This window comes from Meles meles, chromosome 1, assembly GCF_922984935.1.
Source record: "Meles meles chromosome 1, mMelMel3.1 paternal haplotype, whole genome shotgun sequence".
NCBI classification, from domain to species: Eukaryota; Metazoa; Chordata; class Mammalia; order Carnivora; family Mustelidae; genus Meles; species Meles meles.
In genome coordinates this window covers 67,256,230-67,328,318 of record NC_060066.1, presented here as the reverse complement: position 1 = coordinate 67,328,318, position 72,089 = coordinate 67,256,230, and the positions used below count along the sequence as shown (strand labels likewise).

General features: G+C 44.7%; 1 long non-coding RNA gene across 3 annotated transcripts; it reads left to right on the top strand.

Annotated features, from left to right (window-relative positions):
* The first annotated feature begins 32,643 nt into the window (after positions 1–32,643).
* Positions 32,644–58,644, top strand: LOC123926150. Of its 3 annotated transcripts, none has more exons than XR_006815160.1 (4): positions 32,644–32,698; positions 44,439–44,579; positions 56,278–56,287; positions 58,634–58,644. It is a non-coding gene; the product is annotated as an uncharacterized LOC123926150 (long non-coding RNA). The 3 variants fall into 3 exon arrangements; XR_006815159.1 differs by lacking the exon at positions 32,644–32,698 and adding an exon at positions 37,453–37,617; XR_006815162.1 differs by lacking the exon at positions 32,644–32,698 and adding an exon at positions 38,883–38,902.
* Positions 58,645–72,089: the final 13,445 nt, after the last annotated feature.

The following is a 72,089-nucleotide window of genomic DNA, read 5'->3' as shown; positions in this document are numbered from 1 at the left end:
AGCATTTCAGATACTTAACTCCCTTAAGTGTTCTGGGATGGAGACCCTGTGAGAAAAATTTAAAACAAAGATTATGAATACATAGCTGATTCTTTAAGTTTTGTTGAATCTAGCAATCAATTCAAATAGCATACCAAATCATTTCAAAGGTAAAATAAATGTTTCATCAAGTTGAACCTTTATTTTTTCAGAATAACTATGCATATAGATAAATCTGAAGTGAAAAAGGAAGGAGAGAAAGAAGGAAGGGAAAAATGAAGAAAGCAAAGCAAGCAGACAAGCATGTTCTGTTAATTTGTTTATGTTAACAGGCTCTATTCTTACTAAAAATTATTCTGTTACTGACAAATGGTAATTCCTCCTCCATTGTAAAAAATAAAAATTCTAGTAAAAAATTTTGTAGTTAGAAGACTGAAAATAAAAATCACAGAAATGTTGTGATTTATGTAGGTCCCATGATAAAGCCACCCATTAACTTCCTTTTGACCCGTTCTCTTTCCTTCGCCTGTGCTCCAAATTCAGGTATTTTTGTAAGGTTTTATTTATTTATGTATGTGTGAGAGAGAGAAAACTAATGCACATGAGGAGGGGCAGAGAGGGAGAGAGAGAAGCAGACTCCCTGCTAAGCAGGGAGCTCGATTCAGGACTCCATCCCAGGACCCTGAGATCATGACCTGAGCCGAAGGCAGGCACTTAACCGACTGAGCTACCCAAGTGCCCTGTGGTAGAGAGCTCTGTATCTGCAACCCCCTGCCCATGCTTGATGTGCAATAAATTTTGGTTTCACGCAGGCAAGAGTGAGTGAGGAGACTTTTTTAGTTACCTCTCCTTGGTTTCCTTTTCGATAGGTTTAAAATTAGGAATGGAGCAAGACACCTGGGTAATGATCTTGGAACAGGGTGAGAAACTCTACAAGATGATGTGCAAACAAGGAAATCTGACCAAAGACAGAAAAAGAAAACTGACCACATTCCCTAAATGCTTCCTTGGAAGGTAAGGTCCATAGTCTGGGTGCATGGATTTCTTTCATATTTCACTATGTCATGTATCAACTACCATTCTTTCAATGATTTGTTTTTTTTTTTAAATATTCCTCTGGGCATTTTTGAATATCTTTTTACTGTCAACATTTCCTGGATGATAGTGAGGTGAAGGAATCGATCTAGAGCCCGAAATCATGGAAAATTTTAGACATCTATCCGTCCATCCCTGATGTCAACAATTTCAGATGTGTGGTGTTCTGAGGGTGAAGCAGACACTGGGGTCAGGCAGGGCTGGCAGGCAGTAGGTTCACTGAAGGGGGACGAAGTCTAGCAAAGATGTGAGTACAGGGCCTACAAGTCAGAGAACCAAAGAATGTGTAAGACACAGAGTCCAAACCCGAGATTCATCAGCACTTTGGACATCTGGGCTCAGGTTGAAGGACCATCGATGAGGAATCTGAAAAAGAGAGTCCTGCAAGGGGCCTGGTGCAGAGCAACAGGCAGAGAGGTTGCCTGGGTTTTGAGCATAGACCCACTGTCAGTCCTCCGGGGTCTGTGGGCAGCAGCACGTGGAAGTCCCTGCCGGGTGAAGGGTGCAGGACCAAAGGGAAGGGCAGCTGCCTTAAGCCATGCCCCGTGTTGGCTGTTTCCATATATTTCTAATCCTCAGATGCATACTCTGCATTTATAATCTTTATATTTTTTAAAGATTCAGAAACCAGCTCTCAGGGAGTTTACCAGGCCCGCCTTCATACAACCAGTGAATGCCAATGTCAACTCTGTAGAAGCAGACTGGAGTGGTAGTTCAAAGCCCACACTTCGCAGTCAGACTGTCTCCATGCAAATCTGGTCCTACCTCTGGCTAGTTGAGTGATGTGGGAAGTTTAAATGTCTTTTTCCTCTCTAAACATGATGATCATAGTGCTTACCTGTAATGCCTACCAGAATGTCTTCTCGATAAGTTATGCAGATACCATAAAATAACCATAGGCCACACCGGCTGCCAACCCAGTTAGAAAAATATAAGCCAGGAAACCCTGGCCTGCAGGGCAGCATGGGGTCCCTCCTTCAGAGGCTGGGGTCCTCACAGCAGAGCACTCAGCTGCCAGCAAGCTGCTGTTGCTGTCCTTTGTAGGCCCTCAGCCGACAGCTCTTGTAGGAGAGAGTGGAGGGGAGCCCACCTTGGCTTAGAAACCCCATGTTGCAAAGAAGACCCAATTTCTTAGAACCACCTCTGGGGCATAACTTCCGGGGTTGTCAGAGGAATATGCCTGTTTATAGGAGTCACTTCAAGCTATAGCTTCTCACCAAGAATGTATTCATATTCCATATAGCCATCAGGAGTCATTTTGGCCATGATCAATGCTGCCTGGTAACCCAGCAGATGCCCTGCCTCCATCAGGTTCCAGGGAAACAGAGCTCCAAGGCTGACCCAGGGTCAAGTTTTCCTAATTAAAGGAGCCGGAGTCTTGTTAACTAAAGAGTTAACACGTGGGTGGAGTGTGGAGAGGGTGGCTGGGTGATGGACATTGGGGAGGGTTTGTGCTATAATGAGCGCTGTGAAATGTGTAAGCCTGATGATTCACAGACTTGTACCCCTGGGGCAAATAATACATTATATGGTAATAAAAATAATAATAATACTTAAAAAAAAGAGTTAACATCATCTTACATGGCCAAAGTGCTAGTTAGTTACAATGATATGTGAGCGTTCTCCACAGTGCCTGATACACAGGAGAGACAGTAAATTGTAGTTTGTTCATTGTGGCTTTTTCCATAACAGCACACTAGCTTAGTTACTAGTTACTAATTATAGACCAAGTTTGAGATTGTTTTTGACTGGATCAGGATCCTTTCGCAGAGTGTTGATGGGATCTTGTGATTTCTGTAGGTCCCATGATAAAGCCAGCCAGTAACTTCCTTTCTTACCCATTCTCTTTCCTTCCCCTATGCTCCTAATTAGTAGCAGTACTTACAGTGTGTTCTTTTCCTCATTTTAATTTGGCATATTCCGGAATCTGCTGACATCAGAACAGAGAATGATGCTTTCGCTACATACCAACTAGCTCAACCCATTTGTCAACCACTGACGTTTCATAAGTGCTCAAAATGTGCCATTACACTGTGCTGAGCTCCTGACATACATCAGCGCATTTAATCCTGTGACAGCACTGTGGAGTTGATACACTTTTTTTTTTTTTCCCCAAGATTTTACTTAATTATTTGCGTGAGAGAGAAAGAGAGAGAGAAAAAGAGAGAGGGGAGCAGAGGGAAAGGGACAAGCAGACTCCATGCTGAGTGCAGAGCCTGATTTGGTGCTTGATCTCAGGACCCTGAGATCATGACCTGAGCCAAAGGGAGATGCTTAACTGACAGAGCTACTCAACATCACTGGAATTGGTATTATTATTTTTGTGCTATTGAAGAAAAAACTGAAGTTTTACTTCTTTTTAAAATTTTCTTTCTTTTGGATGGCTTTAACAACTTCTTCTGCCTTAAAATGTACTTTGTAGACTAAATATCCATTTTTAGAATTCCATGCCCCTCGGTTATTTGACTTTAGCCATAGTTGTTGCTTTTTGTTTTGAAATAAATGGAAAAGTAATTTCCTGACACCTTCTATAGCTTGGCTTCTCTAACCTCTGTGTAAAGTTGAAACCATTCTAAAATGTATCCATTACTTTATGTAAAAGTTCAAATGTTATATTTTTATAACATGAACACAATAAAATATTTTATTATAAAATGTTTCTCTATTTAGTGTTCTCTTACTGATACCACATGGCCCAAAAAAAACAGTACCAAGCTGGTGCTCTCCTGTGTTATAAAATATCATCCTACTTACCTGTGATGTGGGGCTCCTCTTCCCACCCCAAAATGGTAAAAGATGTGGTTTGTTCATCCTCCCTGGCCTTTCACAGCCACAGCAGATGGTGGTAGACAGTTCTGATGGGTGGTTTTGTGCTGGAATATTCCTTTTGGATGGAAGTTTATTCTTTTTTTAAGAGTTTATTTATTTATTTGAGAGAGAAGAAAAATCAGAGAGAGAGAGCCCAACAGGCGGGAGGGTCAAAGGGAGAAACAGATGTCTCAGTGAGCAGGGAACCCAATGTGGGGCTGGATTCCCAGACTCCAGGAACATGACCTGAGCCAAAGGCAGATGCTTAAGCGACTAAGCCACCCAGGTCCCTCCACCCACACTCCCCAGATGACATTTAAATACAAGGATGAATTTATTAAAAACCTTATTTATGTATGTAGGTATGTGTATATGTATTTTTAAAGGTTTTATTTATTATCTGAGAGGAGAGGGAGAGAGAGCGCACAAGCATTGGGAGGGGCAGAGGGAGAGGGAGCAGCAGACTCCCTGCCGAGCAGAGAGCTGGAGGTGTGACTGATCCCAGGACCCCCAGATCATGACCTGAGCCAAAATAACCAACTGAGCCACACATGTGCCCCACTAAATAACTTCAAAACTTGAAAACAGTATAGTAAAACTGTTGGTGTGTACTAATTTTATATTGCTGCAGAATAAATAACAATACTCCTAGTGCCTTGAAAGAATACCTATTCATTAGCTCATAATTCTATACGTCAGAAAGAAGTTGAGGGGAGCAATGCTGGGCTGTCTGCTTAGGGTCTCACAAGGTCAAAATCAAGGCAAAATCAACGGCTGAGGGACGCCTGGGTGGCTCAGTTGGTTGGACCACTGCCTTTGGCTCAGGTCATGATCCCGGAGTGCCGGGATCGAGTCCCGCATCGGGCTCCCAGCTCCGCAGGGAGTCTGTTTCTCTCTCTGATCTTCTTGTCGTTCATGCTCTCTCTCACTGTCTCTCGCAAATAAATAAAATATTTAAAAAAAAATCAACGGCTGAGCTGCGGCTGGACCTTATCTTAAGGGTCTGAGGAAAAATTCACTTGCAAGCACATTCAGGTTGTTGACAGAATTCAGTCCCCCGTGATTGTAAGAATAAGTCCTACTTCTATGCTGACTGTTGGCCAGGACCACTCGCAGAAGCTGCCCGTGTTCCTTGGTACACGGCCCCTCTATCTTCTAAGGCAGCAGTGGCTCACCGGATCTTTCTTGTGCTTTTAATTTTTCTCTTACTCTTATGCCACCAGCCTGAGAAAACTTTCTGCTTCAAAGTGCTCAACTGACTGGGTCAAGCTCACTTGAATAATTTACATATTTTGAGGTCAGCTGACTTGGAATTTTACTTTCCTATACAAAATCCATTCATACCACTACCTAGATTAGGATTTGGTTACAAAACCAAGGGATGGGATTCTTGATAGTGGGGTAAGAGAACATGTTTAGAATTCCATCTACCATATGGGGTGTGCAGTTTTTTTGGGTTTGCCTTCTTAGAGTTCAAACACACTGGTTTTCTGTGCCTGGAAAGCCATATTCCAGTCTATCTCTTATATTAAGTTATTATTATTGTGTCTATTTTGTCTGTTTGGTATCTTTAGGATCTTGTTGTATTCTCTTTACAGTTAAAACTACTCTAAAAATTTCCCTTGGTGTTTATCAGAGGTCCCAGTAAGTTGAATAGGTATTATATAATAGGGTTTAGGTAAGCATGAATGAATGGACATGGCTTGTCTAGGATAGAGTAAAATTTAAATAATTTGGGGCTTTGCATATGTGAAAAAATGCAAGCTTAAATGCACTGCAAATATTTCTTTATATCTGAGGCTCCTTCCAAGGTCGCTTGATGAAAGCATGGTAGAAATAGACTTCTTGGGGAGGCAGGGGTGGGAAAACTCTTTAACTAATTCACTGGATTTCTATTGCAGTGAATTTGTGTTATGGCTCTTGGAAATTGGAGAGATTCACAGGCCTGAGGAAGGTGTACATTTAGGACAATCATTATTAGAAAATGGAATCATCCACCATGGTAATTATTTTGTTAATTACTAAGTTATTCTCTTTGGCCACCAGTTGGAAGCATCTTGATTCCGTTAATCAATCTGGCTTATAGTGAATATCTACATTATAGGATTCTTATGTATTTTTAACATTTCAAGTACCTAATATATATAGAACTGCAGTTCTGGGAATTTTGTGGAGTATGGGTTTATGGTGATATATTTGCTAATTTTAATGTGAATGGCTATGAAACAGGCAAAAATTAGAAATACAGGTAAGTATTTACCTGGGATAGTGGAGGAAGACATGGCAAGTTCTAATTGGAGTATTTGGGGCTGCATTATGAGGGAAAGGGCCTCATGTAAGGCATTGTAGAATGAGTAGAACTCTGACAGGGCAGAAGGGAAGAAAGACGTCCTTCCCTGAGGCATGGAAGTGGGATTGCTCATGGTGGCCTCTTAGGAATTAGCACAGACTCTCATGAGGCAAGACAGTCTACTTCACAGATGAATATACTGGAGAGGAAGGGTTGTGTGGGAGAGGTGGGCACATCTGATCCCACAAGATCTTAACTCTCTGGCTGTAATATGTTTGGTTTATTCTGAAGGAGATGAGGAGATGATGGACACTTTTAAGTAGAAAAGTGGCCAGAACATGGCTTTCAGAATGCTTAGGTGCAACAATGTGGAATGTGGAGTGGAGACGTTGGAGACACTGTGGGGGAGCCCCATCCATCAGGCAGCCCCTGCCTTTCCCTGTAGTAGGAGGATGAAGGCTGTGTTCTAGGGCGTGATGACAGTGGCCCATCTGGGAGACTTTGGTGAAGCTGAAGCAGCCTGTTTGAAAACTGTTGGATATGGGAGATGAGGAGTGAAGAGCAAGATCAGGTTACTGTGAGATTTCTGTCTGGTTGACAGGGATGACTCTTCAGGAGAAGGAGCAGGGTGGGAGAGGATAAAGGGTTTTTGTCAGGATCATTATAAGACATCCACAGGGAAACACCCAGCAAGAGGTTGAAAATGTATGTGTAAAGCTCAGTGTATACAATCATGGGAATCATTTCAAGAGGGCACCAGTTTCCTGAGAAGATCAATAACAAAGAAGAATGCAGTGATAATGGGACTGAGAAGTAAAGCTTGAAGAATTTCTAATGCAAAATGTGGGAGAGCAGAAAAAGAGGGAATTATGAATAAATATAGGTATTTGGCTAAGCTACTTCAAGTTCTTTTTTTTTTTTTCTTCAGTTAGAGTGGGATGAAACTGAACTAGATTCTCCCAGTTTTTCCTCACCATCCTGGTTTCCCTGTGAATTCTTCCACCAAAATAGATCACTAAGCAGACCACTTCTGTCACTTCCAAGATCCCCACCTTCTTCCCAGTTACAACTTCTCCTTCCTTGCTCCTGCTTCTGTCCACCATCCCTATGACACAGCCTCCAGGAAATAGCTGGAGACCTTTTAAAACAAATGTAAGATCAAAGCATTCTTCTGCTTATAATCATCTACTGGCATCCCATTACACTCAAAGAAAAGTCTGGAATCTCTTCCTTACTATGGTCCAGATCTCTTACCATGGCCCACAAGGCCCCACATAATAGGGCCCCTGACTTCCTCTCTGAGTTGGCAAATAATGTTGTACCAAGCTCATTACACTGTGGCCCCTGTGGTTTTCTGTCTCTTCCTTAAACACTCTGGGATGACTCTGCATTTAGGATCTTTGCTCTTGCAATTCTCATTCAACTATTATTTATTAATTCCTAGTATATACCAGGGACCTTTCTAGGTGCTGGAGGGACAGCAGTGAATGAAATGATAAGAGTTGCAGTATTCATGATTCATGTCTTCAGTGACACTCTTTTAGACTCTCGTCCTGTTACCATAAACTGTTTTTAATTTTTGAAATTTTCTTCATGAACTTATCACTCTCTAAAATTATCATGCTATTTTATTTATTATTTCTCTCTTTACCTCCCATATTGATTCTGGTTGCCCATCAAAATAGAAGTAATGTAGGAACAGGATACCTGGAGTGCCCATCACATGTAGGTGCTCGATAAATATTTGCTCAGTGAATGAATAAAGGAGTAATTATATTGTTAGTAAATAGATGATAATAGTGATAAATTATAGGTGATTTTGTTCTTGATTCTTTAGCACTGTGAAAACACACCACGCATCTAGTGTGCTAAAACACATCATCCAAAAACTTGTAAGTAAAAATGAAAAATGTTGAGTTGGATAACTTTCCTCTTGGATGCTTCTCTTTCCTTTCTTCTAACCCCAAGCCCAAATGTATATGTGAGTCAAGAAGGGAATATGTTGTGTTTTGTCCTGCAGTCTACTGAAGCTCAAGTAGGTGGACTTTCGAGAGATTTTACATACAATCATAGACCTTCAGAAATCAAGTGATTCCTTTCTCATTTAGACTACATACTTCCAGGAACTATGTCTTACTAGTAGAGCAAAGAAGGGAAAACCTATTTATGAACTATTCGTTTATTCCTTTCCTTACTGACTCTTTCCTTCATTCTGTGTGTAAAATATTATGCTACCTAGCATAAAATTATCATGTTATGGCCTTTATTTCTTATGGCCTAATAGTTTAAACCTATCTTTTTACCTTATTCATCAATCAATCCAGGTGTTGACATATTTCCTTTCATAAAGGTAGAAATCCACCAGGATGGGACAATTAACTTTTTTCTGAGAACACTGAGAAGGAAAACTGTATTGGTTAGCAATAATGCTCTAACAAATTTAAACCTCAGTACAGTGGCTCCCATTCTAGAAGTGACTTTTTCTCTCAGGTAAAACCAGTCACTGCTGGAGGATGTTGCAGGCACCAGGGTTTTTGTCCTGGAAGACAGGCTCACCCTCCTTCAGTGCAGGGTTCTTAACCGTCATTTGAAGGAGTGGTGGAGTTTTTGGATTGCTTGTTTTAAATGGGCCTGTACACTCCACGTTTTGTCTTACTTTTGTGTGCATGTCCTTAGATGCAACTCAGTTCCATGACCACTCCTTATTGCAAGAGAAACTTAGAAAGTAATGTAGGTTCATGCTCAGGGGAAATAAAAGCTAACCAATCTGGTAAACAGTGATCCAATGCCTGCCACTGAGGTATAGCTCTCAGGTCAATATAAAATCTAGGGAATTATATTAAAGCCAGAGTAATCATTACATAAAATTGACGATGTTATATACTGATATCAGCATATAAGAGTTATAAAAATGACCTGTCACTCCACCATTGAACTGCTTTTTACCTTTATCAAAAACCCATTGGACATATTGGTGTCGGTCTATTTCTGGGTCCTTGGTTCTGTTTTACTTACTATCTTTATTGTGTTCCATTTGTCTATCCCTTCACCAACACCACACAATTTTGATTACTGTAGCTATAAATTTTGTAATTGGGTAGAAGGATTCTTTTGGATTTCTTCTTTAGTTTTATTTTCTCTTCTTTTCTAGGTTCTGAAGCTGAGAGCTTATTATTTGGAGGCTCCTTTTGTTTTTAGACAGGGAGAGAGAGAGAGAGAGAGACAGGGAAGGGATGTAGAGAGAGAGAGAGATTATTAAGCAGCCTCCATGCCCAGCACCAGCACAATGCAGGTTCAGTCTCAGAACACCGAGTTTGATCATGACCTGAGTCTAAATCGAGAGTTGGACTGACTGAGCCACCCAGATGCTGCTGCTCCTTTCTAATGTGTGCACTGAGTGCTCTAAATTTTGCTATCCATTGATTTCGCCATGTCCCACAAATTTTAATATGTTGTATTTTCCTTTTCCTTCAGTTCAGTGCATGGAGATTGGATCTTTGATCTTTGATCATATAGAATGTTCCTTTCTAAGTGTTTGGATATTTGTTATCTTTGGCCTTTGGATAACAAGTGTGATTTTTAAATTTTTTTTTAATTTTTAAAATTTTAATTCCGATAGATTGATCTATCGGGTTGTATTTGTTTCAGGTGTACAATATAGCGATTCACCTCCCCTAAACCAACTCCTGTCAGCTCCTGTTGCCAGGCGCTGAGTTGTGTTGGAGACTCAGGTGCACCTCCCCCACCCCTCCTACCTTCAGCTCCTGTTGTCAGGTACTGGTTTGCATTGGAGACGGAACCCTCGCAGGGGTTCCAAGCAGGTCCCAGTGGCCCAGAAGACACTGGTGACCGGAGACAAAGCCACAAGGCTCTTTGGAGCCAGTTGGTGGCCATGCAAATGTCTTCCCACACAGTTCTGGAACCGCTGTGGGCTGTCCTGAAGCAGCTGTGGGCTGCTGGGTTGGTGATATATGAAGGTTTGCCACACGAGCCATGAGTCTCTGGGTTTCCCTGGCAGATCCTGGTGTGCACTGCAGTGGTGGTGTTCATAGTACAGAGTGGACACAGCTTAAGAAAAAGAAAGGGGCATCATGTCCAAAATGACGAAGTCTCTGGAAAAGGCATGGAGAAGACCGAACCGGATGCACAAGCCCGTGGGGTCGTCGCATCAACTGAGCAGAAGGCCGATCCTCTCCCATTACAGCTTCTTGCTCTGGCTGCCCTGAATCAAGATGCCGGGTATTGGTCAGTGGAAAACACTATGCAACTGCTGACGGGAGTTCGGGAAAGGCTGTTGAAGAGCCCTCACAAGCTGACTGATGCAAATCCCATCTGTGAAGCGGCACAGGAAGATGGAGAACCCCTGGTGCGGAAAATACCAAAAGGCTTCAAGGACAGCCCTGACCTGCAGGCAAGTGCAGACCCACTGGTGGAGGCCATTGGCAGCTGTGGACAGAGAGTGCAGGAAGAGGCAGGGAAGGCAGGCAGGCAACAGCTTCCTGATGGAAGAGTGCGGCAGCAAGCCACCGGTGAGGGCTAGTGCCAACACCAGACGCTGAGCCAGATCCTCCTGAAGGGGTGCATGTGATAGAGCTGCTTCAAGATCATCTGGAAGGTGGGGGCTCAAGGAGGCAAGTGGAGATTGGCTCCTCCTCCCCTGACCACGTGCCCTGAGGTGGGAGCCCCGTAAACCAAGGAAAGCCGTCCAGGGCACTGAAGAAGGCATATCAGAGGAATGAAGAGCTCCCTAGAAACCAAACAATCCACCAAGCTGCGCAAGTATCTTTTAACCTTCCAAACCCCTTGTGGAAAGTGAGATTCACAAGTTGTGCCTGAAGATCGAAGCAGAGACGAAGCTGTGTGAGGAGGACCTCAGACACCAGGAGAGGAAGACGATGGAGGGGAAGTCACACTGCCTGCAAGTGAAGAAGGAACTTGCCAAGGTGTGCAGGAGGGCGGATGCTGCCCACTGGCCCTTGGGCCTCTACAGGGACATGGCCACTGACCTGCACCGAGAATGGCAGAAAATCTCCTCCTTGCATGACCGGCAGCGCCTCCTGGTGGAGAACAGAAGCGAGGAGGGCCAGAAGGCTGTTGTGTGGGCAGAGAGGGAGTTCCAGAGGCTTCAGGCCCAAAACCATTGCCTCAGGCAGGAGCTGGCCAACTCTGGGCCCAAGGTCCAGCCTGTCTCCGGGGGGCCTCCTGCTCCTGCTCCTGCTGTTCCGGGCACAGCCTCCAAATACCCTCAAGGGCCAATGGCTCCCCTGAAACCCCAGAAGCCCAAGAGGGGAGCAAGGGTGCACTGGCCAGACTCCCAAGTTCTCAGGTCCCCTGCAGGTCTGATTCCCTTGGCCAGCAGCCACCCGCCACTCACAACCAGAGCACGAAAGCTCCTGTGCTTACCCCTTAAGCCATACCCATCGCTCCTTTGATTTGAGAACCACCCCATTCTTCAGCTGATGCTACATATTCCCTATAGCCGTATGAGTGCGAGAGAATAGGTGTCAATGTTAAGCATAAAACAAATAAAAATGAAAATACCAAATTGCTGATACTACTGCTCCTGAGAATTGATTTTATTGAGGGGTTCTATGCCAAGCAAGGAAGGGTTTGAAGTGTCTTTTATCGATCACTTAATCGTCCCAATAACCCAGCGTGTCATGTATGCCTGAGGTTCGGAGAGGGGAAACAACTCGCCCCAAGATCCCACCGCTAGGGAATTTCAGAGCTCCCGTTCCAAACCAGGGTTGTCGAATTATCAGCTGCTGTGCCAATAACTTCTCCTACTACGACTACTACTTCTTCTTCTTCTTTTGAGAGCCAGAAAGGGAGAAGGCACACACACATACATGCAAGCGGGGGAGGGGCAGAGAGAGAGAGATTCCTAGACAGGCTTCCCACTCAAGTGCAGAACCGGACACTGGGCTGGATTTCACAGATCACGGGATCACGACCGGAACCGAAATCAGGAGTCAGACGCTGAACTGACGGAGCCACAGAGGCACCCTTGTGCAAGGAACTTCTAGGCAAGCTGCTGTAAGGATCCCAGAAGGGCTTGATCAACTGTTCTCCTAGTTCACGTCCTAGTAAGGGTGCAAAGATTATAGTGGTAGCTAGCTGAGTTCAAGTCCCACCAAAGTACGGAGGACAGCCTTTAAGGGCCTCCCAACGATTCCCCACTTGGGTACACATCGTTTTGTGTTCCATTCTCTACCTCTTGATTCCAGTCAGGAACTACGGACTCACTTCTAAAGGACAGAATATGGCCAAAGTGATAGGATGTCACTTCGGAGGTTAGTTTACAAAGAGACTGGTCTCCTCTTGGGCTTGCCCGCCCGCCTGCCCGTCCGCGCGCCCTCCCTCATCTGTTCCCAGGGAAGCGGGCTGCTCCTTGTTGGCTGTATTATGGAGAGGCCCATGTGGCAAGGAATGACTATTTCTTGCTTCCAGCAATGGAGGACCTCTGGCTGCTCACAGCCACCTGAGTGAGCTCAAAAGCAGATTTTTCCCGCAACAAGCCCGGAGATGCCTGAAGATCCAGATGACATCTTGACTGCAGCCTTGTGAGAGATCCTGAGCCACAGGGACCTGGCTAGTTGCACCTGGATGGCTGGCCCACAGAAACCATATCGGGTTATCAATGTTGTTTTAGGCCCTTTGTTTTGGGGAAAACATTCAAGAAAGACAGAAGTGGGAAGGCAAATGTTGGGCTTCTGACCCACCCCCCTCTCCTGGGGTTGAAATTCCAGGGAACCCAAGAGATGGTAGAAACGACTGAGAGATGAGGGTAAACAGTGGAGGACAGAGGACCTCGATGCTGTTTGCCATGTATCTCTCTGAGAGGACATCCCCTCACTTGATCCTCCCGTGCCGTTATGTGGCAAAGGCAGGAGGAGACAACTGGCAGTGTGGTCTGCGTCGGCTGAGAGCACTAGACCCAGCCCCGTAGAGCCTCCTAGAAGGCAGAGTAAGAGCCCAGAAGTTCCCTGGTGCCCCTAGAGAAGGCACAGAAATTAGATGAGTTGAAAGCCTGGGACCTGGTCCTTGGACTTCTGGGCGAGAGGGGAGATGGCCTGTGGAAGGGACACTGCGTGGACCCCCTCCCGTCTGCTTTGGGAGACTGGGGTTGAATAAGAGAATGAATTAGTGTAGAAGAGATGGTGTTCTAAGGCTTGGCAGGTTTCAACTTCTTGAAATGGTTGACATTCCTTTTCTCCTTGTCCCCAGGACCACCATGAATGGGAAGGGGCCTTCAAAGAAGCAAGATGAGACCATCTCTTACAAGCCTGTCCAGTGTCAATATCCAACCACTGCAGTCACTTCTACCCCCTTGGCAGGCCCAGTGCTTCCCTAAGGACACAGATCCATTCACGTACAGGTGTTTGAGCAAACGTAAGTTTGGATTTCTCTCAGAGAAATGCCAAGAATGCAATGACTGGGTCATATGGTGGTTGCAAGTCTAGTTTTCACAGAAACTGTGTGGAAGTGTTGAGGCACTATATTGTGCACCCGAAATGCATATTCCACTGTGTGTTCACTGGAATTGAAATCGAGGCTTTGAAAAGGAAAAGGAACTGTGTGAACTGTTTTCAAGAGTTAGCTCTATCATCTTCCATGCCCAACAGCGATGCAGGCGGGATCCAGTCATTCCACATCCTGCCTTGCATTTGGCAGTGGGGTGTCTCTCTCCCTCTCCGGTGCATTTTCTTTGAATCATTGTCAGAGGTGTGCAGTGAGAGCTCATGGGAGTTTGAATTGGAATTGCTCCAGTGGCAACTTTTTATGTGATTTCCATCTGTATACTCTTTGGTAAAGTGTTCAGGTCTTTTCCCATTTTTTTTTTTCTCTGACTGGATGGCTTGGTTATTTGGGGGTCAACTTTTGAGTTTCTCTACTTGAGACAGGAGTCCTTTATCAGGTCTGTGGTTTGCACCTATTTTCTCTCAGTTTGTAGCTTGTCTTTTGGGTCTTCTTCACAAGGTCTTTCACACAGGACAGACTTACAATTCTGATTGTTGGATCATGTCCAGTGAATCAACTTTTCCTTTATGGAAAAAGATTTGAGGTCCAGTCGGAGGATTCTTTCCCTAGCTTTCCGTTCCTGAAATTTTTCCCATTTTTTTCCCTCTAAGATTTATCATTTTACGTGTAAGGCGATGATTACTCTTGAGTTCATTAATTTTTTTTTTTTCTTTTGGAGAGAGTGAGCATGGGCATGAGCGGAACGTGGGGTGGAGGGAGAAGTTTAAAGAGCAAACTTAAGCAGACTCCCCAGTGAGTTTGGAGCCCGACTTTGTCCCGGGACCCTGAGAGCATGACAAGAGTGGAAATCAAGAGCTGGCTGCCTCACCGGCTGAGTCACCCAGGCGCCTGAGTTAAGTTTTGTACAGGGTATGAGACTTCGATTGTGGTCCTCGTCCTCCTTGTCCTCCACCTGCTCCTCCCCTCTCCCCCTCTCTCTTCTTCTTTGTCTATGGAAGTCCACTTGTTCTAACTCCAGTTATTCAAAACGCGGTCACTCCTCCATTGAACTGCTTTTTACCTTTGTCAAAACCCCATTGGACATATTGGTGTCGGTCTCCTTCTGGGTCCTTGATCCTGTTCCACTTACCTATCCTTATTCTGTTCCACTTGTTTATCCATCACCGACACCACACACTTTTGATTACTGTAGCTATAGATCTTGAAATTGGGTAGAAGGATTCTTTTGGTTTTCTTCTTTAGTTTTATTTTCTCTTCTTTTTTTGGTTCTGAAGCTGAGAGCTTATGGTTTTAAATCTCCTTTTCATTTTCGAGGATGGGAGGGGGAGAGAGAGAGAGAGGTAAGGGGTGCAGAGAGAGAGATTATTAAGCCCTCTATGCCTAGCACCAGCACAATACAGGGTCATTCTCACAACCCCGAGTTTGATCATGACCCGAGTCAAAATCAAAAGTTTGACTAACTGACTGAGCCACCCAGATGCTCCTCCTCCTTTCTACTATGCATTGATTGTTAGTTCCATTATTAAGCGAAACGCGACTGAGGCCAAGTGAAATTTATGTAAAGCTGTATTTTATGATAAGTATTCGAAATCAAATTGATTGGCCAGGGGAACGAGACTGAAATAAAGTTAAAGTTATGCAGAGCTCTGTTCTATGCCAAGCATTAGATGTCAGACTGACCGGCCAGGGCTGTCTCTGAGGAGAACGACCACCCCTAGCTTACAGGCTCAAGAATCGACTGACTGACTGGGGTCAGGGCCGCCTCTGAAGAGAGCGACTCCTCCCAATCTTACAGGCTACCTTTTATTGGGTGAAACTGCAACCCGTATCTTGGTATCTCAACCCCCTGGGTTTGTGTGTGTCTTGTTGATTGGCTAGTTTCATCCGGTCTGGTGACATGTTATTCAAGATTACCCCATACCAGGAACTGTTACAAACAGTTCTTTTTGGGAATTCTTTGTCAACTAACATATTCAGTGTAAATAGTAAGATCATCGTCCTTCCCAAGATGGAGTCGTTTTGGTTTGGGCAAGACCTTCTCACGGTTACAAACAGTACTTCGTACTGATGAGATGTCTCCATCTGGCCTGACTCGTCCTTGTATTCTGGGCTCTGTTATCGGGAACTAGCTGACTACATTTTACTGGTTTCTCGGACTTGTTTCTAAGTAAGTTTTGTCTGGGCGGGGAGAGTCAATTTAAGTTTACTGCACAAACAACAAAGTGGCTCTTTGCCCAAGATGGAGTCCCTCTGGCTAAATAGGTCCTTCATTCCCCCCTTTTCTTTGGAGATTAGTCAAATCCTTGACTTTTAAGCTTGTTTTTGTTTTAGGGTAGCCAGGAGTGCCTGAGGGATGTTACATAAGTCACCGAGGTGGCGGGGGGGGGGGGGGGGGGGGGTGTGTGTAAGGTGTCAGCTTTTGTTTTGTCCTCAGCCAGTTTTCTGCTCCCTCGTTATTTTCTCCTGAACAACGTTGCCCTTACATCTCTAAGGTAGTTGAAGGTGGAAGGTCTCATCTTCTGCAACTTCTTCCTGCTGAATAGGGGCGTAGAGTTGTCCCTCCCTATTCGGGTCCACACTGATCAGTTGAGGAATGTAGGGGAGTTACGAAAGACGGAGGCAGCTGAATCCAGCGCTGACAGTGAAGAAGTCACTGTGCCTGGTAAGGATCATCTGTAACAATATTCTGATTACAGAGGATTACTGGCAAGTGGGAGAAAACTTGTCAAGAGATGAGGGCAGGTCCTGGTGTGCACTGCAGTGGTGTCGTTCAGAGTAAAGAGTGGACTCAGCTTAAGAAGAAGAAAAGGGGCACTGTGTCCAGAATGAAGTATCTAGAAAAGTCATGCAGAAGACCGAACTGGACGCCAAGCCTGTGGAACCGTCGCATCATCTAAGCAGAAGGCCAGTCCTCTCCCGTTATAGATTCTTGCTCTGGCTGCCCTGAATCAAGATGTCGGGGCGTTTTCCATGGAAAACGCTACACAACTGCTGAAGGGAGTTCGGGAAAGGCTGTTGAAGAGCCCTCACCAGCTGACTGATGAAAATCCCATCTGTGGAGCGGCCCAGGAAGATGGAGAACCCCTGGCGAGGAAAATACCAGAAGGCTTCAAGGACAGCCCTGATCTGCAGGCAAGAGCAGACCCGCTGGTGGAGGCCATTGGCAGCTGTGGACAGAGAGTGCAGGAAGAGGCAGGGCAGGCAGGCAGGCCAGAGCTTCCTGATGGAGGAGTGCGGTGGCAGGCCACCGGTGAGGGCCAAAGCCAACACCACACCCTCAGCCAGATCCTCCTGAAGGGGATGCACCTGCTAGAGCTTCTTTGGATTCTTCTGGAAGGTGGGGGCTCATGGAGGCAGGTGGAGACTGGCCCCTACTCCACTGACCATGTGCCCTCAGGTGGGAGCCCCGTGAACCAAGGAAAGCTGTCCAGGGCAGTGAAGAAGGCACGTCAGAGGAATGAAGAGCTCCCAAGAAACCGAACAATCCACCAAGCTGCGCAAGTATCTTTTCACCTTCCAAACCCCCTCCTGGAAAGTGAGATTCAGAAGTTGCGCCTGAAGCTCGAGGCAGAGCCTAAGCTGTGCGAAGAGCACCTCAGACATCTGGAAAGGAAGTTGATAGAGGAGAAGGCATGCTTCCTGCAAGTGAAGAAGGAACTTGCCAAGGTGCGCAGGAGGGCGGATGCTGCCCACTGGCCCTTGGGCCTCTACAGGGACATGGCCACTGACCTGCACCGAGAATGGCAGAAAATCTCCTCCTTGCATGACCGGCAGCGCCTCCTGGTGGAGAACAGAAGCGAGGAGGGCCAGAAGGCTGTTGTGTGGGCAGAGAGGGAGTTCCAGAGGCTTCAGGCCCAAAACCATTGCCTCAGGCAGGAGCTGGCCAACTCTGGGCCCAAGGTCCAGCCTGTCTCCGGGGGGCCTCCTGCTCCTGCTCCTGCTGTTCCGGGCACAGCCTCCAAATACCCTCAAGGGCCAATGGCTCCCCTGAAACCCCAGAAGCCCAAGAGGGGAGCAAGGGTGCACTGGCCAGACTCCCAAGTTCTCAGGTCCCCTGCAGGTCTGATTCCCTTGGCCAGCAGCCACCCGCCACTCACAACCAGAGCACGAAAGCTCCTGTGCTTACCCCTTAAGCCATACCCATCGCTCCTTTGATTTGAGAACCACCCCATTCTTCAGCTGATGCTACATATTCCCTATAGCCGTATGAGTGCGAGAGAATAGGTGTCAATGTTAAGCATAAAACAAATAAAAATGAAAATACCAAATTGCTGATACTACTGCTCCTGAGAATTGATTTTATTGAGGGGTTCTATGCCAAGCAAGGAAGGGTTTGAAGTGTCTTTTATCGATCACTTAATCGTCCCAATAACCCAGCGTGTCATGTATGCCTGAGGTTCGGAGAGGGGAAACAACTCGCCCCAAGATCCCACCGCTAGGGAATTTCAGAGCTCCCGTTCCAAACCAGGGTTGTCGAATTATCAGCTGCTGTGCCAATAACTTCTCCTACTACGACTACTACTTCTTCTTCTTCTTTTGAGAGCCAGAAAGGGAGAAGGCACATACACATACATGCAAGCGGGGGAGGGGCAGAGAGAGAGAGATTCCTAGACAGGCTTCCCACTCAAGTGCAGAACCGGACACTGGGCTGGATTTCACAGATCACGGGATCACGACCGGAACCGAAATCAGGAGTCAGACGCTGAACTGACGGAGCCACAGAGGCACCCTTGTGCAAGGAACTTCTAGGCAAGCTGCTGTAAGGATCCCAGAAGGGCTTGATCAACTGTTCTCCTAGTTCACGTCCTAGTAAGGGTGCAAAGATTATAGTGGTAGCTAGCTGAGTTCAAGTCCCACCAAAGTACGGAGGACAGCCTTTAAGGGCCTCCCAACGATTCCCCACTTGGGTACACATCGTTTTGTGTTCCATTCTCTACCTCTTGATTCCAGTCAGGAACTACGGACTCACTTCTAAAGGACAGAATATGGCCAAAGTGATAGGATGTCACTTCGGAGGTTAGTTTACAAAGAGACTGGTCTCCTCTTGGGCTTGCCCGCCCGCCTGCCCGTCCGCGCGCCCTCCCTCATCTGTTCCCAGGGAAGCGGGCTGCTCCTTGTTGGCTGTATTATGGAGAGGCCCATGTGGCAAGGAATGACTATTTCTTGCTTCCAGCAATGGAGGACCTCTGGCTGCTCACAGCCACCTGAGTGAGCTCAAAAGCAGATTTTTCCCGCAACAAGCCCGGAGATGCCTGAAGATCCAGATGACATCTTGACTGCAGCCTTGTGAGAGATCCTGAGCCACAGGGACCTGGCTAGTTGCACCTGGATGGCTGGCCCACAGAAACCATATCGGGTTATCAATGTTGTTTTAGGCCCTTTGTTTTGGGGAAAACATTCAAGAAAGACAGAAGTGGGAAGGCAAATGTTGGGCTTCTGACCCACCCCCCTCTCCTGGGGTTGAAATTCCAGGGAACCCAAGAGATGGTAGAAACGACTGAGAGATGAGGGTAAACAGTGGAGGACAGAGGACCTCGATGCTGTTTGCCATGTATCTCTCTGAGAGGACATCCCCTCACTTGATCCTCCCGTGCCGTTATGTGGCAAAGGCAGGAGGAGACAACTGGCAGTGTGGTCTGCGTCGGCTGAGAGCACTAGACCCAGCCCCGTAGAGCCTCCTAGAAGGCAGAGTAAGAGCCCAGAAGTTCCCTGGTGCCCCTAGAGAAGGCACAGAAATTAGATGAGTTGAAAGCCTGGGACCTGGTCCTTGGACTTCTGGGCGAGAGGGGAGATGGCCTGTGGAAGGGACACTGCGTGGACCCCCTCCCGTCTGCTTTGGGAGACTGGGGTTGAATAAGAGAATGAATTAGTGTAGAAGAGATGGTGTTCTAAGGCTTGGCAGGTTTCAACTTCTTGAAATGGTTGACATTCCTTTTCTCCTTGTCCCCAGGACCACCATGAATGGGAAGGGGCCTTCAAAGAAGCAAGATGAGACCATCTCTTACAAGCCTGTCCAGTGTCAATATCCAACCACTGCAGTCACTTCTACCCCCTTGGCAGGCCCAGTGCTTCCCTAAGGACACAGATCCATTCACGTACAGGTGTTTGAGCAAACGTAAGTTTGGATTTCTCTCAGAGAAATGCCAAGAATGCAATGACTGGGTCATATGGTGGTTGCAAGTCTAGTTTTCACAGAAACTGTGTGGAAGTGTTGAGGCACTATATTGTGCACCCGAAATGCATATTCCACTGTGTGTTCACTGGAATTGAAATCGAGGCTTTGAAAAGGAAAAGGAACTGTGTGAACTGTTTTCAAGAGTTAGCTCTATCATCTTCCATGCCCAACAGCGATGCAGGCGGGATCCAGTCATTCCACATCCTGCCTTGCATTTGGCAGTGGGGTGTCTCTCTCCCTCTCCGGTGCATTTTCTTTGAATCATTGTCAGAGGTGTGCAGTGAGAGCTCATGGGAGTTTGAATTGGAATTGCTCCAGTGGCAACTTTTTATGTGATTTCCATCTGTATACTCTTTGGTAAAGTGTTCAGGTCTTTTCCCATTTTTTTTTTTTTCTCTGACTGGATGGCTTGGTTATTTGGGGGTCAACTTTTGAGTTTCTCTACTTGAGACAGGAGTCCTTTATCAGGTCTGTGGTTTGCACCTATTTTCTCTCAGTTTGTAGCTTGTCTTTTGGGTCTTCTTCACAAGGTCTTTCACACAGGACAGACTTACAATTCTGATTGTTGGATCATGTCCAGTGAATCAACTTTTCCTTTATGGAAAAAGATTTGACGTCCAGTCGGAGGATTCTTTCCCTAGCTTTCCGTTCCTGAAATTTTTCCCATTTTTTTCCCTCTAAGATTTATCATTTTACGTGTAAGGCGATGATTACTCTTGAGTTCATTAAATTTTTTTTTTTTCTTTTGGAGAGAGTGAGCATGGGCATGAGCGGAACGTGGGGTGGAGGGAGAAGTTTAAAGAGCAAACTTAAGCAGACTCCCCAGTGAGTTTGGAGCCCGACTTTGTCCCGGGACCCTGAGAGCATGACAAGAGTGGAAATCAAGAGCTGGCTGCCTCACCGGCTGAGTCACCCAGGCGCCTGAGTTAAGTTTTGTACAGGGTATGAGACTTTGATTGTGGTCCTCGTCCTCCTTGTCCTCCACCTGCTCCTCCCCTCTCCCCCTCTCTCTTCTTCTTTGTCTATGGAAGTCCACTTGTTCTAACTCCAGTTATTCAAAACGCGGTCACTCCTCCATTGAACTGCTTTTTACCTTTGTCAAAACCCCATTGGACATATTGGTGTCGGTCTCCTTCTGGGTCCTTGATCCTGTTCCACTTACCTATCCTTATTCTGTTCCACTTGTTTATCCATCACCGACACCACACACTTTTGATTACTGTAGCTATAGATCTTGAAATTGGGTAGAAGGATTCTTTTGGTTTTCTTCTTTAGTTTTATTTTCTCTTCTTTTTTTGGTTCTGAAGCTGAGAGCTTATGGTTTTAAATCTCCTTTTCATTTTCGAGGATGGGAGGGGGAGAGAGAGAGAGAGGTAAGGGGTGCAGAGAGAGAGATTATTAAGCCCTCTATGCCTAGCACCAGCACAATACAGGGTCATTCTCACAACCCCGAGTTTGATCATGACCCGAGTCAAAATCAAAAGTTTGACTAACTGACTGAGCCACCCAGATGCTCCTCCTCCTTTCTACTATGCATTGATTGTTAGTTCCATTATTAAGCGAAACGCGACTGAGGCCAAGTGAAATTTATGTAAAGCTGTATTTTATGATAAGTATTCGAAATCAAATTGATTGGCCAGGGGAACGAGACTGAAATAAAGTTAAAGTTATGCAGAGCTCTGTTCTATGCCAAGCATTAGATGTCAGACTGACCGGCCAGGGCTGTCTCTGAGGAGAGCGACCACCCCTAGCTTACAGGCTCAAGAATCGACTGACTGACTGGGGTCAGGGCCGCCTCTGAAGAGAGCGACTCCTCCCAATCTTACAGGCTACCTTTTATTGGGTGAAACTGCAACCCGTATCTTGGTATCTCAACCCCCTGGGTTTGTGTGTGTCTTGTTGATTGGCTAGTTTCATCCGGTCTGGTGACATGTTATTCAAGATTACCCCATACCAGGAACTGTTACAAACAGTTCTTTTTGGGAATTCTTTGTCAACTAACATATTCAGTGTAAATAGTAAGATCATCGTCCTTCCCAAGATGGAGTCGTTTTGGTTTGGGCAAGACCTTCTCACTGTTACAAACAGTACTTCGTACTGATGAGATGTCTCCATCTGGCCTGACTCGTCCTTGTATTCTGGGCTCTGTTATCGGGAACTAGCTGACTACATTTTACTGGTTTCTCGGACTTGTTTCTAAGTAAGTTTGTCTGGGCGGGGAGAGTCAATTTAAGTTTACTGCACAAACAACAAAGTGGCTCTTTGCCCAAGATGGAGTCCCTCTGGCTAAATAGGTCCTTCATTCCCCCCTTTTCTTTGGAGATTAGTCAAATCCTTGACTTTTAAGCTTGTTTTTGTTTTAGGGTAGCCAGGAGTGCCTGAGGGATGTTACATAAGTCACCGAGGTGGCGGGGGGGGGGGGGGGGTGTGTGTAAGGTGTCAGCTTTTGTTTTGTCCTCAGCCAGTTTTCTGCTCCCTCGTTATTTTCTCCTGAACAACGTTGCCCTTACATCTCTAAGGTAGTTGAAGGTGGAAGGTCTCATCTTCTGCAACTTCTTCCTGCTGAATAGGGGCGTAGAGTTGTCCCTCCCTATTCGGGTCCACACTGATCAGTTGAGGAATGTAGGGGAGTTACGAAAGACGGAGGCAGCTGAATCCAGCGCTGACAGTGAAGAAGTCACTGTGCCTGGTAAGGATCATCTGTAACAATATTCTGATTACAGAGGATTACTGGCAAGTGGGAGAAAACTTGTCAAGAGATGAGGGCAGGTCCTGGTGTGCACTGCAGTGGTGTCGTTCAGAGTAAAGAGTGGACTCAGCTTAAGAAGAAGAAAAGGGGCACTGTGTCCAGAATGAAGTATCTAGAAAAGTCATGCAGAAGACCGAACTGGACGCCAAGCCTGTGGAACCGTCGCATCATCTAAGCAGAAGGCCAGTCCTCTCCCGTTATAGATTCTTGCTCTGGCTGCCCTGAATCAAGATGTCGGGGCGTTTTCCATGGAAAACGCTACACAACTGCTGAAGGGAGTTCGGGAAAGGCTGTTGAAGAGCCCTCACCAGCTGACTGATGAAAATCCCATCTGTGGAGCGGCCCAGGAAGATGGAGAACCCCTGGCGAGGAAAATACCAGAAGGCTTCAAGGACAGCCCTGATCTGCAGGCAAGAGCAGACCCGCTGGTGGAGGCCATTGGCAGCTGTGGACAGAGAGTGCAGGAAGAGGCAGGGCAGGCAGGCAGGCCAGAGCTTCCTGATGGAGGAGTGCGGTGGCAGGCCACCGGTGAGGGCCAAAGCCAACACCACACCCTCAGCCAGATCCTCCTGAAGGGGATGCACGTGCTAGAGCTTCTTTGGATTCTTCTGGAAGGTGGGGGCTCATGGAGGCAGGTGGAGACTGGCCCCTACTCCACTGACCATGTGCCCTCAGGTGGGAGCCCCGTGAACCAAGGAAAGCTGTCCAGGGCAGTGAAGAAGGCACGTCAGAGGAATGAAGAGCTCCCAAGAAACCGAACAATCCACCAAGCTGCGCAAGTATCTTTTCACCTTCCAAACCCCCTCCTGGAAAGTGAGATTCAGAAGTTGCGCCTGAAGCTCGAGGCAGAGCCTAAGCTGTGCGAAGAGCACCTCAGACATCTGGAAAGGAAGTTGATAGAGGAGAAGGCATGCTTCCTGCAAGTGAAGAAGGAACTTGCCAAGGTGCGCAGGAGGGCGGATGCTGCCCACTGGCCCTTGGGCCTCTACAGGGACATGGCCACTGACCTGCACCGAGAATGGCAGAAAATCTCCTCCTTGCATGACCGGCAGCGCCTCCTGGTGGAGAACAGAAGCGAGGAGGGCCAGAAGGCTGTTGTGTGGGCAGAGAGGGAGTTCCAGAGGCTTCAGGCCCAAAACCATTGCCTCAGGCAGGAGCTGGCCAACTCTGGGCCCAAGGTCCAGCCTGTCTCCGGGGGGCCTCCTGCTCCTGCTCCTGCTGTTCCGGGCACAGCCTCCAAATACCCTCAAGGGCCAATGGCTCCCCTGAAACCCCAGAAGCCCAAGAGGGGAGCAAGGGTGCACTGGCCAGACTCCCAAGTTCTCAGGTCCCCTGCAGGTCTGATTCCCTTGGCCAGCAGCCACCCGCCACTCACAACCAGAGCACGAAAGCTCCTGTGCTTACCCCTTAAGCCATACCCATCGCTCCTTTGATTTGAGAACCACCCCATTCTTCAGCTGATGCTACATATTCCCTATAGCCGTATGAGTGCGAGAGAATAGGTGTCAATGTTAAGCATAAAACAAATAAAAATGAAAATACCAAATTGCTGATACTACTGCTCCTGAGAATTGATTTTATTGAGGGGTTCTATGCCAAGCAAGGAAGGGTTTGAAGTGTCTTTTATCGATCACTTAATCGTCCCAATAACCCAGCGTGTCATGTATGCCTGAGGTTCGGAGAGGGGAAACAACTCGCCCCAAGATCCCACCGCTAGGGAATTTCAGAGCTCCCGTTCCAAACCAGGGTTGTCGAATTATCAGCTGCTGTGCCAATAACTTCTCCTACTACGACTACTACTTCTTCTTCTTCTTTTGAGAGCCAGAAAGGGAGAAGGCACACACACATACATGCAAGCGGGGGAGGGGCAGAGAGAGAGAGATTCCTAGACAGGCTTCCCACTCAAGTGCAGAACCGGACACTGGGCTGGATTTCACAGATCACGGGATCACGACCGGAACCGAAATCAGGAGTCAGACGCTGAACTGACGGAGCCACAGAGGCACCCTTGTGCAAGGAACTTCTAGGCAAGCTGCTGTAAGGATCCCAGAAGGGCTTGATCAACTGTTCTCCTAGTTCACGTCCTAGTAAGGGTGCAAAGATTATAGTGGTAGCTAGCTGAGTTCAAGTCCCACCAAAGTACGGAGGACAGCCTTTAAGGGCCTCCCAACGATTCCCCACTTGGGTACACATCGTTTTGTGTTCCATTCTCTACCTCTTGATTCCAGTCAGGAACTACGGACTCACTTCTAAAGGACAGAATATGGCCAAAGTGATAGGATGTCACTTCGGAGGTTAGTTTACAAAGAGACTGGTCTCCTCTTGGGCTTGCCCGCCCGCCTGCCCGTCCGCGCGCCCTCCCTCATCTGTTCCCAGGGAAGCGGGCTGCTCCTTGTTGGCTGTATTATGGAGAGGCCCATGTGGCAAGGAATGACTATTTCTTGCTTCCAGCAATGGAGGACCTCTGGCTGCTCACAGCCACCTGAGTGAGCTCAAAAGCAGATTTTTCCCGCAACAAGCCCGGAGATGCCTGAAGATCCAGATGACATCTTGACTGCAGCCTTGTGAGAGATCCTGAGCCACAGGGACCTGGCTAGTTGCACCTGGATGGCTGGCCCACAGAAACCATATCGGGTTATCAATGTTGTTTTAGGCCCTTTGTTTTGGGGAAAACATTCAAGAAAGACAGAAGTGGGAAGGCAAATGTTGGGCTTCTGACCCACCCCCCTCTCCTGGGGTTGAAATTCCAGGGAACCCAAGAGATGGTAGAAACGACTGAGAGATGAGGGTAAACAGTGGAGGACAGAGGACCTCGATGCTGTTTGCCATGTATCTCTCTGAGAGGACATCCCCTCACTTGATCCTCCCGTGCCGTTATGTGGCAAAGGCAGGAGGAGACAACTGGCAGTGTGGTCTGCGTCGGCTGAGAGCACTAGACCCAGCCCCGTAGAGCCTCCTAGAAGGCAGAGTAAGAGCCCAGAAGTTCCCTGGTGCCCCTAGAGAAGGCACAGAAATTAGATGAGTTGAAAGCCTGGGACCTGGTCCTTGGACTTCTGGGCGAGAGGGGAGATGGCCTGTGGAAGGGACACTGCGTGGACCCCCTCCCGTCTGCTTTGGGAGACTGGGGTTGAATAAGAGAATGAATTAGTGTAGAAGAGATGGTGTTCTAAGGCTTGGCAGGTTTCAACTTCTTGAAATGGTTGACATTCCTTTTCTCCTTGTCCCCAGGACCACCATGAATGGGAAGGGGCCTTCAAAGAAGCAAGATGAGACCATCTCTTACAAGCCTGTCCAGTGTCAATATCCAACCACTGCAGTCACTTCTACCCCCTTGGCAGGCCCAGTGCTTCCCTAAGGACACAGATCCATTCACGTACAGGTGTTTGAGCAAACGTAAGTTTGGATTTCTCTCAGAGAAATGCCAAGAATGCAATGACTGGGTCATATGGTGGTTGCAAGTCTAGTTTTCACAGAAACTGTGTGGAAGTGTTGAGGCACTATATTGTGCACCCGAAATGCATATTCCACTGTGTGTTCACTGGAATTGAAATCGAGGCTTTGAAAAGGAAAAGGAACTGTGTGAACTGTTTTCAAGAGTTAGCTCTATCATCTTCCATGCCCAACAGCGATGCAGGCGGGATCCAGTCATTCCACATCCTGCCTTGCATTTGGCAGTGGGGTGTCTCTCTCCCTCTCCGGTGCATTTTCTTTGAATCATTGTCAGAGGTGTGCAGTGAGAGCTCATGGGAGTTTGAATTGGAATTGCTCCAGTGGCAACTTTTTATGTGATTTCCATCTGTATACTCTTTGGTAAAGTGTTCAGGTCTTTTCCCATTTTTTTTTTTTCTCTGACTGGATGGCTTGGTTATTTGGGGGTCAACTTTTGAGTTTCTCTACTTGAGACAGGAGTCCTTTATCAGGTCTGTGGTTTGCACCTATTTTCTCTCAGTTTGTAGCTTGTCTTTTGGGTCTTCTTCACAAGGTCTTTCACACAGGACAGACTTACAATTCTGATTGTTGGATCATGTCCAGTGAATCAACTTTTCCTTTATGGAAAAAGATTTGATGTCCAGTCGGAGGATTCTTTCCCTAGCTTTCCGTTCCTGAAATTTTTCCCATTTTTTTCCCTCTAAGATTTATCATTTTACGTGTAAGGCGATGATTACTCTTGAGTTCATTAAATTTTTTTTTTTTCTTTTGGAGAGAGTGAGCATGGGCATGAGCAGAACGTGGGGTGGAGGGAGAAGTTTAAAGAGCAAACTTAAGCAGACTCCCCAGTGAGTTTGGAGCCCGACTTTGTCCCGGGACCCTGAGAGCATGACAAGAGTGGAAATCAAGAGCTGGCTGCCTCACCGGCTGAGTCACCCAGGCGCCTGAGTTAAGTTTTGTACAGGGTATGAGACTTCGATTGTGGTCCTCGTCCTCCTTGTCCTCCACCTGCTCCTCTCCTCTCCCCCTCTCTCTTCTTCTTTGTCTATGGAAGTCCACTTGTTCTAACTCCAGTTATTCAAAACGCGGTCACTCCTCCATTGAACTGCTTTTTACCTTTGTCAAAACCCCATTGGACATATTGGTGTCGGTCTCCTTCTGGGTCCTTGATCCTGTTCCACTTACCTATCCTTATTCTGTTCCACTTGTTTATCCATCACCGACACCACACACTTTTGATTACTGTAGCTATAGATCTTGAAATTGGGTAGAAGGATTCTTTTGGTTTTCTTCTTTAGTTTTATTTTCTCTTCTTTTTTTGGTTCTGAAGCTGAGAGCTTATGGTTTTAAATCTCCTTTTCATTTTCGAGGATGGGAGGGGGAGAGAGAGAGAGAGGTAAGGGGTGCAGAGAGAGAGATTATTAAGCCCTCTATGCCTAGCACCAGCACAATACAGGGTCATTCTCACAACCCCGAGTTTGATCATGACCCGAGTCAAAATCAAAAGTTTGACTAACTGACTGAGCCACCCAGATGCTCCTCCTCCTTTCTACTATGCATTGATTGTTAGTTCCATTATTAAGCGAAACGCGACTGAGGCCAAGTGAAATTTATGTAAAGCTGTATTTTATGATAAGTATTCGAAATCAAATTGATTGGCCAGGGGAACGAGACTGAAATAAAGTTAAAGTTATGCAGAGCTCTGTTCTATGCCAAGCATTAGATGTCAGACTGACCGGCCAGGGCTGTCTCTGAGGAGAGCGACCACCCCTAGCTTACAGGCTCAAGAATCGACTGACTGACTGGGGTCAGGGCCGCCTCTGAAGAGAGCGACTCCTCCCAATCTTACAGGCTACCTTTTATTGGGTGAAACTGCAACCCGTATCTTGGTATCTCAACCCCCTGGGTTTGTGTGTGTCTTGTTGATTGGCTAGTTTCATCCGGTCTGGTGACATGTTATTCAAGATTACCCCATACCAGGAACTGTTACAAACAGTTCTTTTTGGGAATTCTTTGTCAACTAACATATTCAGTGTAAATAGTAAGATCATCGTCCTTCCCAAGATGGAGTCGTTTTGGTTTGGGCAAGACCTTCTCACTGTTACAAACAGTACTTCGTACTGATGAGATGTCTCCATCTGGCCTGACTCGTCCTTGTATTCTGGGCTCTGTTATCGGGAACTAGCTGACTACATTTTACTGGTTTCTCGGACTTGTTTCTAAGTAAGTTTGTCTGGGCGGGGAGAGTCAATTTAAGTTTACTGCACAAACAACAAAGTGGCTCTTTGCCCAAGATGGAGTCCCTCTGGCTAAATAGGTCCTTCATTCCCCCCTTTTCTTTGGAGATTAGTCAAATCCTTGACTTTTAAGCTTGTTTTTGTTTTAGGGTAGCCAGGAGTGCCTGAGGGATGTTACATAAGTCACCGAGGTGGCGGGGGGGGGGGGGGGTGTGTGTAAGGTGTCAGCTTTTGTTTTGTCCTCAGCCAGTTTTCTGCTCCCTCGTTATTTTCTCCTGAACAACGTTGCCCTTACATCTCTAAGGTAGTTGAAGGTGGAAGGTCTCATCTTCTGCAACTTCTTCCTGCTGAATAGGGGCGTAGAGTTGTCCCTCCCTATTCGGGTCCACACTGATCAGTTGAGGAATGTAGGGGAGTTACGAAAGACGGAGGCAGCTGAATCCAGCGCTGACAGTGAAGAAGTCACTGTGCCTGGTAAGGATCATCTGTAACAATATTCTGATTACAGAGGATTACTGGCAAGTGGGAGAAAACTTGTCAAGAGATGAGGGCAGGTCCTGGTGTGCACTGCAGTGGTGTCGTTCAGAGTAAAGAGTGGACTCAGCTTAAGAAGAAGAAAAGGGGCACTGTGTCCAGAATGAAGTATCTAGAAAAGTCATGCAGAAGACCGAACTGGACGCCAAGCCTGTGGAACCGTCGCATCATCTAAGCAGAAGGCCAGTCCTCTCCCGTTATAGATTCTTGCTCTGGCTGCCCTGAATCAAGATGTCGGGGCGTTTTCCATGGAAAACGCTACACAACTGCTGAAGGGAGTTCGGGAAAGGCTGTTGAAGAGCCCTCACCAGCTGACTGATGAAAATCCCATCTGTGGAGCGGCCCAGGAAGATGGAGAACCCCTGGCGAGGAAAATACCAGAAGGCTTCAAGGACAGCCCTGATCTGCAGGCAAGAGCAGACCCGCTGGTGGAGGCCATTGGCAGCTGTGGACAGAGAGTGCAGGAAGAGGCAGGGCAGGCAGGCAGGCCAGAGCTTCCTGATGGAGGAGTGCGGTGGCAGGCCACCGGTGAGGGCCAAAGCCAACACCACACCCTCAGCCAGATCCTCCTGAAGGGGATGCACGTGCTAGAGCTTCTTTGGATTCTTCTGGAAGGTGGGGGCTCATGGAGGCAGGTGGAGACTGGCCCCTACTCCACTGACCATGTGCCCTCAGGTGGGAGCCCCGTGAACCAAGGAAAGCTGTCCAGGGCAGTGAAGAAGGCACGTCAGAGGAATGAAGAGCTCCCAAGAAACCGAACAATCCACCAAGCTGCGCAAGTATCTTTTCACCTTCCAAACCCCCTCCTGGAAAGTGAGATTCAGAAGTTGCGCCTGAAGCTCGAGGCAGAGCCTAAGCTGTGCGAAGAGCACCTCAGACATCTGGAAAGGAAGTTGATAGAGGAGAAGGCATGCTTCCTGCAAGTGAAGAAGGAACTTGCCAAGGTGCGCAGGAGGGCGGATGCTGCCCACTGGCCCTTGGGCCTCTACAGGGACATGGCCACTGACCTGCACCGAGAATGGCAGAAAATCTCCTCCTTGCATGACCGGCAGCGCCTCCTGGTGGAGAACAGAAGCGAGGAGGGCCAGAAGGCTGTTGTGTGGGCAGAGAGGGAGTTCCAGAGGCTTCAGGCCCAAAACCATTGCCTCAGGCAGGAGCTGGCCAACTCTGGGCCCAAGGTCCAGCCTGTCTCCGGGGGGCCTCCTGCTCCTGCTCCTGCTGTTCCGGGCACAGCCTCCAAATACCCTCAAGGGCCAATGGCTCCCCTGAAACCCCAGAAGCCCAAGAGGGGAGCAAGGGTGCACTGGCCAGACTCCCAAGTTCTCAGGTCCCCTGCAGGTCTGATTCCCTTGGCCAGCAGCCACCCGCCACTCACAACCAGAGCACGAAAGCTCCTGTGCTTACCCCTTAAGCCATACCCATCGCTCCTTTGATTTGAGAACCACCCCATTCTTCAGCTGATGCTACATATTCCCTATAGCCGTATGAGTGCGAGAGAATAGGTGTCAATGTTAAGCATAAAACAAATAAAAATGAAAATACCAAATTGCTGATACTACTGCTCCTGAGAATTGATTTTATTGAGGGGTTCTATGCCAAGCAAGGAAGGGTTTGAAGTGTCTTTTATCGATCACTTAATCGTCCCAATAACCCAGCGTGTCATGTATGCCTGAGGTTCGGAGAGGGGAAACAACTCGCCCCAAGATCCCACCGCTAGGGAATTTCAGAGCTCCCGTTCCAAACCAGGGTTGTCGAATTATCAGCTGCTGTGCCAATAACTTCTCCTACTACGACTACTACTTCTTCTTCTTCTTTTGAGAGCCAGAAAGGGAGAAGGCACACACACATACATGCAAGCGGGGGAGGGGCAGAGAGAGAGAGATTCCTAGACAGGCTTCCCACTCAAGTGCAGAACCGGACACTGGGCTGGATTTCACAGATCACGGGATCACGACCGGAACCGAAATCAGGAGTCAGACGCTGAACTGACGGAGCCACAGAGGCACCCTTGTGCAAGGAACTTCTAGGCAAGCTGCTGTAAGGATCCCAGAAGGGCTTGATCAACTGTTCTCCTAGTTCACGTCCTAGTAAGGGTGCAAAGATTATAGTGGTAGCTAGCTGAGTTCAAGTCCCACCAAAGTACGGAGGACAGCCTTTAAGGGCCTCCCAACGATTCCCCACTTGGGTACACATCGTTTTGTGTTCCATTCTCTACCTCTTGATTCCAGTCAGGAACTACGGACTCACTTCTAAAGGACAGAATATGGCCAAAGTGATAGGATGTCACTTCGGAGGTTAGTTTACAAAGAGACTGGTCTCCTCTTGGGCTTGCCCGCCTGCCTGCCCGTCCGCGCGCCCTCCCTCATCTGTTCCCAGGGAAGCGGGCTGCTCCTTGTTGGCTGTATTATGGAGAGGCCCATGTGGCAAGGAATGACTATTTCTTGCTTCCAGCAATGGAGGACCTCTGGCTGCTCACAGCCACCTGAGTGAGCTCAAAAGCAGATTTTTCCCGCAACAAGCCCGGAGATGCCTGAAGATCCAGATGACATCTTGACTGCAGCCTTGTGAGAGATCCTGAGCCACAGGGACCTGGCTAGTTGCACCTGGATGGCTGGCCCACAGAAACCATATCGGGTTATCAATGTTGTTTTAGGCCCTTTGTTTTGGGGAAAACATTCAAGAAAGACAGAAGTGGGAAGGCAAATGTTGGGCTTCTGACCCACCCCCCTCTCCTGGGGTTGAAATTCCAGGGAACCCAAGAGATGGTAGAAACGACTGAGAGATGAGGGTAAACAGTGGAGGACAGAGGACCTCGATGCTGTTTGCCATGTATCTCTCTGAGAGGACATCCCCTCACTTGATCCTCCCGTGCCGTTATGTGGCAAAGGCAGGAGGAGACAACTGGCAGTGTGGTCTGCGTCGGCTGAGAGCACTAGACCCAGCCCCGTAGAGCCTCCTAGAAGGCAGAGTAAGAGCCCAGAAGTTCCCTGGTGCCCCTAGAGAAGGCACAGAAATTAGATGAGTTGAAAGCCTGGGACCTGGTCCTTGGACTTCTGGGCGAGAGGGGAGATGGCCTGTGGAAGGGACACTGCGTGGACCCCCTCCCGTCTGCTTTGGGAGACTGGGGTTGAATAAGAGAATGAATTAGTGTAGAAGAGATGGTGTTCTAAGGCTTGGCAGGTTTCAACTTCTTGAAATGGTTGACATTCCTTTTCTCCTTGTCCCCAGGACCACCATGAATGGGAAGGGGCCTTCAAAGAAGCAAGATGAGAACATCTCTTACAAGCCTGTCCAGTGTCAATATCCAACCACTGCAGTCACTTCTACCCCCTTGGCAGGCCCAGTGCTTCCCTAAGGACACAGATCCATTCACGTACAGGTGTTTGAGCAAACGTAAGTTTGGATTTCTCTCAGAGAAATGCCAAGAATGCAATGACTGGGTCATATGGTGGTTGCAAGTCTAGTTTTCACAGAAACTGTGTGGAAGTGTTGAGGCACTATATTGTGCACCCGAAATGCATATTCCACTGTGTGTTCACTGGAATTGAAATCGAGGCTTTGAAAAGGAAAAGGAACTGTGTGAACTGTTTTCAAGAGTTAGCTCTATCATCTTCCATGCCCAACAGCGATGCAGGCGGGATCCAGTCATTCCACATCCTGCCTTGCATTTGGCAGTGGGGTGTCTCTCTCCCTCTCCGGTGCATTTTCTTTGAATCATTGTCAGAGGTGTGCAGTGAGAGCTCATGGGAGTTTGAATTGGAATTGCTCCAGTGGCAACTTTTTATGTGATTTCCATCTGTATACTCTTTGGTAAAGTGTTCAGGTCTTTTCCCATTTTTTTTTTTTCTCTGACTGGATGGCTTGGTTATTTGGGGGTCAACTTTTGAGTTTCTCTACTTGAGACAGGAGTCCTTTATCAGGTCTGTGGTTTGCACCTATTTTCTCTCAGTTTGTAGCTTGTCTTTTGGGTCTTCTTCACAAGGTCTTTCACACAGGACAGACTTACAATTCTGATTGTTGGATCATGTCCAGTGAATCAACTTTTCCTTTATGGAAAAAGATTTGATGTCCAGTCGGAGGATTCTTTCCCTAGCTTTCCGTTCCTGAAATTTTTCCCATTTTTTTCCCTCTAAGATTTATCATTTTACGTGTAAGGCGATGATTACTCTTGAGTTCATTAAATTTTTTTTTTTTCTTTTGGAGAGAGTGAGCATGGGCATGAGCGGAACGTGGGGTGGAGGGAGAAGTTTAAAGAGCAAACTTAAGCAGACTCCCCAGTGAGTTTGGAGCCCGACTTTGTCCCGGGACCCTGAGAGCATGACAAGAGTGGAAATCAAGAGCTGGCTGCCTCACCGGCTGAGTCACCCAGGCGCCTGAGTTAAGTTTTGTACAGGGTATGAGACTTCGATTGTGGTCCTCGTCCTCCTTGTCCTCCACCTGCTCCTCTCCTCTCCCCCTCTCTCTTCTTCTTTGTCTATGGAAGTCCACTTGTTCTAACTCCAGTTATTCAAAACGCGGTCACTCCTCCATTGAACTGCTTTTTACCTTTGTCAAAACCCCATTGGATATATTGGTGTCGGTCTCCTTCTGGGTCCTTGATCCTGTTCCACTTACCTATCCTTATTCTGTTCCACTTGTTTATCCATCACCGACACCACACACTTTTGATTACTGTAGCTATAGATCTTGAAATTGGGTAGAAGGATTCTTTTGGTTTTCTTCTTTAGTTTTATTTTCTCTTCTTTTTTTGGTTCTGAAGCTGAGAGCTTATGGTTTTAAATCTCCTTTTCATTTTCGAGGATGGGAGGGGGAGAGAGAGAGAGAGGTAAGGGGTGCAGAGAGAGAGATTATTAAGCCCTCTATGCCTAGCACCAGCACAATACAGGGTCATTCTCACAACCCCGAGTTTGATCATGACCCGAGTCAAAATCAAAAGTTTGACTAACTGACTGAGCCACCCAGATGCTCCTCCTCCTTTCTACTATGCATTGATTGTTAGTTCCATTATTAAGCGAAACGCGACTGAGGCCAAGTGAAATTTATGTAAAGCTGTATTTTATGATAAGTATTCGAAATCAAATTGATTGGCCAGGGGAACGAGACTGAAATAAAGTTAAAGTTATGCAGAGCTCTGTTCTATGCCAAGCATTAGATGTCAGACTGACCGGCCAGGGCTGTCTCTGAGGAGAACGACCACCCCTAGCTTACAGGCTCAAGAATCGACTGACTGACTGGGGTCAGGGCCGCCTCTGAAGAGAGCGACTCCTCCCAATCTTACAGGCTACCTTTTATTGGGTGAAACTGCAACCCGTATCTTGGTATCTCAACCCCCTGGGTTTGTGTGTGTCTTGTTGATTGGCTAGTTTCATCCGGTCTGGTGACATGTTATTCAAGATTACCCCATACCAGGAACTGTTACAAACAGTTCTTTTTGGGAATTCTTTGTCAACTAACATATTCAGTGTAAATAGTAAGATCATCGTCCTTCCCAAGATGGAGTCGTTTTGGTTTGGGCAAGACCTTCTCACTGTTACAAACAGTACTTCGTACTGATGAGATGTCTCCATCTGGCCTGACTCGTCCTTGTATTCTGGGCTCTGTTATCGGGAACTAGCTGACTACATTTTACTGGTTTCTCGGACTTGTTTCTAAGTAAGTTTGTCTGGGCGGGGAGAGTCAATTTAAGTTTACTGCACAAACAACAAAGTGGCTCTTTGCCCAAGATGGAGTCCCTCTGGCTAAATAGGTCCTTCATTCCCCCCTTTTCTTTGGAGATTAGTCAAATCCTTGACTTTTAAGCTTGTTTTTGTTTTAGGGTAGCCAGGAGTGCCTGAGGGATGTTACATAAGTCACCGAGGTGGCGGGGGGGGGGGGGGGGGGGGTGTGTGTAAGGTGTCAGCTTTTGTTTTGTCCTCAGCCAGTTTTCTGCTCCCTCGTTATTTTCTCCTGAACAACGTTGCCCTTACATCTCTAAGGTAGTTGAAGGTGGAAGGTCTCATCTTCTGCAACTTCTTCCTGCTGAATAGGGGCGTAGAGTTGTCCCTCCCTATTCGGGTCCACACTGATCAGTTGAGGAATGTAGGGGAGTTACGAAAGACGGAGGCAGCTGAATCCAGCGCTGACAGTGAAGAAGTCACTGTGCCTGGTAAGGATCATCTGTAACAATATTCTGATTACAGAGGATTACTGGCAAGTGGGAGAAAACTTGTCAAGAGATGAGGGCAGGTCCTGGTGTGCACTGCAGTGGTGTCGTTCAGAGTAAAGAGTGGACTCAGCTTAAGAAGAAGAAAAGGGGCACTGTGTCCAGAATGAAGTATCTAGAAAAGTCATGCAGAAGACCGAACTGGACGCCAAGCCTGTGGAACCGTCGCATCATCTAAGCAGAAGGCCAGTCCTCTCCCGTTATAGATTCTTGCTCTGGCTGCCCTGAATCAAGATGTCGGGGCGTTTTCCATGGAAAACGCTACACAACTGCTGAAGGGAGTTCGGGAAAGGCTGTTGAAGAGCCCTCACCAGCTGACTGATGAAAATCCCATCTGTGGAGCGGCCCAGGAAGATGGAGAACCCCTGGCGAGGAAAATACCAGAAGGCTTCAAGGACAGCCCTGATCTGCAGGCAAGAGCAGACCCGCTGGTGGAGGCCATTGGCAGCTGTGGACAGAGAGTGCAGGAAGAGGCAGGGCAGGCAGGCAGGCCAGAGCTTCCTGATGGAGGAGTGCGGTGGCAGGCCACCGGTGAGGGCCAAAGCCAACACCACACCCTCAGCCAGATCCTCCTGAAGGGGATGCACCTGCTAGAGCTTCTTTGGATTCTTCTGGAAGGTGGGGGCTCATGGAGGCAGGTGGAGACTGGCCCCTACTCCACTGACCATGTGCCCTCAGGTGGGAGCCCCGTGAACCAAGGAAAGCTGTCCAGGGCAGTGAAGAAGGCACGTCAGAGGAATGAAGAGCTCCCAAGAAACCGAACAATCCACCAAGCTGCGCAAGTATCTTTTCACCTTCCAAACCCCCTCCTGGAAAGTGAGATTCAGAAGTTGCGCCTGAAGCTCGAGGCAGAGCCTAAGCTGTGCGAAGAGCACCTCAGACATCTGGAAAGGAAGTTGATAGAGGAGAAGGCATGCTTCCTGCAAGTGAAGAAGGAACTTGCCAAGGTGCGCAGGAGGGCGGATGCTGCCCACTGGCCCTTGGGCCTCTACAGGGACATGGCCACTGACCTGCACCGAGAATGGCAGAAAATCTCCTCCTTGCATGACCGGCAGCGCCTCCTGGTGGAGAACAGAAGCGAGGAGGGCCAGAAGGCTGTTGTGTGGGCAGAGAGGGAGTTCCAGAGGCTTCAGGCCCAAAACCATTGCCTCAGGCAGGAGCTGGCCAACTCTGGGCCCAAGGTCCAGCCTGTCTCCGGGGGGCCTCCTGCTCCTGCTCCTGCTGTTCCGGGCACAGCCTCCAAATACCCTCAAGGGCCAATGGCTCCCCTGAAACCCCAGAAGCCCAAGAGGGGAGCAAGGGTGCACTGGCCAGACTCCCAAGTTCTCAGGTCCCCTGCAGGTCTGATTCCCTTGGCCAGCAGCCACCCGCCACTCACAACCAGAGCACGAAAGCTCCTGTGCTTACCCCTTAAGCCATACCCATCGCTCCTTTGATTTGAGAACCACCCCATTCTTCAGCTGATGCTACATATTCCCTATAGCCGTATGAGTGCGAGAGAATAGGTGTCAATGTTAAGCATAAAACAAATAAAAATGAAAATACCAAATTGCTGATACTACTGCTCCTGAGAATTGATTTTATTGAGGGGTTCTATGCCAAGCAAGGAAGGGTTTGAAGTGTCTTTTATCGATCACTTAATCGTCCCAATAACCCAGCGTGTCATGTATGCCTGAGGTTCGGAGAGGGGAAACAACTCGCCCCAAGATCCCACCGCTAGGGAATTTCAGAGCTCCCGTTCCAAACCAGGGTTGTCGAATTATCAGCTGCTGTGCCAATAACTTCTCCTACTACGACTACTACTTCTTCTTCTTCTTTTGAGAGCCAGAAAGGGAGAAGGCACACACACATACATGCAAGCGGGGGAGGGGCAGAGAGAGAGAGATTCCTAGACAGGCTTCCCACTCAAGTGCAGAACCGGACACTGGGCTGGATTTCACAGATCACGGGATCACGACCGGAACCGAAATCAGGAGTCAGACGCTGAACTGACGGAGCCACAGAGGCACCCTTGTGCAAGGAACTTCTAGGCAAGCTGCTGTAAGGATCCCAGAAGGGCTTGATCAACTGTTCTCCTAGTTCACGTCCTAGTAAGGGTGCAAAGATTATAGTGGTAGCTAGCTGAGTTCAAGTCCCACCAAAGTACGGAGGACAGCCTTTAAGGGCCTCCCAACGATTCCCCACTTGGGTACACATCGTTTTGTGTTCCATTCTCTACCTCTTGATTCCAGTCAGGAACTACGGACTCACTTCTAAAGGACAGAATATGGCCAAAGTGATAGGATGTCACTTCGGAGGTTAGTTTACAAAGAGACTGGTCTCCTCTTGGGCTTGCCCGCCCGCCTGCCCGTCCGCGCGCCCTCCCTCATCTGTTCCCAGGGAAGCGGGCTGCTCCTTGTTGGCTGTATTATGGAGAGGCCCATGTGGCAAGGAATGACTATTTCTTGCTTCCAGCAATGGAGGACCTCTGGCTGCTCACAGCCACCTGAGTGAGCTCAAAAGCAGATTTTTCCCGCAACAAGCCCGGAGATGCCTGAAGATCCAGATGACATCTTGACTGCAGCCTTGTGAGAGATCCTGAGCCACAGGGACCTGGCTAGTTGCACCTGGATGGCTGGCCCACAGAAACCATATCGGGTTATCAATGTTGTTTTAGGCCCTTTGTTTTGGGGAAAACATTCAAGAAAGACAGAAGTGGGAAGGCAAATGTTGGGCTTCTGACCCACCCCCCTCTCCTGGGGTTGAAATTCCAGGGAACCCAAGAGATGGTAGAAACGACTGAGAGATGAGGGTAAACAGTGGAGGACAGAGGACCTCGATGCTGTTTGCCATGTATCTCTCTGAGAGGACATCCCCTCACTTGATCCTCCCGTGCCGTTATGTGGCAAAGGCAGGAGGAGACAACTGGCAGTGTGGTCTGCGTCGGCTGAGAGCACTAGACCCAGCCCCGTAGAGCCTCCTAGAAGGCAGAGTAAGAGCCCAGAAGTTCCCTGGTGCCCCTAGAGAAGGCACAGAAATTAGATGAGTTGAAAGCCTGGGACCTGGTCCTTGGACTTCTGGGCGAGAGGGGAGATGGCCTGTGGAAGGGACACTGCGTGGACCCCCTCCCGTCTGCTTTGGGAGACTGGGGTTGAATAAGAGAATGAATTAGTGTAGAAGAGATGGTGTTCTAAGGCTTGGCAGGTTTCAACTTCTTGAAATGGTTGACATTCCTTTTCTCCTTGTCCCCAGGACCACCATGAATGGGAAGGGGCCTTCAAAGAAGCAAGATGAGACCATCTCTTACAAGCCTGTCCAGTGTCAATATCCAACCACTGCAGTCACTTCTACCCCCTTGGCAGGCCCAGTGCTTCCCTAAGGACACAGATCCATTCACGTACAGGTGTTTGAGCAAACGTAAGTTTGGATTTCTCTCAGAGAAATGCCAAGAATGCAATGACTGGGTCATATGGTGGTTGCAAGTCTAGTTTTCACAGAAACTGTGTGGAAGTGTTGAGGCACTATATTGTGCACCCGAAATGCATATTCCACTGTGTGTTCACTGGAATTGAAATCGAGGCTTTGAAAAGGAAAAGGAACTGTGTGAACTGTTTTCAAGAGTTAGCTCTATCATCTTCCATGCCCAACAGCGATGCAGGCGGGATCCAGTCATTCCACATCCTGCCTTGCATTTGGCAGTGGGGTGTCTCTCTCCCTCTCCGGTGCATTTTCTTTGAATCATTGTCAGAGGTGTGCAGTGAGAGCTCATGGGAGTTTGAATTGGAATTGCTCCAGTGGCAACTTTTTATGTGATTTCCATCTGTATACTCTTTGGTAAAGTGTTCAGGTCTTTTCCCATTTTTTTTTTTCTCTGACTGGATGGCTTGGTTATTTGGGGGTCAACTTTTGAGTTTCTCTACATGAGACAGGAGTCCTTTATCAGGTCTGTGGTTTGCACCTATTTTCTCTCAGTTTGTAGCTTGTCTTTTGGGTCTTCTTCACAAGGTCTTTCACACAGGACAGACTTACAATTCTGATTGTTGGATCATGTCCAGTGAATCAACTTTTCCTTTATGGAAAAAGATTTGAGGTCCAGTCGGAGGATTCTTTCCCTAGCTTTCCGTTCCTGAAATTTTTCCCATTTTTTTCCCTCTAAGATTTATCATTTTACGTGTAAGGCGATGATTACTCTTGAGTTCATTAAATTTTTTTTTTTCTTTTGGAGAGAGTGAGCATGGGCATGAGCGGAACGTGGGGTGGAGGGAGAAGTTTAAAGAGCAAACTTAAGCAGACTCCCCAGTGAGTTTGGAGCCCGACTTTGTCCCGGGACCCTGAGAGCATGACAAGAGTGGAAATCAAGAGCTGGCTGCCTCACCGGCTGAGTCACCCAGGCGCCTGAGTTAAGTTTTGTACAGGGTATGAGACTTCGATTGTGGTCCTCGTCCTCCTTGTCCTCCACCTGCTCCTCCCCTCTCCCCCTCTCTCTTCTTCTTTGTCTATGGAAGTCCACTTGTTCTAACTCCAGTTATTCAAAACGCGGTCACTCCTCCATTGAACTGCTTTTTACCTTTGTCAAAACCCCATTGGACATATTGGTGTCGGTCTCCTTCTGGGTCCTTGATCCTGTTCCACTTACCTATCCTTATTCTGTTCCACTTGTTTATCCATCACCGACACCACACACTTTTGATTACTGTAGCTATAGATCTTGAAATTGGGTAGAAGGATTCTTTTGGTTTTCTTCTTTAGTTTTATTTTCTCTTCTTTTTTTGGTTCTGAAGCTGAGAGCTTATGGTTTTAAATCTCCTTTTCATTTTCGAGGATGGGAGGGGGAGAGAGAGAGAGAGGTAAGGGGTGCAGAGAGAGAGATTATTAAGCCCTCTATGCCTAGCACCAGCACAATACAGGGTCATTCTCACAACCCCGAGTTTGATCATGACCCGAGTCAAAATCAAAAGTTTGACTAACTGACTGAGCCACCCAGATGCTCCTCCTCCTTTCTACTATGCATTGATTGTTAGTTCCATTATTAAGCGAAACGCGACTGAGGCCAAGTGAAATTTATGTAAAGCTGTATTTTATGATAAGTATTCGAAATCAAATTGATTGGCCAGGGGAACGAGACTGAAATAAAGTTAAAGTTATGCAGAGCTCTGTTCTATGCCAAGCATTAGATGTCAGACTGACCGGCCAGGGCTGTCTCTGAGGAGAGCGACCACCCCTAGCTTACAGGCTCAAGAATCGACTGACTGACTGGGGTCAGGGCCGCCTCTGAAGAGAGCGACTCCTCCCAATCTTACAGGCTACCTTTTATTGGGTGAAACTGCAACCCGTATCTTGGTATCTCAACCCCCTGGGTTTGTGTGTGTCTTGTTGATTGGCTAGTTTCATCCGGTCTGGTGACATGTTATTCAAGATTACCCCATACCAGGAACTGTTACAAACAGTTCTTTTTGGGAATTCTTTGTCAACTAACATATTCAGTGTAAATAGTAAGATCATCGTCCTTCCCAAGATGGAGTCGTTTTGGTTTGGGCAAGACCTTCTCACTGTTACAAACAGTACTTCGTACTGATGAGATGTCTCCATCTGGCCTGACTCGTCCTTGTATTCTGGGCTCTGTTATCGGGAACTAGCTGACTACATTTTACTGGTTTCTCGGACTTGTTTCTAAGTAAGTTTGTCTGGGCGGGGAGAGTCAATTTAAGTTTACTGCACAAACAACAAAGTGGCTCTTTGCCCAAGATGGAGTCCCTCTGGCTAAATAGGTCCTTCATTCCCCCCTTTTCTTTGGAGATTAGTCAAATCCTTGACTTTTAAGCTTGTTTTTGTTTTAGGGTAGCCAGGAGTGCCTGAGGGATGTTACATAAGTCACCGAGGTGGCGGGGGGGGGGGGGGGGGGTGTGTGTGTAAGGTGTCAGCTTTTGTTTTGTCCTCAGCCAGTTTTCTGCTCCCTCGTTATTTTCTCCTGAACAACGTTGCCCTTACATCTCTAAGGTAGTTGAAGGTGGAAGGTCTCATCTTCTGCAACTTCTTCCTGCTGAATAGGGGCGTAGAGTTGTCCCTCCCTATTCGGGTCCACACTGATCAGTTGAGGAATGTAGGGGAGTTACGAAAGACGGAGGCAGCTGAATCCAGCGCTGACAGTGAAGAAGTCACTGTGCCTGGTAAGGATCATCTGTAACAATATTCTGATTACAGAGGATTACTGGCAAGTGGGAGAAAACTTGTCAAGAGATGAGGGCAGGTCCTGGTGTGCACTGCAGTGGTGTCGTTCAGAGTAAAGAGTGGACTCAGCTTAAGAAGAAGAAAAGGGGCACTGTGTCCAGAATGAAGTATCTAGAAAAGTCAAGCAGAAGGCCGAACTGGACGCCAAGCCTGTGGAACCGTCGCATCATCTGAGCAGAAGGCCAGTCCTCTCCCGTTATAGATTCTTGCTCTGGCTGCCCTGAATCAAGATGCCGGGTATTGGTGAGTGGAAAACACTACGCAACTGCTGAAGGGAGTTCGGGAAAGGCTGTTGAAGAGCCCTCACCAGCTGACTGATGCAAATCCCATCTGTGGAGCGGCCCAGGAAGATGGAGAACCCCTGGTGTGGAAAATACCAGAAGTCTTCAAGGACAACCCTGATCTGCAGGCAAGTGCGGATCCGCTGGTGGAGGCCATTGGCCACTATGGACAAAGAGTGCAGGAAGAGGCAGGGAAGGCAGGCAGGCCACAGCTTCCTGATGGAGGAGTGTGGTGGCAGGCCACTGGTGAGGGCCAGTGCCAACAACAGACGCTGAGCCAGATCCTCCTGAAGGGGTGCATGCGCTAGAGCTGCTTAGAGATCATCTGGAAGGTGGGGGCTCAAGGAGGCTGGTGGAGACTGGCTCCTCCTCCCCGGACCACGTTGCCCTGAGGCGGGAGCCTGTGAAGGACACTTGTGAAGGACACACGTGAAGGAACCCGTCCAGGGCACTGAAGAATGCAGGTCAGAGGAATGAAGAGCTCCCAAGAAACCCAACAATCCACCAAGCTGCCCAAGTATCTTTTCATCTTCCAAACCCCGTCTTGGAAAGTGAGATTCAGAAGTTGCGCCTGAAGCTCGAGGCAGTGCCTAAGCTGTGCAAAGAGCACCTCAGACACCTGGAGAGGAGGTTGATGGAGGAGAAGCCACGCTTCCTGCAAGTGAAGAAGGAACTTGCCAAGGTGCACAGGAGGGCGGATGCTGCCCACTGGCCCTTGGGCCTCTATAGGAACATGGCCACTGACCTGCACTGAGAATGGTGGAAAATGTCCTCTTTGCATGAGCAGGAGCGCCTCCTGGTGGATAACAGAAGCGAGGAGGGCCAGAATGCTGTTGTGTGGGCAGAGAGGGAGTTCCAGAGGCTCCAGGCCCAAAACCGTTGCCTCAGGCAGGAGCTGGCCAACTCTGGGCCCAAGGTCCAGCCTGTCACCGGAAGGCCTCCTGCTCCTGCTCTTGCTGTTCCGGGCACAGCCTCCATATACCCTCAAGGGCCAAAGGCTCCCCTGAAACCCCAGAAGCCCAAGAGGGGAGCAAGGGTGCACTGGCCAGACTCCAAGTTCTCGGGTCCCCTGCAGGTCTGATTCCCTTGTCCAGCAGCCACCAACACTCACAACCAGAGCACGAACGTTCCTGTGCTTACCCCTTAAGCCATACCCATTGCTGCTTTGACTTGGTATCCACCCCATTTTTTAGCTGATGCTCCATATTTCCTAGAGCCTTATGAGTGTGAGAGAATATTTTTCAGTGTTAAGCATAACACAAATAAAAATAAAAATATCAAATTGCTGAGACTACTGCTACTGAGAATGGATTTTATTAAGGGATTCTATGCCAAGCAATGAAGGGTTTTAAGTGTATATTACTTATCACTTAATTGTGCCAATAATTCAGTTTGTCCTCTGTTACTGAGGATCAGGTAGGGTAAACAACTCGCCCCAAGGTCACACAGCTAGTGAATTTCAGAGCTCCCATTCCAAACCAGGGTTGTCTAATTATCAACTGCTGTGCAAATAGCTTCTACTACTAATACTTCTTCTTTTTTTGAGAGACAGAAAGGGAGAAGGCACACACACATGCAAGCGGGGGAGGGTCAGAGAGAGAGATTCCTGGACAAGCTTCCCAATCAAGTACAGAACCGGACGATGGCCTGGATTTCACAGATCACATGATCACGATCTGAACCGAAACCAAGAGTCAGACCCTGAACCGACGGAGTCACAGAGGCACCTTTGTGCAAGGAACATCTATGCAAGGTGCTGCAAGGGTCCTAGAAGGGCTGAATAAAATTTCCTCCTAGTTCACGTCCTAGTATATATGCAAAGATTATAGTGTTGACTAGCTGAGGTAAAGTCCCACCAAAGAATGGAGGCCAGTCTTTAAGGGTCCCCAATGATTCCTATCATTGGTACACATCGTTTTGTGTTCCATACTCTACCTCTTGAATCTAGTCAGGAACTACTATCTCACTTCTCCAGGACAGAATATGGCAAAAGTGATAGGGTGTCACTTCGGAGGTTAGTTTACAAAGAGACAGGTCTCCTCTTGGGCTTGCTGTCTCTCCCTCCCTCTCTCCCTTTCTCCCTCCCCCCCTCATCTGTTCCCAGGGAAGCCGGCTGCTCCTTTTTGGCTGTGTAATGGAGAGGCCCATGTGGCAAGGAATGAATATTTCTTGCTTACAGCAATGGAGGACTCTGGATGCTAACAGCCACCTGAGTGAGCTCAAAAGCAGATTTTCCCCCAACAAGCCTGGAGAGTACTGAAGATCCCGATGACATCTTGATTGCAGCCTTGTGAGGAGAGATCCTAAGCCACAGGTACCTGGCTATTTGCACCTGGATGGCTGCCCACAGAAACCATTCGTTATCAATGTTGTTTTAGGCCCTTTGGTTTGGGGAAAACATTCAAGAAAGACAGAAATGTGAAGCCAAATGTTTGACTTCTGACCCACCCCCTCTCCTGGGGTTGAAATTCCAGGGATATCAAAAGAGATGGGAGAAACAACTGAGAGATGAGGGTAAACAATGGAAGACAGAGGACCTCTATTCTGTTTGCCATGTATCTCTCTGAGAGGACATCCCCTCACCTGATCCTCCCATGCCGATATGTGGCAAATGCAGGAGGAGACAACTGGCAGTGAGGTACAAGCCGGCTGAGAGCACTAGACCCAGCCCCGCAGAACCTCCTAGAAGGCAGAGAAAGAGCCCAGAAGTTCCCTGGTGCCCCTAGAGAAAGCACAGAAATGAGATGAGTTGAAAGCCTGGGACCTGGTCCTTGGACTTCTGGGCGAGAGGGGAGATGGCCTGTGGAAGGGACACTGCCTGGAACCCCTTTTGGACCAGACGCCTCCTGTCTGCTTTGGGAGACTGGGGTTGAATAAGAGAATGAATTAGTGTAGAAGAGATGGTGTTCTAAGGCTTGGCAGGTTTCAACTTCTTGAAATCATTGACATTCCTTTTCTCCTTGTCCTCAGGACCACCATGAATGGGAAGGGGCCTTTAAAGAAGCAAGATGAGACCATCTCTTACAAGCCTGTCAAGTATCAATATCCAACCACTCCAGTCACTTCTACCCTGTTGGCAGCCCCACTGCTTCCATAAGTTCACAGATACAAGTGACCTCTAAGGTTTCTTTTCCCAGTTTCTGGTTGCTGCCCTGTCTCAGATGTGAAATTTAAGCGATTAAGTGGAGCATCATTTGAGAGCCTGAAATAGCGAGAGTGACAGGGTGTGGAAAGAGTAGCAGAGACATGGAAATGGCTAGTGTCATGTGCATGCTTGAAGATGGCCTGGTGAGCGTGGAATGAGACCTTTCTCATCTTGGGTGAAATGGACCGTAATCTTAATTGATGCTTCTTTTTCTTGCTCTAAAGTCAACATCCCTTGATTGGCAGTCATTATATATGCCTCATCATTTTCCATGTTTATACTGTGTTATTCTATTTCTTGGAAACTTAGCTTGGGTATAGGGCTGCTATATATGGCTGTACAGATTGTGCATTGTAAAAGTCCAGGTGGTACCATTTATTTCCTATGAGATGATTGGACAAGTCTTCTCCCAGAAATCTTTCCACATCATTATTACTCGATTCTCAATATTGCCATTCATTAACTAATATTTGTAGATTGGTTAAATGCCTGGTATTGTTGTAGCTTCTGAGGATTTAACAATGAACAGGATAGTCTCTGCCCTTGGCATTGGTACAGAAAGAGACAGACAACCACATGAACCAGTAAAGTAAGTTTAGGTGTTGTAAAGAAGTTGCACATGTGAGGGTGAGGTAAAATGTTTGCGACATACATTCCAAATCTTTTAACATAAGACTACAGTTTATTAATGATGGATGTTCTATACTTATCCATTTTTCTTCCTTTTCTTTTTGAAACTTAAGAAAGCAGACAATATGTTGTATGTATAACAAGTTATTTAACACACGGTAATAGAGTAAATTTCTTTTTCTTAAAGATTTTATTTATTTTGGAGAAAGAGTGCTTGCATGAGCAGGAAGAGGGGCAGAGGGGAAGGACAGAGGGAGAGGGACAAGTAGACTCCGTACAGAGCACAGAGTCTGACACAGCACTTGATTTCATGACCCTGATATCAGAACTGAGCTGAAATCAGGAGTTTCATGCTCAACTGAGCATCACCCAGATGCTCCTAGAATTGATTTCTTATTAGATTTTGCATTTGTCCTACCAGGATGGAATTTTATTTTAAGAGAATATGAATTCCTTAATGCACTGAGTGGGAATGATTTAAAAATTATTACATCGTATTTATAAAATTGAAGATATGTATGTGGGTATGGTAGTGGCAGGAGGCAGACTTTGCAAATTTAGTACATTTTTGACACTTATGAGGTATATTTTCCTAAGAGTCAAAATCACAAACCTCAGCAGGGATCCTAATTTTCCCACAAAAGGCAGTGAAATAGAACTAAAATATTTAAAGATCTTTTGTGTTCTTTTTTTTTTTATTTGACACAGAGAGAGAGAGATCACAAGTAGAGCAGCAGACAGAGAGAGAGGGGGAAGCAGGCTCCCTGTGGAGCAGAGAGCCCGATGCGGGACTCGATCCCAACACCCTGAGACCATGACCCGAGCCGAAGGCAGCAGCTTAACCCACTGAGCCACCCAGGCGCCCAAAGATCTTTTGTGTTCTTAATGGTTCCCTATAAAGGACTAAAGAAATTTGTAGGGTTATTTTCTGGCTTTGAAACTTCATATCCTTAGACTTCTTTACTTTCAGAACCAGTACTAGTGGCTGATTTTAAGAATCTTCAAAAAAATACAAATAAGTTTAAAAATAACCATGGAAATCATTGCATTCTGGATGATGAATGGAAAATGTCAAAACACATTAAGATGTTGGTCCATGAGGTTAGCTCCATTGACCAATGCTTGGAATAGGGACCCACTTGATACACTAGACTTATAATTTAAATGAAACCACTGATAAGAAATCACAATGAATCTTCAACCATTAGAATTACTGAAAAACAGTAAAACTGAGAACGTAAAATCCATAGAGGCAAAGGGGCTTTGGTATTATATTACAGATCTATAGCAGGAAAGTAAAATGCAATTGTTTGCTCACCCCTTTATTGTTATAGCATATATGAGATCATTGTGATAAGTGGTACAGATTTTTCCAAGTTGGATAATGTATGAGAAGCTGCTCTGGAGCACCTAAATTAGATGTTTAGCCTTTTTCCATAAATCAGCTGTCTGGTTGGTTCCTAATTTGTCCACAAATTCATAAATGCTCTGAAACTCTAATCCTTTCTTTTAATGAGGATTGGTAACTCCAACCTCTGAGGACAGAGGCAAGGATAAACTGAGCCAGAGTAATGAGGGATCTTCAGAACCATGAAGTAACCTACCAAAATCAAGATGTTATCATTCAATCAGGTATTGCTGGCTTTAAGTTCCTAGTTTTGCTTCTTGAGCAGAATAAAAACACATGGGAAGCAACAGTTAGTTGAAATGGACATTGTATAAAGGATTTAACTTACTTCTTTTACAAACCACTGGCAAAAAACAGGACCAATCCATTCTCTTGCATGAATACCACAGTCTATCCAGACAGCTCTTTTGTAAATTTGTGATCTTCTGTCCAGCTGAAAACAAGAGCATTCATAGTAACCAACTCAGGCTTTTATTTTTAAAGTCATTGATCAGCATAATTTAATAAGATTTCAGTGCAGTTCTTCACTATAGTTTGAGTCATTAGATAGCCCACAAAAAAGATACAGAAATTTCCTATCTATTTCTGAAGCCCAGGCCTATTTATGCAGAAATAATAAATTTATTGCCTTAATTACGAATCTTACAGGAAAATAGACAAAAAAGGGCAATCCCTTAAATAAGTTTGTTTCTCTTTCTCTTTTTAAAAGATTTTATTTATTTATAGCAAGAGCACGTGTGTGAGCAGGAAGAGGGGCTGAGGGAGAGGGAGAGAGAGAGAGAATCCCAGGCAGATTCCACACTGAGCACAGAGCCCGATTTACGGCTTGATCTCATAACCCCAAGACCATGACCTAAGCTGAAATCAAGAGCTGGATGCTTAACCGGTTGAGCTACCAAGGTGCCCCAAGTTTGCTTCTCCTTCAATATCGTATGTGATTGTTAAGTAAAAAAGCTAAATTCCTCTTCCTCCTAACCCCCTCCTCCAAGAGAATCAGAATCACAAAGATTCTTAAATTATTTCTTAAAGCAATAATTATATTTTTAAAAATTTTTTAAAGGATTTTATTTATTTGATAAAGGCAGAAAGAGTGCAGGAGCAGGGAGAGGAGTAGAGTGAGAAGCAGACTCCCTAATGAGCACAATGCAGGGCTTGATCTCAGGACCCTGGAATCATGACCAGAGCTGAAAGCAGACACTTAACTGACTGAGCCACCGGGCACCCCAGCAATAATTAAGTTTTATTGCTGTACAAAGTCAAATTTTATTACAACACAAATTGGGAAAGCAAAGCAAATTGATTTATAAAATCAAGTGACAGAGTTTTCTTTATAATCTCATTATATCAATATTACTTAAATGTGGTTTTTAACTCAATAACAAATAGGTAGCTATTAAACATTATATGCATAGGGGACCTAGTTTTCATTCATTACTTCACTCAAGTAATACTTCAGGAAATCCTTTTTTTTTAATAAGATTTTTTTAAATTTATTTATTTGACAGACAGAGATCACAAGTAGGCAGAGAAGCAGGCAGTGAGAGAGGAGGAAGCGGGCTCCCCGCTGAACAGAGAGCCCGATGCGGGGCTCGATCCCACGACCCTGGGATCATGACCTGAGTTGAAGGCAGAGGCTTTAACCCACTGAGCCACCCAGGCGCCCCAGGAAATCCTTTTTTGATACTGTGCTTGACACTGGAGATTCAAAGAGTTTATATGCTAATAGGGAGGGCAGACATGGGAACAATCAATCATTGTGATATGGACATGCATATGTTGCTTAGGGAGCATAGGGTGTAATGTCCAATTTTCCCAGAGAATAAAATAAGGCTTTTCAGGGGAGGAACACTTGAATAGTTGGGTAAGACCTGAAGCTTGCCCAGCAGACAAGTTGGAAGAAGGGATCTCAAGCTTGGAAGAGAATCTGGGCACATCCTCTTTGAAGAACTGTTTTTGGGGTATGAAGAAGAAATGGCAGATGAAACGGGACACAGAGGCAGAGAACACGTGAAATCCCTGGATCTTATGTAAAAGAGAGAAGGTTTCATCGTGTATTTCATGGAAGAGGGGTATGTCTGTGAGAGAGAGAGACAAAGGCACGGGTGGACACAAGGCCATGCTGACAGTAGTGGCGGATTAGAGTATGAGAGGGGCAAGGACAGGAACTTGAAAGGAACTCCGTACCGAATGCTTTATTGCAATAGTCCATGGAGAAGAGATCCAGAGATAAGTTAGGGCGAGAGTAGAGAAGACAAGAGAAGGAACTGGAGCAGATCCAAAAGATATTTAGAAGAGAGAATTGTCAGGTCTCCGTGGCAGATTTAAAGGAAGTGGTAAAAATAAGAGGAATTTAGGATGATGTTCATGCTTCTTGACTGCAGTCACAGAATGGTGCCATTCTGCGTCCAAGGTGCTTTTGTGAAAATTGAGATAAGAAGGTCAAATAGGTAATGACATATGAATGTAAAGCTCCAGAGAGTGGACCCCAACTAAATAGAAATTTCCGGAATTATTGTTGAAACCATGGGGGTGGATGTGTCCATCTAGAGAGGATGGTAGAGGGAGAGTATAGAGCCTGAGCAGAGAGTTCTGGGATGATCAGAACCCATGGGAAGGGCATGGGGAGAGGAGCCAGTGAGTGAGACAGGAGGGTATGGTCAGAGACAAAGGAGGAGAACCAACTAGAAGTCATTGTTGGTCTCAGCAAGAGAAATTTTAGAAAAGCCATGGGGATGAAGGCCATTGAGTCGAGGTCTGAATGGGAGGTAAGGAAATAGAAACAGTGATATAAGGAAATCTTTTCAGACATTTGGCTGAGAAGAGATAGAGAGCTCTGGGTAAGTAGCTAGAAGAGAATGTAGGGCCAAAGACTGGGAAGGGCATATACTTTCTTATACATATACATTTATGTAGTTTTGCACTAGTTCACCTTAAGTAGCACCAGCTCACAATAATTTTGAATGCCATTATTTTTAAGTGCATCAACAACTCTATTTTTAAGTGCATCAACAACTCTATGTTAGAAATAGCATTCCCTGGAATACTCAATGGCAAAATTTAAATATGGCCCAAAAATCTAAGGGAAATTATCAGATGATATTAATATGAGATTATGTGAAAGACCGTTTCATTTTTTTCCCATAAGTCAAACTTGAAAAAGATGAATGTTTACTAAATAAATAAATGTTTTTATGCTTACTAAATTAAAAAAATTATTTTTACCTTTAAAACATATAGAGACCTTCCCTCATATGATTTTCCAATAGAGAACATGTGAATGAGACCTGAATGAGTTTTATTTAGATGACGCATCCAATTTTGAATCTAAAACAAATAAATGAAAACCATGTCAGAGTCTCCCAGTTATGGATATTTCAGAGAACAAAAGGTAACAAAAGGCAGCAATAAGTCTCAGGCTCAAAGAGCATACATGAGTATAAAACTGAACAAAAATCAATTTGGTGTTTTTAATTTTCCTTAAGATATTTAAAATTATATTTTCTATCTTTACAAATAGTAGCTTCATGTCTTTATATTGTCCCCTTTTTAATGCATACCTTCTACTACCATTTATCATTAGTATCTTGATGGCAGAGCTTTGTAGAAAATTAATCCATGTGTTCTGGGTTCTTTTTGAAAACAAAAATTATTTCCAGGGGCACCTGGGTGGCTCAGTGGGTTAAAGCCTCTGCCTTCGGCCCAGGTCATGATCCCAGAGTCCTGGGATCGAGCCCCACATCGGGCTTTCTGCCCAGCAGCAAGCCTGCTTCCTCCTCTCTCTCTGCCTGTCTCTCTGCCTACTTGTGATCTCTCTCTGTCAAATAAATAAATAAAATCTTAAAAAAAAATTATTTCCATTTCCCTCCCAAGTAGTTAAGAGGAAAAGAAATCAGGTTCATGAAAACTATGCAAACTACTTGAAAGGGTCTATTAAAGTTCCATATATTGTAATTTGCCACTGAAAAGAAGATGCTAAGGAAAAGGCATTGTCTTCTACATTTAAAGGTTATTCAAGTCACACATCAGAGGGCATACTCTGAATAATTTCCCCAATAACGGTGATACATTTGCATTGATCCAGTCACACACACTTATCTGTCATCAGAAGAAGGTATATTTGAGATGGATGAATAAGGCACTTAGAAATATGAATGACATTTCTAACTTAAAAGCTTTTCAAGAAGTAAGGAAGTCACACAAAAGTGTCCCTTTAATCCATGGTGTGCAAGACAGTCTGTGCTGAAAAATTTAGATTTTGAGAAGTACCCAAGCTTTCTTTTCTTTCTATTCTTACTTAGTCTAATGAACATACATATATATGTGTATAATATATATATATCTTATGTGTATATATGTATGCATATGTATGTACATATCTATAGATATATTTATAATTTTCTTTCTAGTGCATTTTATAACACTTCCATGTGCCAAGCTAGCTAAAACCTTCCCATTTTTTTTCTAATTTCAAGCTTCTAAAACATATGTTGGAACATGAAATAGATGAAAATAATTTTGAAAAAAAAAGTCATTATCAAGATAACCAAATATTCTTAGAATATAACAGGATCACATTAATTTTTTTTGGATCACATTAATTTTATGCCTGACATTCCTTTGCTCAATTCAGGGGAAACTGGAAAATCTATGTACTTCTTCATTTATTTATTGTCATCTACTACCTACTTGGAGGTTCCTATTTGCTTGCCACTGGGGATATAGTGGTGAACAAGAAAGAAATGGCCTGCCCTCATTGAATTTGAAGCTTATGAGGAGAGAAAAGCATTAATCAAGTGGTCCTACAATTACATACATAAAAACAATTACATAGATATCATATCCATGTGCTGTGGGTGCATGTAATATGCTGGGGTTAGAGGTGAGGAGTTCTAATTCCATCTTCGAGAGTAGAAACAGCCATCTTTTTGCTTGGGCTGAGATTCAAAGAGTAACTAGGTATTGTCTAGGTGACCAGTAAAGGATATAGTGGTAGCCATGAGGTTGTTGTAGAATAAATAATAGGAAGAATAAATAACAACATGTTTAAAGGCCCTGAGATTCTGCAAATAAGGCTTGGCCTTTGGGAAGTCTCAACTTGTGCAGAAGCTATGTGGCAAGCATCAACGTTCACTCCACCCCCATCCCAATCACTGCCCTCAAACTCTGACTAGATCTACCTTCCATGTCTTTTTAGTTAAGGTTTTCACAACTGCAATTATAGTAGCATTACCTCACTTTTCCATTACCCTTCCCATGTATTTTGGAGGGGTGGTTTGGGTAAAGCAAATGAAATCCAACTTATAAAGGCTTAATAATGGAAGAGATGATGAACTGAGCTGGCTGGGCCATATAAGAACTTTATATATTCTTCATATGGCCCCTGCCTCTATCTTTATGCTTTGCTCCCAGCCATCAGACCTAAATGATAAAGACGTATTTATTTAAAAAAAAAAAAGCTCTCTGATTACATACTTCTTCTAAGGAGTGATAAATTTCATAATTATATCCAGACAGGTATCTTCGATTTCTCTGGGTTCACAAACTGCTTGCCTTTTCCAGTGTGTTCTGAAGATCTTCTATGAGGACCCTGGATTTGAAATGATAGACATGATGCAAACTGAATGGAGATCACATAAAATTTGAAAAGAAAATTATGCATCTATGAAAAAGAAGGTATCAAATATTTACATCACTAAAAATATCAAATGTTGAGAAAATGTTCTCTTTTGGGAAATAGAAACTACTAAATTGGGTAAAGAACATAAAAGGTAAAATTATAAGTAGATGTTCTCAAATGATAATTACTACCACTGATTGAACAGCTACAAGAACTGAATGATGGGTATGAGCATTTACATTTATTGAGTACCTATTTAGATACCATGCTACGTACTTCATGTGCAGGAGCTGAGTTAAACACCCTATAAGGTAGATTTTTTTGTTACTTCTGTTTTACAGACAGGGAAAAATGAACCCCCAAAAGGTTAAGAACCTGCCAGCATCACTCTGCTAGGGAGTACAGAGCCAGAATTTGAACTCGGAATTCTAATCTTTAGATTCTTGAGTCCAGTGTGACATTATGAACCCCAAAACAAGACAACACACCCACAAAAAAGTTTTCAAAAGTTCAAAAAATGTTCACAAAATTGAGCCATGGTATATTGCCATTGCATTATTTCCAAAGTGGACAGACCTTCTAAATACAAACAAGTGCAAATTGTTCCCATTCAAGGTAAGAGCAATTCCCCACATTTATCACCAGAAAGTTATGAAGCTCTGATACTGATATATCTGTTTGTTTGGCAGCTCCTGATAGAACTACCATTGTTCCCGTTAGAAAGGCAATATTTTCCCAGACGTTTCAGTACAAAAATCTATGCCTCTTAATTGATTAGATTCTTTATCATTTATCATTATCAATTGATAAATGACATGACAAATTACCAGTCACATCATGAAATGTCCACTCAGAGAATTGTCGAAATAATTCTAATGGAGAATTGCTCCTACAATGGATTTATTTTAATATTTTCTATTCAAGTTTACTAGTGTTTTCACCAAAATAGGAAAATTATAAAGTTTTTCAGTTTCAAGTTGTATGGGATCGTTCTAGATGGATATTAACATAATTGATGAATAAACTCTTAAGCATTTCAGTTTTCTTTTAAAGTCTCCAAGTGTCCTAAGTAGAACTAGTTTTTGGATTCCTTAGTACTTGCCTATCCATTTAGGCTAGTGATTCTTAAGATGCATTTCTTTAAAGTTACCTGTGATCTTTAAAAAATATGCCACACTGGGGCACCAGACTGGCTCAGTTGGAAGAGTGTGTGACTCTGGATCTTGGAGTTGTGACCTGGGGTACCACGTTGGGTGTGGAGATTACTTAAAAATAAAAAAAAAACTTAAAATATACCACACTGGGCCCTACATAGATAAGAATATTTATGAATAAGTATCAGTCCTTTTTGAAAGTTCACCAAAGTGATTTTAATATACTGTGGTGATCAAATTTAGGCTAACAATCTGGAAACCATGAATTCAGGTTCATTAAATCTAGAAAATCACTGGTATCAGTCCTCTGAAGTTCCATATTAAATGTAAATGAAGAGAATAGTAGAATATGGCTGACCCTTGTTTCCTTTTTCCTCTCCTGAGTGTCTATACTGGACATGGTCAACTGCCTACTCTCCTTATGGACTTCCTATACTGCAGGGTCTGGGAAGCCAAAACCTACTTTTTCCTGACTCTCTTGCAGCCTTGATTCTGGGTACAGATTTGTAAACGCTGGTAAGATAGGAAGTTAAGAATGAGGCAGAAGCCATTTCCTGCTGTTGCTGTGGCCATGTCAAGGTCACAGAGATGTGACTGTTGAGAGGCAGTCAGTGTTGCTGGAATCAGCACTCCAGTGGCTTAGTCATCAGGTTTATAGCGTGAGAGGCAGTTATGGTAACAACAGTGGTGGCTGGAGTAGTGCAGTCACAGCTTCTGGACCTTTGGACCATTCCATGAGGGCAAAGTAAATTCTATTTGATTGAAGCTACTGTGTTTGGGGATCTGTTATGGGTTGAATTGTGTCCCCATCTCCCCCAGTTCATATGTTGAAGTCTTAACTCCCAGCACCTCAGAATGTGACCTTATTTGGGACTAGGATTATTGCAGATGTAATTAAACTTTGGTCACCAGGATGCACTCTCATCCAATATGACTGATGTTTTTATAGAAAGGAAATTCAGTGTGGGAAGATGAGAAAGTTCTAGAGATGCATGTGCTGATGGTTGTGTAATGTGAATGTACTTAGTGTCACTGAATTGTATATTTAAAATGGTTAAAATGGTACATTTTATGTTCCATATACTGGGGAAATCAAGACTCAAAGACACACATAGAGGGAAGATATGAAGAGGCAAAGATGGCTGTCTACAAACCACGGAAAGAAGCCTGGGACAGATCCTTCCCTCAAGGCCCTCGGAAGGAACCAACTCTGCCCACACCTTGATATAAGTCGTCTAGCCTCGAGAATCATGAGACAATAAATTTTTGCCTTTTAAACCAGCCAGTCTGTGGTATTTGTTATGACAGTCCTAGAAAAGTAATACAGTTCTCTGTTCAATAACTGGAAAGTATCTTAATACAGGCTCTAAAAGACCAATCTGAAAATTAAAATAATTGTTGTGTGACAGTTCTAGCCCCATTTTTCTTGTTAAGAAGTTATCGCCACAGATTGATGAGAAGGAGCCCAAAATAGCATTTATAAGTGTTGTATTTTCTAGGTCCTTTATGGCTGATTATTATTCCTACACTAGTTGCGTACACTCCTAGGATAGTGACCAGAGATATTGAGAACTTTTCAAATGATGTCAACACTCAGAATAAAACCCCCACCCCAAAGCTTCTATGGCGGGTGAGGGGGGCTCAAAACTTGTAATTTATAAAATGATTGAATTTTTTATAACAGAATGAGTCATCTCATCTGGCATGTCATTGAAAGGGACTGATTACCCAGGGGCCAGACTCATGGGGTCACATTATCTCTGCCTTGAAGATGACTACAGCTATATATTATGTGTAGTTGTACAGAGTTAATGATCTTTTGAAAATACCCTAGGCTACAATGATAAAAGTCAATTAAAAATTATCTCTACCTACTGCCCTGTGGAATTTAATCAACTCTTATGTATTATCTTGAGACCAACAAAATGAATAATTCTAAATGATTGTCCTCCATGAGGAGACAACTGATTTAAAACATTCATTTTTTTTAGATTCCATTCTCTGTGACAAAAAGTGTGATATTTTATTCTACATCAGTTCCACATGACCTATATTTAATGGCAAGAAATAGAGACTTGTTAAAATAACTGCTATATTCCCTTCTACTGAATTATAGTTAATGAAGCATGTGAGTTGTTGCTGAGCACCTATAGATATAATTACCAAGTTCCTTCCTGCCATTCAGAGAATCAAAGCATGCCTTTGAAGTTATAGTGATGACTAAAATGTGTTCAGTATGAACAATAGTTTTATGCACAGCTGTGACTCTACCCTGTTCTAGAAGCATGATAAAATACCTTTCTGTAAAAAGCATATCAGTACTTTAATAAGGGTGTAATTATCTTTCTGGCAGGGAAGTATTTGTATGGATGAGGTAGGAATGTCACTGCTACTTTGCACCCTGTGGCTCAGCCTTCCAGAGACTAAGGCTTTTACTATTGACTCACAGAGCCATGAGCCCATCCCAGGCCTTACCAGACACCATCAGTGATCTTCCTGCCAGTTTTTTTTTTAATTTATTTATTTTTATTTGTTTATTTACAGCATAACAGTGTTCATTGTTTTGGCATCACACCCAGTGCTCCATGCAGTACGTGCCCTCCTCATTACCCACCACCTGGTCCCTCAACCTCCCAACCCCCCCACCCCCCCGCCGCCCTTTCATAACCCTCTAGTTGTTTTTCAGAGTCCATAGTCTCTCATGGTTCATCTCCCCTTCCAGTTTCCCTCAACTCCCTCTCCTCTCCATCTCCCCATGTCCTCCATGTTATTTGTTATGCTCCACAAATAAGTGAGACCATATGATACTTGACTCTCTCTGCTTGACTTATTTCGCTCAGCATAATTTCTTCCAGTCCCGTCCATGTTGCTACAAAAGTTGGGTATTCGTCCTTTCTGATGGAGGCATAATACTCCATTGTGTATATGGACCACATCTTCCTTATCCATTCATCCGTTGAAGGGCATCTTGGTTCTTTCCACAGTTTGGCGACCGTAGCCATTGCTGCAATAAACATTGGGGTACAGATGGCCCTTCTTTTCACTCCATCTGTATCTTTGGGGTAAATACCCAGCAGTGCAATTGCAGGGTCATAGGGAAGCTCTATTTTTAATTTCTTCAGGAATCTCCACACTGTTCTCCAAAGTGGCTGCACTAACTTGCATTCCCACCAACAGTGTAAGAAGGTTCCTCTTTCTCCAAATCCTCTCCAACACACGTTGTTTCCTGTCTTGCTAATTTTGGCCATTCTAACTGGTGTCAGGTGGTATCTCAATGTGGTTTTAATTTGAATCTCCCTGATGGCTAGTGATGATGAACATTTTTCCATGTCTCTGATAGCCATTTGTATGTCTTCATTGGAGAAGTGTCTGTTCATATCTTCTGCCCATTTTTTGATATGATTATCTGTTTTGTGTGTGTTGAGTTTGAGAAGTTCTTTATAGATCCTGGATATCAACCTTTTGTCTGTACTGTCATTTGCAAATATCTTCTCCCATTCCGTGGGTTGCCTCTTTGTTTTGTTGACTGTTTCCTTTGCTGTGCAGAAGCTTTTGATCTTGAGGAAGTCCCAAAAGTTTATTTTTGCTTTTGTTTCCTTGGCCTTTGGAGACATATCTTGAAAAAAGTTGCTGTGGCTGATATCGAAGAGGTTACTGCCTATGTTCTCCTCTAGGATTCTGATAGATTCTTGTCTCACGTTGAGGTCTTTTATCCATTTCGAGTTTATCTTTGTGTACGGTGTAAGAGAATGGTCGAGTTTCATTCTTCTACATATCGCTGTCCAGTTTTCCCAGCACCATTTATTGAAGAGACTGTCTTTTTTCCATTGAATATTTTTTCCCTGTTTTGTCGAAGATTATTTGACCATAGAGTTGAGGGTCCATATCTGGGCTCTCCACTCTGTTCCACTGGTCTATGTGTCTGTTTTTATGCCAGTACCACGCTGTCTTGGTGATCACAGCTTTGTAGTAAAGCTTGAAATCGGGTAACGTGATGCCGCCAGTTTTGTTTTTGTTTTTCAACATTTCCTTAGCAATTCGGGGTCTCTTCTGGCTCCATACAAATTTTAGGATTATTTGCTCTAGCTCTTTGAAAAATATCGGTGGAATTTTGATCGGAATGGCATTAAAAGTATAGATTGCTCTAGGCAGTATAGACATTTTAACAATGTTTATTCTTCCAATCCAAGAGCATGGAACAGTCTTCCATCTTTTTGTGTCTTCTTCAATTTCTTTCATGAGTGTTCTGTAGTTCCTCGAGTATAGGTCCTTTACTTCTTTGGTTAGGTTTATGCCCAGGTATCTTATGGTTCTTGGTGCTATAGTAAATGGAATCGATTCTCTAATTTCCCTTTCTGTATTTTCATTGTTGGTGTATAAAAAAGCCACTGATTTCTGTACATTGACTTTGTATTCTGCCACGTTACTGAATTGCTGTATGAGTTCTAGTAGTTTGGGGGTGGAGTCTTTGGGGTTTTCCATATAAAGAATCATGTCATCTGCGAAGAGAGAGAGTTTGACTTCTTCCTTGCCAATTTGGATACCTTTTATTTCTCTTTGTTGTCTGATTGCTGTTGCTAGAACTTCTAATACTATGTTGAACAAGAGTGGTGAGAGTGGGCATCCTTGTCGTGTTCCTGATCTCAACGGGAAGGCTGCAAGCTTTTTCCCATTGAGGATGATATTTGCTGTGGGTCTTTCATAGATAGATTTTATGAAGTTCAGGAATGTTCCCTCTATCCCTATACTTTGAAGCGTTTTCATCAGGAACGGATGCTGGATTTTGTCAAATGCTTTTTCTGCATCAATTGAGAGGACCATGTGGTTCTTCTCTCTTCTCTTATTGATGTGTTCTATCACACCGATTGATTTGCGAATGTTGAACCAACCTTGCAACCCAGGGATGAATCCCACCTGGTCATGGTGGATAATCTTTTGAATGTGCTGCTGGATCCTGTTTGCTAGGATCTTGTTGAGAATCTTTGCATCCATATTCATCAGTGATATTGGTCTGAAATTCTCTTTTTTGGTAGGGTCTTTGCCTGGTTTGGGGATCAGGGTAATGCTGGCTTCATAAAAAGAGTCTGGAAGTTTTCCTTCTGCTTCAATTTTTTGGAACAGCTTCAGGAGAATTGGTGTTATTTCTTCTTCGAAAGTTTGGTAGAATTCCCCAGGGAATCCGTCAGGTCCTGGGCTCTTGTTTTTTGGGAGGTTTTTGATCACTGCTTCAATCTCATTGCTAGATATCGGTCTATTCAGGTTGTCAATTTCTTCCTGGTTCAATTTTGGGAGTTTGTAGCTTTCCAGGAATGCATCCATTTCATCTAGGTTGCTTAGCTTATTGGCATATAACTGTTGGTAATAATTTCTGATGATTGTTTCTATTTCCTTGGTGTTAGTTGTGATATCTCCCTTTTCATTCATAATTTTATTAATTTGGGCTTTCTCTCTTTTCTTTTGGATTAGTGTGGCCAATGGTTTATCGATCTTATTGATTCTTTCAAAAACCCAGCTTCTAGTTTCATTGATACGTTCTACTGTATCTCTCGTTTCTACCTCATTGATCTCTGCTCTAATCTTGATTATTTCCCTTCTTGCATGTGGAGTTGGTTTGATTTGTTGTTGATTCTCCAGTTCTTTAAGGTGTAGAGACAGCTGGTGTATTCTGGATTTTTCAATGTTTTTGAGGGAGGCTTGGATGGCTATGTATTTCCCCCTTAGAACCGCCTTTGCTGTATCCCATAGGTTTTGGACCGAGGTGTCTTCATTCTCATTGGTTTCCATGAATTGTTTAAGTTCGTCTTTGATCTCCTGGTTGATCCAAGCATTCTTAAGCAAGGTGGTCTTTAGCTTCCAGGTGTTTGAGTTCCTTCTGAACTTTTCCTTGTGATTGAGCTCCAGTTTCAAAGCATTGTGATCAGAGAATATGCAGGGAATAATGTCAGTCTTTTGGTATCAGTTGAGTCCTGCTTTGTGACCCAGTATGTGGTCTATTCTGGAGAAGGTTCCATGTGCACTTGAGAAGAATGAGTATTCTGTTGTTTTAGGGTGGAATGTTCTATATACGTCGATGAGGTCCATCTGGTCCAATGTTTCATTCAATGCTCTTATTTCTTTATTAATTTTCTGCCTCGATGATCTGTCTATTTCTGAGAGAGGCGTATTAAGATCTCCTACTATTATTGTATTCATATCAATATGACTCTTTATCTTGATTAATAGTTTTCTTATGTAATTGGGTGCTCCCATATTGGGGGCATAGATATTCACAATTGTTAGATCGTCTTGTCGGATAGTCCCTTTAAGAATGATGTAGTGTCCTTCTGTATCTCTGACTACAGTCTTTAGTTTAAAATCTAATTTATCTGATATGAGAATCGCTACTCCGGCCTTCTTTTGAGGCCCATTGGCATGGAAGATGCTTCTCCATCCCTTCACTTTCAGTCTGGGTGTATCCTTAGGTTCAAAATGGGTCTCTTGTAGACAACATATGGATGGGTCCTGTCGTTTTATCCAATCTGCAACCCTGTGTCGTTTTATGGGCGCATTTAGGCCATTCACATTGAGAGTGATTATTGAGAGATAGGTTTTTATTGACATCGTGTTGCCTTTGAAGTCTTTCTGTCTATAGATTGTTTCTATATTTCTGTTCAATGATATTCTTAGGATTTTTTCTCTTTTATAGGACCCCCCTTAATATTTCCTGCAGTGTCGGTTTGGTGGTTGCATAGTCTTTTAAGCCTTGCCGGTCTTGGAAACTCTTTATCTCTCCTTCCATTTTAAATGTCAGTCTTGCTGGATAGAGTATTCTTGGTTGCATGTTCTTCTCATTTAGTACTCTGAATATATTTTGCCAGCCCTTCCTGGCTTGCCAGGTCTCTGTGGAAAGGTCTGACGTTATTCTAATGGGCTTTCCTCTGTATGTAAGAAGCTTCTTTGTCCTAGCTGCTTTTAAGAGGGTCTCTCTTGAAACATAATTCCCCATTTTAACGATAAGGTGCCGTGAGGACTTTCGACAATCTAAAATCTTGGGAGGAAATCTTTCTGCCTCTAGTACATGAACGTTGTTTCCATTCGTGAGGTTGGGAAAATTTTCATAGACAACTTCTTCCACTATATCTTCTAGACTTCTTTCTTTTTCTTCCCCTTCAGGGATTCCAATAATTCTGACATTGGAACGTTTCATGGCATCGTTTATTTCCCTGATTCTGTTTTCGTGGCTTCTGAGCTGTTTGTTCCAGGCTTCCTCCTGATCCTTTCTCTCTATCTGTTTGTCCTCCAGATCACTAATTCTATCTTCTGTCTCAGTTACCCTAGCTTTTAGAGAGTTTAGATTGGATTGGAACTCATTGAGAGCATTTTGAACATCATCCCTGGTGGCTTTCAGTTCTGCCCTAACATTGTGAACATCATCCCTGGTGGCTTTCAGTTCTGCCCTAATCAATTCTGTTTGGTCATCCATGGCTTTCTCCAACCTAGCTATTGCCTGGATAATTGTTAGTCTGAATTCCTTTTCTGACATATTGTCTATGTCGATAGCCATTAGCTCTGTTGCAGAAGGCCCATCCTCTGTATTTTTCTTCTGTTGGGTATTCCTCCTCCTAGTCATTTTGGTAAGAGATGACTAAACAGATGCAGCTGGACTTATCGATTGTGGTGCAGTCAATGTGCACCCTGGAACGCTTCTGTGCAATCAGGATTCCCCACCCAAATGAGAGAAAAAAGAAAAGAAAAAGAAATAGAGAAGAAGAAAGAAAAAAAAAGGGGAAAGAAAAGAGGGGAAAAAAGGAAAAAAAAGGAAAAAAAAGGAAAAAAAAAGAGAGAGAGAGATAGGAAAAAAAGGGAAGATAAAAGAGAAGGCTCAGCCCAAATGGGCCACAAGGTAAGATTTGTGGAGTATACAAACAAAAACAGACAGACAAAAAGAGTGATAAAAGTATATGACAAGAGGAAAAAATATGTATATATAAGCAAAAAAAAAAAGGGGAAGAACCTCATCAGAAAGAACCCCAAGTATAAGGTTTATATATTATCAGGACAAACACAAATTCACAGAAACACTGACAGAAGGAAAAATTGGGAGAATGGTTATAGATTCTCAGTGTGGGTGAGGAAGGTTATTTTGATTCTTCCTGAAGGTATCTTGATGTTTTTGTTAAGGGACTCAACTTTCCTAAGTTACAGGGGGATTAGAAACTGGTTTGCCTATAGGGGTAGCCTTGATTGGGGAAAGGGGATTACCTTGAAGTTTAACTCTATATGTATAGTAGCAAATAAAAATTAAAAAAGAATAAACTAGACTAAACTAAGCTAAAATTAAAAAGAATTTAAAAAATAGAAAAACAAAAGAAAAACACGGGTATATGTATCAAAAAGTTCAGGTTAGAAGGTTATTAAAGAATTTGATGTACTGGACATCTCAGTGTGATGGTAAATAGGTTAAAAAATTATAAAAAGTATAAAAATAGGTTAAAAAATTTAAAAAGAACCAGAATATTGGTAAAGAGTTAAAAATAAAAGTTGTATTTATGAAGTAGTGGTGATTGTTCTCTTGTAGTCTTTTTTTTTTTTTTTCTTCCTTCCTGGTTGGTTTTCTGGGGGAGGGGCCTGCCACGTGGGTTTTCAGACAATGATGTTCCCTGAGTTAGGTCCTCCTGCTCCCCTCAAGGGGGTGAGCTCTTTTTATTTTCAGGAAACTGTTTTTTTTTCAGCCTTTTGTTCTCTGGGGGTTTTTATGTTCTTTCATCTGCTTTCTCTCGCCTTGACAGCTTTTGATGGTTTTTGGAGGTTTAGAGGAGAGCAAACAGCACCCCAAACTCCCTCTCAGAGAGAAGCCTCAGACTGTTTTGCAAAAGCTGCTGGCAGAGTCGGTTCTGAGTCACTGTCCCTGGGGATGCAGGAGCTCCTCGTTGTACCCAAAACCAGGGCAGCAGTGGCTGTCTAGGCAGCTCCAGACCGCCAGAGAGGTTCCGAGCAGAGATCGCGCACTGAGATTTTCCCGCTGTCCCGGGCTGGGAATGTCTGGTTTTTCTGGCTGCCAGAGCTCCAGGCTAGCGCCTATGAGCACCTTTCCCAAGGGAGGGTGTGGGACGCGCGCGTTTCAGGATTGCCATCTGGTCAGGCTCCCAGCCCCTCACGGGAGCCAGACCCCACTCGTTCTCGGGCACGCTGGCATTCAGGTGCAGTGGCCGCTCAGGGACGGAGACCTGATTTCTCCGCCGCACTCTCTCTGGCTCCGCGCCAGGGGAGGCTGTCCTGGGTCCAGGGACTTAGGTCCCTGACCCTAACCGCCCAGGTTCCCACTATTACCCCCCCGCGATCCTTTGCTCTTTGTTTTTTGAGTGCTTTCAACCAGACTCCAAGTTAATGCTGGTCCCCAGACGCAGAGCACTCTCGTGTTGGGGTGTTACTTTCCGATATGTCACCTCTGGTGGCTCCCTCCCCCTTTTGTTTATCTTCGGACGTTCCCAGTCTGCTTTACCTGCCACTGGCGTCTTCTGCTCCTGTAGAGATCCAGACGTGTATAATTCTGATCTCAGGCTGATTTCATGGGTGGTCGGAGTTCTTTGGTAGGTAATCAGCTCACTTTAGGGTACAGGTTGAAATGGTGCCTCCTCCTACTTCCACGCCATCTTGACTCCCCCCCTTCCTGCCAGTTTTAACAGTACAACAATTTGCTGAAAAGTTGGAGCAATTCAGATTAGTCACTTAAGATCATGCCTCTCAGCCCTGAAATCCTAGGTCCCCAAATGAAAGGTATGTCACTCATTCCCATGTCATAAATTCACTCTACTGCCCTTCTCCCCCACATCCTGCATTGACTCTTCATCACTCCACCACTTCATTTTATGTTGTGCCTGCTGGAAGCCTGCTTTCACTGTAAATAAGACTTCCTACATTCTTACCTCTTCAGAGAACTCTCTCCTCTCATATTCTTGCCCTAACAGAAATTGTACTCTCTCAAGGATAGATTCTTTTGTGGCTTTCTCTTCTGCCAATCCACCCATCATGGGACCAGAAGGGAAGGAGGTCAGCATCCTCCCAAACCCGCATTTCTCCTTCCCTATCAATCATACTTCTAGAAAAGCTAATTTGGCCTTTGGCATTGTGCCATTCCTTGTTTCTTTCCTCTAACTCCTGTGTAATCTCTGAAATTACTGTCCCAGGGGCACATTCTGTCTCTTTATCTCTAATCTTGCCAACACCCAAGGAAATTCAAAACTGCTGTATTGATTCTCTGGTGATTTAGTCCATTCATTCTCAATCACATCAGTCTTGGTGATTTACACTCCACTTTAGCCAAATCTTCCATGACTATGCCCTGACTTTTGTCACCAGCCATAAATGTTCTATATCAGGACACTCAATCTCAGCCTACATTTTGTCAAAATTTTCTTCCTTCCATTTCCTTGTTGCCCGCAGTTATGCTATATCTGTGTTCCATATAATGATCCTTATACCCTTCTTGATTCTTCCATTTGACTCCATCATTCCTCCTACACTCTTCTCCTTTCCTCTCCAGATTTGACACCATGGATGAATACTTGAGCTAGTATCTCACTAGGAACTCAACTTCCTTGCCATCCTGATCTTTCCATGGTCCTAACCCAACAAAACCTCAACTCTGTATGAGCACTACCATCTCCTTTCTTTTCAACAACCAGTTATTAGTTCTTATCCCAGTTTTTCTCTTGGTAAATTTCTTCAGCCCCCGTTTCTTCCCTTTTGGTAGATAATTTTGCTTCCTATTCCATATAGAAAATTTACCCATTAGTTATTATTTCTTTCAAATTGTTGACTCTCCTCTTTATAATCCTAACTAGACTTACATTTACCTCTTCGGTCTTACTGGATAAGGTATCCTTCCTAGTGCTCAAACCCATTCTTCCTTTGGTGTATTCTATCTTGTACCATCAATGTCTCCTTCCCTAACTCGTTCCTCCATTCAGCCTGCAAACATACAAAAATTGCTCCCTACCCCCTAAAATTCCAAATTTCAAGTGGTCATTGATGCTGCATCTCCTTATAGTCATTCCTTATTCTCTACCTCTCTCCTTATTTTAATTCCCAAGAGCAGTAGTCTGCTCTGCTTCTCCATGTTCCCACCTCCTATTCACTTCTGTCCTTCTCTGTCTTCTGCTCCTGGCAATTTAATCCCACATTCCACCACGAGAGTTACCAACACAATTTACATTGCCAAATCCAGAGGAAACTGGTCAGTCCTTTTCTTGCTGGATATTACTGCACACTTGGAACCACTAATGTTTCTCCCTCTTGAAAGTCTCTCGTTTCTTCTTTGACTCCTGTGACTATCTTCTGTTTGCTTCACTCTTATTATGTAACTATTCCTTTAAAAAAAATGCAAACAACCCAAACCAAATACCTCGAGGAACCTGATCTATTTTAATCTATCTACTCCATTGCCCAAGCTAGAAGATTTGGGGCTGTCCTTGATTTCTTCCTTCCCACATCCAACCAAGTCCAGTCCAGGGGGTTTTGCCTATTAACTATTTTTTTAAAATACTCTCCTGATCACACTACTCTGGTCCTGACTCAATGCCTCACAACCTCTTACTTGGACTATTATTGTAGTCCCCTGTTGCCTTTCCACCCCACTTCTATCTGGCTCCCTTACTTCCATCATCCCAGTGTGCAGCATCACACACATACATCCTAGCCCTGTACACATCAGACTTCCCACAACCTGGTCTTCCCTCAACATCTCCAGCATCTTTTGTTTCTACTCCCAGTTTGTACACTGATAACACTCAAACACTTCAGTTCCCTAAACAGGTAGCATACTGCTTCTTCCCTTTGCCTGGAAGTCCGGAGGCTCATCCTGTGCTTAGGTGTCATTGCTCCTGCAGAAAGCTTTATCTCCCCCTGCATTCCTACCCAGTTTCTGGGCATTGTTAGGCTGCTCTCCTTTCATCACACAGAGAAGATCTCTGTTTACACTGGCCACCTAGTGTTAAGGGTGAAATGATAGGCCAGTGTGGTTTTTCTCCCCTCCTTCATTACACTAGTAAGCACATCAAAGGTGACTATAACTGTGTTACATTTGTGTCTGTTTTTGCAGTGTGAAAAACTGCCTGAAACACTGTTGTAGGCACTCAGTAAATAACCTGAATACACCTCTCATTCAGTTCAATTTAGTACTCATGAATTAAGCAAGTGAAAAAGAATGCTTACTTGTACTGGATGTTGGCTTCCTGTAAGAACACTAACAGGGCTTGGGAACCATTTTGGGGAATATGGACATCAGTAACTGCTCCTTTTGATACATAGGAGATACTGCTGGGCTGCCACAGGTCCACCTGTAGTGCAGGAACCAACCTATAATTCATATTCCATGCAGGTGGGGAAAGATCTATGTCACAAGGTGAAACATGTCATCTTGTTTACATTCAGAAATACAAACACATTTTGGATTTAAACTCAATGCTTTCATCAACAGGGTAAAACTCTTACTTGATTTTGATTTAGGTCTCCAAATTATATCATATCCATAATAGAATTTGATCAAAATTGACAAGCAACAGTTTAAAGACCAATATACATTAAAGCCATGAGGTAAAAATTAGATAAAGCAGTTTTAAGTATGACTTTGATATGCTTAAAAATTATTACACAAATACTCGAATAAGAGAGAGAAAGATAAAAATTACTTTTTATTTTACTATACAACAAACTGTGGTAGCTTGGCAACATTTGGTAACTTGAAATGGAACACTCTCCAGGTATTTCCTCCTTCCCCAACGCATACCTTTTACCAGTCCTTACTCAAGCTTCACATGGTGATAGAAGCATCCCTTTCTCAGGTTGGACTTTTTAGCGAGGCTTGTCTCTCTGTCAGAGTTCTTAGAGCAACACAAGCTTCTTTCATTCCCTAGTTTCATCTTACCAGAATGTAAGCTCCATTTGGTCACCACCCATTCCAAATGCCCAGAAGAGTTCCTTGTGTACATCAGCAACTCACCGTTGCATATGTGGAGACCCCATGTAATATTTACTCTACATTTACCACATGTTCAGTGTCTTGCAGGAAAGCAGGAGCCAGCAGTGTGTTTGTCTTACTGCAGTGTTCCCAGTGCCTTGTCTGGTGCTTCACATCCAGTAGCTAGTGCTCTGCATTCTTTGAAGGAATTACTGAACTCAGCTGGGAGGGAAGAGGGCCCTATCCTCCCTTTTGGAGTAGCCTCAGGCTACAATTTTCAATTAGACCCAATTTGCCTTTACAGTCCTGTCTCTGTCTTCTCTGTGTTTGGGATTCTCCTCTTCCTGCATTTCCAGCCTTCATCTGTCAAAGGGCCTTGATCTCTGATCTGATAAGATTTACTCACTTGATCCTCACTTAGGTGTCAGTGTCTGCATTCTGGAAGGGAACTCTAGAAGACCAAAAATGCTTTGTGGCTCAAAGAAATAACACCTCTGGTGGTATAATTTAATCTTGAACAGGGTATAGAGGCATTTGTTTTGGGGACAAAGAGTCTACCTTTTTTTTTTTTTTTTAAAGTAGCTGACTCCTCCTCAAAATTGCAAGGGCAAATCTGACTCAGCTCTCATACCAGTCCAACAATCACAGAAAAACAGAAGTGTGGGCTGGAAGGGATGCTGAGAGGTCATTTGATCCATCTGTCAGCCCTTGGGCAAGGAGGTAGGACTGAACAAACCTGTCCTCAGTAGATGTATCCAGACCACATCTTTTAAGTCTCCAAAAGAGGAGGGTTGACAACATCCTAACATAACTCATAGCCACATTAAGAAGAATGCAGATCTTTCTCCCCATCCCTCACACTGCAACACAGATTCATTTTCTCTTGTTCCATTTTTCAGTAGGGGATGTCTGGTTTCTTCCCTCCATTAGATAAAGTACATTGGTGTCTTTCACTTTTCTCTGCACGTTAGGTTTTCTGATCCTTTAATCATCTTTGAGACCTGCCTCTAAACCTGTTACAGAGAGAGTTTTTTGATATTAAGTTTTGCAGCCATCCCTTAATGCCAGTGAAGATGAGGAAATAATGCTGTATTTAGAGGGTAGAGAGCCATAAGAACCTAAAATAATATGAATAGCCACTCTGGCAAATTCCTTTATGTGTCATTTTCTAGGGTACATGCTAAAATAAGAATCCTCATCCTGCAAAAGAAAGTAGCTTCCCTGTAGAGAGTTCCGTGGAAGTGACACGCCCCACAGCCTGCCCTGGAGAGGGCTTCCTAGGAAACAGGCCATCAGACTAAGCAGTTGGTCTACAGGAAACTAACAAAAGCAATCTGCAAAATCGGGAATTGTGTTCTGTTGTGATATTAGGAAAGGAAGTTATAATGAATTATCAGCTTTTCTCCAGTAAAATTATAGGGAAAGGATACTTGGATACATAATATGGGTATTTCAATCTGGGTGGCAGCACATGCCCATATCAAGATACAGGGGACAGTAATACTCATGTGACATTTGTAAAGTGCTCCTATTTTATAGGCTCCTATTTTATTTCCGATCTTTTCAATAATGCCTTCAGGTAGGAGTTAATGGTAGAGACATTTAAAGAATGAGGGCACCTGGGTGGCTCAGTGGGTTAAGCAGCTGTCTTCAGCTCAGGTCATGGTCCCAGAGTCCTAGGATCAAGTCCCGCATTGGGCTCCCTGATGGGCAGGGAGCTTGCTTCTCCCTCTCCCACTCCCCCTTCTTGTGATCTCTCTCTCTCTCTCTCTCTCAAGCTCTCTCTTTATTGCAAATAAATAAAATCTAAAAAAAAAAAGAGAGAGAGAGAGAGAACACTCAGACTCATAGAAGCAAAGTCAATTTTCCAAGGATGCAGAGTTCCAAAATGGTGACACGGGAAGTGCTTAGCTCCAGTGCCTGTATGGTAAGTGTGTTTAGGGTCTTCTGAGGAAATAAACAACTTCCAAGTTCTTGACTTAGTGTTTGAGGAGGTTTGGTTTGCAGATCTCCTACACTAATCTTTCCTGTCAGGGGTTATTTACTCTATAAATTAATATGCAGGTATTTCAAAGTTGAGATCAGTTTACTCTGGGAAGGTTACCATCATTTCCTTAGGGCCTGAACACATCCAGATGAAGTGATAAACTATCTTTGGATGGCAAAACTAGGTGAGGGTTTACGATGATGACAACAAAGGATTAGTAGTCTTCTCAGGATGGCCTCAGGTTGTGTGCTAACTACTGCAGGTCTTGGCTGTAAAGAGCCATCTGATATTCCAAGGAAAGGAGGCTCCTTTCCAGAAACTTCTTGCCCTGAAACCCGGTGGGTTTTCCCATGTTTTCCTTTCCTCAAAGGATTACTAGTCACATATGGTCAGATCTGTTTAAGAGGTAGAAGCAATTTAGGGGCACCAGGGTGGCTCAATCAGTTAACCATCTTGAATCTTGATTTCAGCTCAGGTCTTGATCTCAGGGTTGTGAGTTCAAGCCCATGTTGGGCTCCACATTAGCCGTGGAGCTTACTTTAAAAAAAAAAAGTGGGGGGTGGGGAGAGAGAAAGAGAGAGGTAGAGGCAATTTAGTGTGTGATGAAGAGTATGAGTATGGACTTTGGAATCTGAAGGTCCTGAAATGGAATGCGAGTTTTGGTAGTATTGGCTATGTAACTTTAGGGGAGCTTTTAACATTTCTGAGCCTCAAATTCCTCATCTGTACTATGAAGATAATAAAAAAAAATACCTACAGTCTTTTCTGTAGGATGAGTTGGAAAAAATAGAAGTAAAACACACAGCAGAGAATCTGGCATACAGTGGAATCCTAAAAAATATTAGCTATTTTTTTCTTTTTGAAAAATATATCTAAAAAAAGCTCAAAGTAGTAAAGATAAAGTTTTACTTCAGGTGTTTCTGAGTAAAATGAAGACTATGAGGAGATGATTCCCTTATTCAAACATTAAAACCTATAGACAATTTTAAGGAGGAGAGGAAGCAATAAATAAACAAAGAATATGAGCAAGGCTGGAATGTTTCCTACCACAAGGGCAAACAGCTGGATTTGAAGCCACAATAACCTGCTGGTTAATTCCCTGGACTCTGGAGTCTGACTTCCTACAATTATATTCAAGCTCTCTACAGTTAGCATCTATATAATGTAGGAAGAGTTCCTTCACCTCTTTGGGCCTCACTTTCTTCATCTGTAAAATGAAGATGATAATTGCACTTCTTGGTTATTACTGTTATGGGATAATAGAGACTACAGTAAATATAATCATTAAGAGCATAAATTCTGAACCTCAAGACAGGATGAGTCTGGATCCCAGTTCTGCTGCTTATTAGCTGTGTGACTCTGGGCAACTCACTTCAGCTCTCTGTACTTGTCTCCTCACTTATAAAATGGAGCTATAAATACCATATATTTTATAGATTTGTTAGGCTTAAACTAATCAATACTTACACAATGCTTTACTTTATTATTTTTTAAAGATTTTATTTATTTATTTGAAAGGGAGGGAGAGCTCACAAGCAGTGGTGAGGGGTGGGGTGGGGTGGGTAGAGGCAGAAGCAGGATCCTTCTTGTCAGGGGGTGCGATGCAGGATTGTGGGATCATGATCTGAGCCAAACTGACTGAACCACCCAGGCAGCCCTATAAAATGCTTTAAACAGCACCTGGTGAACAGGGGTCATTTGTTAAATGGTAAATGATTCAAAATTCAAAAATAATTTATTTGCAATGAAAAACTATCATATTTTAGTCTGGCACTAATTTCATGGCTCTTCTGGTCCTTGTGCTGTGTTTACTTATTGGCTTGGTCCAGGCTTCATGGTCCACCTGTCTTTTAGGCCCATGGCTGATTACATACCCAGTGCAGGTATTTGTGGAGGTGCAGTCAGTGTCCCCCAACAGTTTCAGAGTGAGTCTTTCATGTGGATATGGGAAGTCATCTGGTGTTTCTTCAGCTTGGGAACAGATGGTCTGCCTCCCAACCACTTAAAGTAATGCAGAAGCACAAGAGAGGAGAATCCTACTCTATATTTACTCTACGATTTGTTGGTTTGGAAAAGTATTGAGCACTTATGTGTCACATAATAGGTTTCTAAATACAAAACCTCCATATCAAGTTTGTAGTCAACTAGGGTTTAATTTACATAATCATATTAATTACATATTAACACCCATGCAATCTTTTTTTTTGTTTGTTGATTTACAGCATAACAGTGTTCATTGTTTTGGCATCACACCCAGTGCTCCATGCAGTAAGTGCCCTCCCTATTACCCACCACCGGGTTCCTCAACCTCCCACTCCCCGGCCCCTTCAAACCCTCTGGTTGTTTTTCAGAGTCCATAGTCTCTCATGGTTCATCTCCCCTTCCAGTTTCCCTCAACTCCCTCTCCTCTCCATCTCCCCATGTCCTCCATGTTATTTGTTATGCTCCACAAATAAGTGAGACCATGTGATACTTGACTCTCTCTGCTTGACTTATTTCACTCAGAATAATTTCTTCCAGTCCCATCCATGTTGCTACAAAAGTTGGGTATTCATCCTTTCTGATGGAGGCATAATACTCCATTGTGTATAAGTACCACATCTTCCTTATCCATTCATCCGTTGAAGGGCATCTTGGTTCTTTCCACAGTTTGGCGACTGTAGCCATTGCTGCAATAAGCATTGGGGTACAGATGGCCCTTCTTTTCACTCCATCTGTATCTTTGGGGTAAATACCCAGCAGTGCAATTGCAGGGTCATAGGGAAGCTCTACTCTTAATTTCTTCAGGAATCTCCACACTGTTCTCCAAAGTGGCTGCACTAACTTGCATTCCCACCAACAGTGTAAGAGGGTTCCCCTTTCTCCACATCCTCTCCAACACACGTTGTTTCCTGTCTTGCTAATTTTGACCATTCTAACTGGTGTGAGGTGGAATCTCAATGTTGTTTTAATTTGAATCTCCCTGATGGCTAGTGATGATGAACATTTTTTCATGTGTCTGATAGCCATTTGTATGTCTTCGTTGGAGAAGTGTCTGTTCATATCTTCTGCCCATTTTTTGATATGATTATCTGTTTTGTGTGTGTTGAGTTTGAGAAGTTCTTTATAGATCCTGGATATCAACCTTTTGTCTGTACTGTCATTTGCAAATATCTTCTCCCATTCCGTGAACACCCATACAATCTTAATGCACAGAAAAGTATCCTCTCTTATTTACCCTTGAGATTGTGCTTTTGGCCTGAATCCATTTAACCTTGTGTCTTCTTTTAGGATTTTTGTCTCTGACCTCTTGAGAAGATTTTCTGACACCCAAGGTCAAGTCCTGTTGTTATCTGCTTTCGTGGGACTTTTAATTACATCTTATTCTTATAGATATTATATTAGTTTTCTAGGGCTGCTATAATGAATTTCAACATCTCAGATGGGTTAAAACAGCAGAGATATAGTCTTATACAGTTCTGAAGGCCAGAAGTCCAAGATCTAGGTATTGACAGGCAATACTCTCTCTGAAGCATCCAGGGGAAGTCCTTCCTTGCATCTTCCAGCTTCTGGTGGTTCCAGGCATTCCTTGGTTTGTGGCCACATCTCCCCAATATCCATTTCCATCTTTACATGGTCTTCTCATCTGTGTCTGTATCTTCTCTTTCATAACTTCTAAGGATACTTATCTTTGGATTTAGGAGATATCTGGGTAATTCTGGACGTTCTTATCTGAGATCCTTAAGTGCATTTAAAAATTCTTT